This window comes from Colias eurytheme, chromosome 11 (genome assembly GCF_061535395.1).
Source record: "Colias eurytheme isolate Ceu_HAF_F1 chromosome 11, ilColEury1 Martin Lab GWU primary, whole genome shotgun sequence".
NCBI classification, from domain to species: domain Eukaryota; kingdom Metazoa; phylum Arthropoda; class Insecta; order Lepidoptera; family Pieridae; genus Colias; species Colias eurytheme.
In genome coordinates, this window is record NC_142990.1 from 6,856,340 (window position 1) to 6,918,059 (window position 61,720).

The window sequence follows — 61,720 nt, forward strand, 5'->3', positions numbered from 1 at the left end:
CCGAGCAGCGTTTATGTAAAATCACGTTCCTAGCATTTAGAAAGGAAAATATATCACCGAATTTGAGGTCTTACGTAATTTTCAGTTGCTCTGTTTTTACGTTATAACATTTCTACTTCTCACGTACCTACGGTAGCAATTTTACCACATTAAGTACGTTTTATATGGTCGTCGAAAAGTGTATTAAACTTGCCTGACATATTTTTTAGGTCTTTTACGACCGGCGATTATCCATCCGAATTCCTTGTTATTACATAATAAAAATGCCGCACTCACAATAAATAAGTGACGATAGAAAAATAGTTGTGTGGTTTTATGAAACCACGGTAAAAGTGAAACTGTTCGAACGGTTCCGAACACTGCTTTGTGTAGCGCATGTCGCGTGACGGTACACGCGACATGCGCTACACAGACCAAAAAGTTTGAGACGATGTAATAAAAGTTTCACTTTAATATGACTTATATAAAAAAGAAAACTCTTAACGATTGTGACTTGTGCGCAAAAATCTACAAAGCTTTCAGCTAACTTTACATAATATATTTCCCTAATCAAATCGTATTAAATATTAGCAACCACTTAAATTGGATTGGTTAATAATGATGAATTCTCATACAAACTTATCCCGCTTGTTACATACGTGTACAGAATTCGTATATGTACTTTATACTAGCATACGTACGTAATGAGTACTTTTACTTTTTACCAGAACAGTAAATACTGTTTCTTTAAATAGAATATTGAGTGAGCTGAATATAGAATACCAAAAAAATCCTCTTTTTAAATTATTTTATAATGAATTATTGTTATAAGTAAAAATTTTATTTGTTTAAATGTCGAAAAAAATATAACTATCATATGAAGATTGATCGTAGTGAATTTTTATTTACTTAGGTACATTTATTTATATTTTCTTCTGAGATTTTCACATAAGAATAGAACGATTGATTCTTGCATACTGAGAAATACTGAATTTTACATTGAGTACTAACATAATACTGACCGTTACATTTGAAGACAAATTTTATTTCCGTCAAAAAAATTATTTTCCAAGTAATGTTTGGAATCTTGATAATCTGGCACATGCATTGCATTACTTTGAAAATTTGCAAAGGTGGAAGATGATTAAAGTAAGTAAACATTTAGCCATGTCTACGGGGGGTTGAGAAAATAAACATGAACATGAACAAAATCGGAAATTTTTTGACAAGTCACACTTAAATTGTACGAAATAAACAAAAAGTGTGTCGAATAACAAAGATTTATACATCTGAAACGAAATTATATTACTTTATTATAATTTAGCACCAGGCACCAACAGTAGATACCTAAGTGTTGAGACAGTTTGATTTATGAAAACTTATGTAATAAGGACTGAGGTTGAGTCCTTAGAAAAAAAAGCACAAACAAGATCTTGACATGCAAAAAGTTATATCGTTACAGACCAAATTAGAGACAGTAAAGTCAAAAGTTAGCATCTTTTCTCTGCATTTATAATATCAGCAAACTCTGGTAGAAACTTCGTTAATTACTCACGTTAACCAAAAGTTAAGTACAATCGGGTTCTAGCAAAGTCACGTATAACTGAAACTTATAACTCTTATAAAGTCATTGTGAAACTAGATATCTTAAGTCGATGTTTTATGACTATCACCTACGTTTATCTCATTTGTAAATGTAACTTTCTGTGTAAGCTCGTTTCAGAAATAAAAATTAACGATTAAACAAATAATAATTATTTAAAGAGAGAAAAATAGTGTTTGGTTGCAAATACGAATGACATGCGAAAGAAATTAATAAACATTGAGGTTCCTTAGGTACCTACCGACCTATATGAATTTTAAAGTACGATAGGTAGGTATGTATAATATTATGTTGATGATTAATCCATACTAATATCATAAATGCGAAAGTAACTCTGTCTGTCTGTCTGTTACTCAATCACGCCTTAACTAATGAACCAATTTGCATGAAATTTGGTATAGGGATATTTTGATACCCGAGAAAGGACATAGGATAGGTTTTATCCCGGAAATCCTACGGGAACGGGTTTTTCTTTGAGAACGCGGGCGAAGCCGCGGGCGGAGAGCTAGTATTAAATATTTTTAAAAGTATATCAATAAAAATGGATTAATTTCTAATAAGTTTCCCTAATCTCCTTAATCCTAATTGCATTGTTAATTAAATCATAAATTATCAATGCAATCGGGATTAAAAGGATCAACAAGATGTGGACACGCAACATCTGCAAAGTAGAATGAAATAGACAAGATATTTTTGTGGTTGTTGTTATTTTATAAAAATATAAAAGTTACAATGTTTTCAGTTTTTTACCAATCTCTAAAGCCAATCTTCTATAGATGAGTGGTGCTTTCTCGTTCGAGGCGGCCCATTCAAACCTCAGCATGGCTCAACTACTACTTGAAAAGAGCCACTAACAGTACAGAAACAACACTAAGTAACTTTTGTGAATTGTCTCTTAAGAGTGTCTTTTTCGTATTTGTGGTATTAGATTATTATTTTTTATTTTCAATAGATTTCACGTTTACAAAAATGTTTCCTTTTTATTTTAGTAGATTTTTCGAGGGTTAAACAGAGGGGAGAACGACGGCCTGACCGAGCTAAATGTCAGATGAGAGCTAAATGTGTAATTCAATAGTTATCTAAGTTAAGGTAGTTTTTCAGCTAGATTAATTATATCTATCTAGACGTGGAATCTTAAAGCTTTTTAGAGGTTAGATTTTGACATTTATACCAAGGTGTTTATTGTAATTACAGTAAACTGTATGAAAATAAAAAAGTTTTACATTACGCTAAGACTAAAACAAATATCGGGATTGCCGTGAAAAAGGTTACATTTCTTGAAGTAAGACCAATGATTCTCTTATAAAGTATATTCTTCATTTATCGTAGTTATAACTTTTACATTCTGTATTATATTCAAAACTTTAAGATGCAGGGGAAATAATTAATTCCACATGTACGTTATGTTTCATTAATTTTAAACAGATTGTTTTATTAATTTTAGTTATATACTTATACGTAAGCTTATATGTATTTTTTATTGTATTTGGCATATTAAAAAACTTGCATGAAAATAAAATAAAATGGCTCTTATAAATATTGCTTTCACACACACCATCAAATGTCAAACTTATTTAACTATTTTTGCCTATGCAAAATTGGGAGGTAAAAAGTTCAATGGGACAATAAGGCAAAAATAATTCTCATTTACAATTAAGTAGATAGGTAAATCAATTCGTAGTGTACGAGATATCGTAGATACCCATATTGCGATCCATACCGTGTAATTTAGAATGAAGTCGATTAATTGGAAAGAGACTAATTTTAAATTAGCTGAAGCGATTAATTAAGAGAAGTATCCGAGTGTGAAATTGTACGTATGTATCTACTTACTTATGTACCTACGTAAAGCACTCATATTTCCTACCGAGGTGAGGGTAATCTCATTATTTCATAAAGATTTAGTTACAAATTACAATATTACTTGACTTGTTGGTCTGTATATGAGTAAAATAACAGTGATGGATGAGTTAGGTATGGATAAGTAATCGTTATTCCATCGCGCCAAAATTATTACTGAACAGATTTTGATGAAACTTGGTAACGTACGAAAGCTTTTTAGCTTGCATATCAATACAGTTGTAGGTAGGTACATATAACAGTTATTCTTTATATGTATTTTGAAAATAATATGATGAAAAAAATGCAGGGACAAATACCTAAGAATGTCCACAATTGTTATAGTAATGTACCAAGTATCAATTTAATTAAACATTTTTATCAATTATAATAATATGTATAAAAAAATCAAAACTCATAAAATAAAACCCATTGTTGTTGAACAAAATATGTGGTATTTAAATCGGTTAGCAGTAACACCTACCGAGCGAGGCTAACAAGGCGACTCTTAATCCATTTACTAATTAAGCACACTTAACCAGCCGACATATTATGCATGATTTATTATAAGGTACCTTTCCGTATAATTTATTGTAATTAATTTAAAATGTTTATTCGACAATTTTGTTATGATACCCTTCCTAAATCGTTTTCGTCTAAATTTATGTTTTATTAGATTATGAAGTATCGCGACAAAGTAATATTATTATTTCATTATATAATATTTAATCTTTTGAAAATTAGGTTACGAGCTAAGATGGAGGCCTGCCTATTTTATCTTTATGACAAGAGTACAAAATTAAAAATCAATATTATTAATAGACAATACAATCGGTCTAATCAAACTTCGATCATTTGTTGTTTTTTTCATAAAAAAAATACCTATTGTAAGTTCATAGTTAACTAAAGGAGAAGATCTAGAATAGAATAGATCAAGAATTAACAATAGCAACGCTTTAAGAATTCTGGTAAAATTTTGAAGAATCTATCATGAAAAACAGGTAGGTATGCAAAATATACCTTACAAATAAGTTCTTACATAACATTTTATCCGCGATGATAAAGATAATTTGATTAAAGATTCATGTTGTATTCATCCTGTAGTAAGATTGATTTATAATATAAAAATGTTGTCGAACCTTTCTTTATAACTAAATAAAAGGAACAAATGATTAAAAATAACACAATCATAGCTTTGAGCATATTTAATAAAATAGCTGATAGACTTATATTTGCCAAACATAAATAATACAAAGATAATATCAAACAATAATTCTTTGTAAGCAGTTTGATGTTAGCTTGTAGGCTGGTTTGTTCCGTATAACAGATTCACTAATAGAAATATAAATCTCAAAGTCGGGATCACGATTTATTGAACGACCCATCCCGTCTTTATTCGTCACGTTTACAACATGAAAAAATTGCTTTCTCATCGCACCCACATCGGATATCCTTTGGATTTAGCAGTAAAATGTGCAATCTTAGTTCTCAAACGATGCTTTGAAGCAAAAATGCTCTACGATGGTAATGCAATCTATGTTCTCATAATGATGACCTGTCAAGCATATGTGAATAAAGTTTAGTTTAATTACTATGTCCTATTTTTATACCTATTAAATGAATAATTGTGCAAGTTACTATTTGTGCCATAAAAGCCCAAATCGGATGTTATATTTTTCGTATGGAAATAGATAAGACATCTAAATGAGGAAACATAGGAGTGGGCGAAATTTCATTTAGGTATTGTGTCAATGTAAATTTGTTGGGGAGGAACGTATAGTCGGTATAAATATTTCAGCTCATGTAATTTGTTCGTAATACGTTTCGTAGGCTAAATTACTTGGACTCGTGAACTCAATCTGCTAAATTGATCCCACCCGTTGCTATTTTCCTAAGCATCTAAACTATTTTCTTAACAATTCACACTCTAAGTGTAAAATCATGTAGCAATCTACTAATAAACAGTAAAAGCTTCCATTCTTCATTTCCATTTCATATTCAAATAAATTTATTTTATATATGTAGGTACCTACGTAATTGACTTTAATTGCAATAATATTTCTGACAAACGATCAATTAATCATTTAAGATCGTATAAAACAATAAAGTGCGATAGATAGGTAGAGGTACTCACAATACAAACAAATCCTCTCCTCGTGTCCTAGAAAGAAAAAGGAAACAGTAATTCCTTTAAAACTTCTAAAACCAACAACTAAGAGACATTTTCACAGTTGGGCTGTACTCTAATGGCTTGGTGAAATGTTTATAGCCTTAGTTTTCCGCCCGAACGAAACAAATCTTTGATAAATAAATCCAGTCGATAAGTAACAATAGTATTGTGACTTAGGACTGCTGATGACTTTCATTTATTATTTATTCTGACTTCGTAAAAGACGAAGGTTTTTACGAAGTCTTTTTAACCAAAAAAATCAAAGCTGGGTGCGCAACGCAAAAGAAGTTGGTTGTGTTGCAAGTTTCTTTAAGTTTTAAAATATATTCATATACCTAAGTGTAGATATTTTGTCATCATTTGTTTACTTTTTATCGTATCGAATATTTACATGGATACATATTATGTTAGGTACTGTATTTCCTGTTCATTAGGAGGGTTCCCACAGAGAGAGCAGTCTCACGAAGCAGCTGCTGCGCCAAACAGCAACATCAGCCTTACTTGAGGTCTAAATAGTGTAACTAACACGAGTTTCTTTTATTAGGTATATAGATTATTAATTTATGTCACACAAAAGGTATTGTGAGTTGTTATTTTTTATCGGTAAGTACCTAATTTAAATTACCATTTCTTTTTTTCTCTACGAAAGAAAATGTTGTCAACGTATTTTTTTGAGATCGCAGTCTTTGCTTGCATGATTTTGCGACAATTTTATTTAGCTAAATAATTTAATTTCCACAAGCGAAACATTAATGTAACAAAAGATTTAATTTTGAAACAACCCAAAAGACAGAACATTATATCAATAAGTTTAAAAAAGAAAGTTAAAATTTAATTTACAACCAAATAAATAAAGGTAGAGCAACAGCCACTCTACTTTCATTATACCCTTAGTTAATGGGTTTGGTTAATTTGGTTGTACCTAACAAAGAAATGAGCTACAATTATCAGGTAATAAATTTAATTTTTGTACAAGATTCAAATGTTAACATTCAATTATTGTAAACAAGCTGCCACGGTACACGTTACGTGGTAGGGTTTGCATTCAATCAACGACAAGCTTTGACTTTACACATTGAATTGTTATTTGTACGATATTGTTGCAATTGCTAAAAGCAGCTCAGTCACAAAACATAATGATTTATTTAAAGTGAATTGTAGCAGTAGATGTTTATTAAATAAAAATAAACAACTATGTATTATATAATATTTTTTTTTTTTAAATAATTAATTTTTACGAAACATTACTTTTGACAGTATGATGCACATAATCACAATATTAAATCTATTTATATAAAAATGAAGTTTTCCTAGGTCATGGCATCACGCGTGAATGGCTGGACCGATTTCGATAGTTAATTATATACATGCGTCCTAGATTTTCAAATCCTGCTGAGGAATTCTGAGCTTCATACACATGTAACGTATGTCTACGTATATCCGTATATCCAAGCAGTGGATAACACAGATATTCTGGACTATAATAATATAATTGTCCGTATTTATGCAAAATGGAACCACTCGACAAATTTCGTTTTTTGCTTTTATTGAAGAATACTCATCCAAAAGTGGTCTAAATTCTTATACAAACAAGAACCACATGATTTTTACGTTGGAAACAAGGTATACTAAAAGCAGAAAGGAACCACCAGCAACAACGAATAATACCATATTAAGCAAAACCGAACCACAGCACCACGGGACTGCTTTGTTCAAACAAATAAACGATATTACTATCATGTCATTTTATACAAAACAGATCCACACCTACTTGGTACCATTATACATTACACATATTTCTATTAATAACAATTATTTTTAATACACAAAATGGAACCAGGTTTCTGTGGTATGGTTATGCGTAAAATAAATACATAATTTAATTGTAATTTTTTGATTGACGATGACGACGCGGTTGGCGCAGTGGTAAAGCAACTGCCTACTGACACTGAGCCGACGGTCCCGGGTTCGATCCCCGGTCAGGGCAAATATTTGTGTGATGAACTCAATTATTTGTTCTTGGGTCTGGGTGTTATTATCTATATATGTATTTATAATATTATATTTATCGTCGCCTAGTACCCACAACACAAGCCTTTGAGCTTACTGTGGGACTAGGTCGATTTGTGTAATAATGTCCTATAATATTTATTTATTTATTTATTTATTTATTTATTGCAAAATAAAACCACAAGCATTCGGTTCTATTATGCATAAATAAATATTGTAAAACATTCTGAAAACCATCATCGCTATATGGAACCAAATGCCTTTACTTGTTACAATGCTTCTCATCTTTAAACAACGTATTTCATTACTTAAGTGCAAAACTCCGATTTTTTAAGTAAAACGTCGAACATCTGTCAATATAGGTGACATTCAGCGAAGTAGTTCGAATACGCGACGGTGTTTTTTTCCTCCGCGAAGTAAGTTCTATTGTTTTTGTTAATTACCTTTAAAATTAAATGTGAAAATGTTTAGTAATAAATAAATAAGCAAGCAATGGGTAAGAAAAGCATTGGAGACGAACACCGAAGATAATAATGATAGAATGAAGATACAACGGGTAAGTAGTTTTATTTAATGCATATAAGTACTTATTGAATCTGAGATGCAGGTACGCTTTATCCACTTTTGATTCATTCCCGATTGTGGTGTGATTTTAAGAAGATAGTTCATTAAGTAAGTACAAGAGGAATCCTCTGTGGATTTACGTATTTTAACGACAATGTCGTTGTTCACGAAGGCGAGTCGAATTAAGAGTCATTTTGTTACGATTCATCTGTCATTGTGAGATGAAACTACTAAAGTCTAAACCCTGTTTTAAAAATAACTGTCGATGATCTAGGTACCTACCTACTATTTTGGTAAAATACGTTTAGATGTATTTCTGATGCCGCTGTAACAACAAATACTAAAAAACAGAATAAAAAAAGACGTGTGGCACTCGGGGACTGCCGCGGTAAAGCTATTGCATAGCATGCCTTCAAGCCACACCTCCGAGCCCGTCGGAGTGAGGTTTTTTCGTAACGGAATTTCTCGATTCGGTCCCCGCGCTCAAGGCCCGCGATAGAAGCTATGCAATAGCTTAATAAATATTTAAGAAGCTCCCATACAATAAGCCGTGATTTTTTTGGCGTTTTTATAGATAATGGTACGGAACTCTTTATTGCGCGAGTCCGACTCGCACTTAGCCAGTTTTTTGTACATGGCGCATGTACATACAACATACTTAGTCGTCTAGTAGGGACACGGCTTTATAAGAACTAATAATATTTTGCTGTCGCCATATACCTACCTACGTATAAAAGCCACGCGGCTTTATTATTTTGATTTAAAGCTTTTTTCTTTTTATTACAGAAGATAACGAAGAACCTTATACGTCGCTGCCTCTGGAGAAGCTTTCTTCACCTTCTAGCGATATTCAGTGCATATTACATCTCATTCCACAAGATGCACAGTTTTTATAACGGTCTCATTAGTGATGATGCAATAGAAGACCACATAGATGGACTAGACACGGTGGATTTCGAAATCCAATTTGATGATAACGTCGAATAAACGTCCTATATAAGTATTATTTTATGTATTTTATTAATTAAAGCTTTAATTACGATATTATAAATACATAGTTTCATTTATATCATGAAATCCCTGGGATGTGGTTCCTTTTTGTATAAGAGAAAACCTATCAATTGATAAATGTTAAAAGGAACCACATGCACATTTTCTTAATTATCTAGAAAGTTTAAGAATATTCAGAGCAAATTTATATACACATACTTAAATAAGTAATTTATCAATGAATTTAAATAAAATAAATTTTAATTTTACTTCATCTAACAGAGCTGCAAATGTTTTTGTAAATCCTTTGATATCTCAGAAGTGCGTTTTTGCTGGGTGGTTCCTTTTTGCTTAAATACGGACAATTATTAAATTATTACTGGATACAGCTTTATTGAATTTACTTTGGGTGTCTTCCGATATGCGCTGCAACCACTGCACAGTGCTATCACTGTAGAAAAATTCGTTCCGTTATGGACTGCCAGTATACTGCCGCAGTACCCTAGGGAAATTTATGACGTCATTAATCGCCGCCATATTCTACTGTGAGCACTGGCGTTTTCGAGGTTAGGTACTCGCAGTACTTTGATCACGTGATCAGTCCACAGAGCAAGTAATATAATCAGTCAAAACCACTCGAGTGCACGTCTTATAAACAAAGGGCGTATTCAGAAAGAAAGCTTGAAACTTATAAGCGCTTATCGGCGCTTGTCATGTTCATATATTTTCCTGCGCGGGTTACCAGCGCTGACAAGCCGATAAGCGCTTATAAGTTTCAAGCTTTCTTTCTGAATACGCCCAAAGCTACAGTATAATCAGAAAATTTTAAAGTTCTGTAATTAGTTTGGATTAATAAATAAAACAATGGAAGAATTGCAAAAATTAACTTTATTAGACTGTGTTGAAAATGTTCAATACGAGCTGAAAGTTCTTTTTTATTCTTTTTTATGAAAAAGTACTTACTTTTATTATATTATAAATTCAATTTACAATTAATATTAATTAAAATATTTTTAATTGGACAGTACTCCAAAACAGTTTATTTTTATGTTCTAGAAAACTTTAATACACTCATTTGAATGCTGCGTCAAAAAATACGGCTGACAGTATACTGGATTGCGTTCCGTTTTAAATCGTAACCAGTATAACTGGCTATAAAGGAACGGCTTCACAGTATACTGAATTGACGTCACACCTTACAGTGGTCGCAGTGCATATCGGAAGACACCCTTTATTTTTAAAAAATGAAAAATGATATGGCAACTCAGGCCTCACCCTGTCATCAGCTGCGAACCTTTCAAATGTCAAGTCAAACTTGTCATTGTCAAATGTCATAATATCAGCTGATGTCCGTATTGTTGTTGTCTCTCAGTTTATGATCTTTCGGCTTTCCTCATATTTTTTTATCAATTGAATTTTATCACAACGTATAATATTATCATTTTCACGAACTAACCTCAAAAGTAGCTGAAAGAGCAAACTATTCTTATTATTATTTCACTAACATGGTTCAAATATATTCAAAAACTTTGGGTAACGTATTTAGAATAATTCATAAAATCGCAAATTTTAAATAAAATTACATTAATTTCCTGTATTTTTTGTTTCTTGTAGATCCTTCGGTCCTGAATGACGCTTACTTAAACAAGTATAGCATTGAACTTCAAGTCAAAAAGATTCTTGCAAAAAATTTAGTTATTGACAAAGAAAATTACAGAAATTGGCTTATAAAAGCAGTGTCTCTTATAGATTTGACTACACTTTCAGGAGATGACACAAGGTCTAATGTAACAAGACTCTGCTTAAAAGTACGAAATACTTTAGAATCTTTTATTCATAATTAACTAATAATTGTTATAATAATCATTTAAAATTTGTCAGATTTGTTGCTCTATTATGAACAAATATAAATTCAAATAAAACGTGTCATAAATAACTTAATAACAAATAGATTTCAGCAAAAAATATAATATGGACATTATTGAATTATGAATTGAAAATAGACTATTTTTTTATTTAATAAAATATGTTCCTTTGTCCCAATTGATATTTCTAGACTTTTTGTATTATAATTTTCTTTTTATTTTTCAGGCACAGAAACCATTACCAAATATAGAACCAAATATAAAAACTGCAGCTGTATGTGTATATCCAAACAGAGTTATTGATGCATATGAAACATTACAAAAAATGGGGGTTACAAAGGAAATTAATATTGCATCTGGTAAGAACAAACAATTACTAAAGAAACAATCCAGTTTTTCCTTGCTCTAAAAATAGTTAAGTGGTGTGTAAATGGTCAATAAATGCTAATGTATAAATATACAGCATTCAAAATATTCTCTATTATCTGCCAGGCAATCTTTGTATAGGATTTGTTTTGTGATTTAGAATGAAGGTGTTTAAATTGCATAAAGGATGATTTATGCTACACTGTATTGTGGCCGGGCCGAGTATTTCTTCCCACTATGGTAAAATTGTTTTTACCATAGCATATTACTCACATACAATCTGTATAAGAACTTTGCTTCTAGTTGCAACTGGGTTCCCGTCTGGCTTATATCCACTATCAACAAGGCTGCAAGAAATTAAATTCGCTGTATCAAATGGTGCAAATGAAATTGATGTAGTTCTGGATAGAAGCTTGGTTCTAACAGGCAAATGGGATGTGCTATATGATGAAGTTTTGCAGATGAAAAAGGAATGTGGAAATGCACATTTGAAGATCATCCTTGGAGTGGGCGAATTAGGAACGTATGAGAATGTAAGTTTTTATTACCATCATTTTAAAAAAACATTTTAAAGATTGTTCTATAATAGTGTAGATAATATGTAGTAGGTTTACAAACATACCTTTTTATTTGTTGGAGTTAAATTTAATATTTGTTAATGACAAATATGATAATTTAGTTGCTACAATCCTTTGTCACAAGGATAAAAATTTAAAGATAAGCAAATTCAGGCGCAAATGTTTCGTCATATTCTAAAAATTATAAATTTTTTATCACAGGTCTATAACGCTTCAATGGTAGCAATGATGGCTGGAGCAGATTTCATCAAGACATCTACAGGGAAGGAAGCTGTTAATGCCACTCTACCCGTTGGCTTGGTGATGTGCAGAGCTATCCGAACATTTTACCAAATGACCAATAAAAGGGTAAATTCTTGCTTTTGTCACATAAGTACTTAAACGATTTTTTTTTAATCTTGCCAAAGTAGTTTCCCTACTGACACGTGTGCTCAGACACGCTCTTTTTTTATAACAAAAAAGTTTCATTACAATATATAAACAATATTAATTGAACTATATTTAATGAAACAAATTAAATTTACATATTTATTATTATCATACAATCTAGAGTTAAGTTTGTATTCCACATTGTCTTTACGGCGAATTTATATAATTTATGCAAATAATTATTCAAAACTTTGTTATAGGTGGGTTTGAAGCCAGCAGGCGGCATAAAGACAGCACGAGACGCTGTCAATTGGTTAGTTCTTGTGCAAAGTGAATTAGGACCAGAATGGCTTTGCCCCGATCTCTTAAGGATTGGAGCTTCTAGCTTACTTAATGTTATTGAAAAAGAATTGAGCCAGTAACATCATCAGCAACTTAAATGCAACGTAAAAACTGTATCGATTTCAAAAATATTTTTCCGTTAGAATTTATTTCGTTTCCACCTCGGCGAAGCCGGGAAAGGCAGCCAATTTTTAAAACCGGCCAAGCACATTTTGAGTTAAATCGTAACAAGCAAAAAAACTATATTTTCCTCTTTACAATATTAAGTTAAATCATAGACAATTCAGAGACCAAGTTAATAATGAATCGTATGCCTTGGAATTATGAAAAATCCCCTGTTTAATTACTTAAGGGTAGATATACTGTTTATATATTTTTTAGTTAGGGCAATAAAACTAGTTAAGTATCTTCGTATGTCATTTATTTTTTGATATAATATATTGTTATACATTATAAATTTTATGGCATGTTGTTGGCATTTATTATTATATAGTTATATCAATTCAAGATTAGTTTTATTCAACAGACCCTATACATAAACTTAATACGTTTTATAGAATATAATTATAAAGAAACTTAAAATATCCTATGAGTAAAATGAATACACCTTTGGTCTTCTACAACTTACTTTGCTATACTTAACCTCATACTTTTCATCATGGTACATAATACACTGGGCCAATAATATTCTTTGAATGTAGCTATTGTATTTTACGGCCTATAAAATCTTATAAAATGGACTGGGAGACCCTGCTGCTTTTTAATATAGTGCACTGGGTCAATTGCCGATGTGGGGTAATTTCAGAAATTTGTGAATACAACCGCAGAGGATCATTTTAAGTATTGTTTGAAAACGTATAGGTTTTCTAAAAATAGCAGTCACGTTCGTTAATACAGTCACTAGCTACGTGATAATTTTTCTTTATTTAATTTATCTCGTCATCTGCTACATCCAATATCCATCAGCCCGTAGTACGGGCCCTGTTCCTATGAGCACGTCACCTTTTTGTGACGCCCATGACGAAAAATAAAATATATAATTATAATGGTTTCATTTAATACCACATGTACCTGTATATAATCTAATCTAGGTAAACCAAACAAATTTTAAAGTATCTATAATAAATAAATCTTATTCAAAAACAAAATTATTCAACATGAAAAAGAGTCATCTCAGTAGATAGTCTCCTTAACTAGACAAAACAAAAACGTATTTAGGGACGTTAAACATAATATTTCATACATCGGAAAGTCAACAATCATTTTTAACCCTAAATTCAATCATTCCTGAACAACCGGTGGGTCTGCTCTAAAACCTAACTTTGGATCTGCATCATAATTGACAACCCGCAGTTTGCCCAGTTTGTCCACGTAACCGTAGTGGCCTCTTACGTGACCGTCGTTGTCGCGCTCCTCATAACGGAACTGCCGATTTTTCCTGCAACGATATAATTCTTATGAACCGTGAAATTATACTGTTTTCGAAATCAAAAACTATTTTATTTTTATTCGGAAGATTTTGAAGCCTATTGACCACGAATACACAAATCGCTATGGTAAACATCATTGCAAGAAACCAAGACTGTCTGTAGGTATACCTACTTACCTAATTTAAAATAATCGAGGAATTACCATAAAAAAATAAATGTGTAAGTAATTAGATATTATGATATTATCCATACCCTTTGCCAGTGTCAAATCCAAACTGATAACTATGTGGTCCATTCATTCCGTGCATTCGAAATTCAGTCCTCTCGCCTTTTTTATTTGCAGGAACATAAACCGGCCGCTTTGCTGCTTGTTTCACTGGAGCAGGATGAAAATCACCTTAAATTAAACCGGGGTTTTAGGCCTATATTTTATATTATGTATTTAACAATTCGTTTGAATTTTACTACCATCGACATAGGTAAATACTAACGTTTGGGCTGGTGGTTATTCGTTTCTGAAGTCTCTTGTTCTGAAGGTCTCCTTTTACTTTCATTGCCATTATTAGCTTCTGTAGGAACTACCTGAAAATAAACACAAATATATGTAACATTTGACAGGATGGTTAACCTAGAAGTTGTAAGGATCGAAAGTTCCTACCTAAAGAAAATTAGTCTAAATTTAGTCAGCAACTTTTTAGGGTTTAAATAATAAGTATTGGAATCACGCGAACATAAAAACTTTCAATTAATTTAAATCATAATCTAATAGGTGGTGCAGGGCAGTATCGTAAATAAGATACCGGTAGAAATTGTTATCCTTTATGTATACTTATCCTATTTTTACTTACCCTCTGTTGTTCTTCATTTTCATTCTTTAACTTTCGTTTTTGTTCCTCCTGTTTGTATAAATAGATTTTCTTTTCGTCCGATGGCGTTAAGTAAACACCTTCAACACCCGAAAGAGGTCTAAATGTTCTTATTGGTTTAGCCTTAGGAATTTCTGCTATATTATCAACATATTGCGCAATAGGAATAGGCACAGGATTGAAATGCCCTACAACCTTCTTTGGATATAGTGCTGTGGGTTTCTTTTTTAACTGTTCTTGATTTAAGGGACCATCATTTAAAGCAGAATCATCAAAATAGAAATTGAGAGCATTTTCCAAAGGAGGCAAAAGGCCCCTTGCCGGTGTGGGTGGTAAAACACTACTATCTTTCACTAGTACTTTTCCAGTTCTTAAATTACTCATCATTATTTCTGTCAATTCGGGTGAATTTTGAATAAATTGCTGAGGTGTATTCTGAGGTTGTTCAGGCGCAATTGGATACCAATCATTTTGTTCAGCAGCCTCTGGCGGTTTGTAGTAGTCAATCATTGTCTCACTGGACGGTGGTAACAAAAATGTAGCCGGAGTAGCCATAACAGCACGCAAAACTTCCTCACGTTTATTTGGAATGGGCGGAATTAAAAATCCATCTGGTGAATTTGCACTCGCAGTATAATATATTGGTTTATTATTTAAACTCTCTATTGACTCGACTTTAGGTGAATCATTGTCATTATCTTCTATATTTACAGTAGGTACTCTTATAGCGGCTGCTAGAGCGCTGACCATTAAAACCTGAAAAAATTACGTTAAATTATTAAGTTTAAATCCATGACCTTTTATTCGAATGCTTCTATTATGCGTCGAATAAATATAGGTAGGTAATTACTTAACCAATAAGTAGTTAAGTAGGTATCTTAATTTCAAATTTTATAACAATCGTCTAAAATCAAAAAAGCACCAAAAAAATCTTGATAAAAGGCAATTACCCACGGAACTGAATTCAATAAAAGAAAAAAGTGTAGGTACCTACATTGCATCATACCACGTAATATTCGATCAAGAAAAGTGTGTCACGACAAGAAAAAAGAATAACAAAAAATCAAGAGGTAGTCTAGTTTATATTTATTGGTTCACTGACCTATCACTTTTTATTGTATTAAGCTAAAGCAGGCTAAAATATCGTTAGTGTCTTTATATTCTGCAAGTTTGCGATTAGTTACTGATTATTGTAAAAAAATCCTTTCGATTAGGTACCTACTTCGCAATAAGTTAAGGTTAACCAAACAATTAAACATTTAAATTATGAAAATTCGCTTTCCATAAAAATCAACACGAACTAAATCTCTTTGAAATACAAGTCAATATTAAAGTTAACTATTGTTTAAAAAATATAGCATTCTAAGGAATTGCTGGAAATCTATTTCATAATAAGATATCGATAACGTTCCGGTTTTAGGATGTGGGAACCGGGAACGGTTCCCATATCGGTTCATCACTCACAACATAACAACAACAAAGCTATAGGATAAAAAGATGCCTGTCTAGTGTCTATACGACATTCAAACTCGTCTATTTAATAATTATTATTATAGGTCTTAACTCTTATGAGTACAATTTCTACAGATGTAGTTACGTGCCTACAAAATTATTTTATTGAAAACAATATAATTATTTACCAAATACAGTTTACATTTTACAAATTAGGACTATGTAAATTCTGATATATTCAGTTCGGCTAAACCTTGAAATCCAACCCGTCTGAGAAGGAAATGTTAAACCTTGGTATAGATATCATATTATTTACGGTCTAGGTTACTATGGTTATTGGAAAATCGTAATCGTAACTAGTATGTATGTACAATAATAATATGTTCATTATAATCTTAGATTCTAAATTAAGTATTACCTAGTATGCGGGTGAATTTACCTAGGTGTAGGTACATAATACGTAGGTACCTCCATTCGTATTGCTAAATAAACCGTAACAATAAGGCTTTTTAAATATTTACATAATAGGAAAGCGATATGATTATTTCTTCGATCATTTGCTCTTTGTGGTTGTGACTAATAACTTTGATTGTTGTTATTATTGATACATTTTTCACTTTCTAGGACTGACCCAGAAAACATCTGGGAGAGTAGTTGTGGTGCTGGCAATCGATACATTTAGGCTAGTAGCACAGATTACTAAATAGTTAATCTAGTAGCTACCTACTGACAAAATGAAAAATATGAAATATAGGTACTTACCTAGTTAACTAATTAATAAATATAGGAGACAATGAAATACATTAAGTTTCTAACTATCTACATAACGAATTCTATAAAAAATAAATTAATAGGTAGGTAGGTAGGTACCTAATTATTATATACCTATTTAATCTAATGCACGATGTATCTAAATAACTTTAATATACCTACTTACATAATCTAATTAGTAATTACTATACTAATATTATAAAGAGTTTGTTTGTTTGTTTGAACGCGTTAATTTCAGGAACTACTGGTCCGATTTGAAAAATTCTTTCGGTGATAGAGAGCCCATTTATCGAGGAACGCTAAGACCAAGAGGAGCGGAGCAATGCGGGCAACTTTAATCTAGTTAATTATGAAGATAATAACAATCATAATAATAGATATATACCTATATCTAGCTCTCAAATCTCTACAATGGGAACGCTATTGCAGCCAAATAAGACTATCGTAAAAGAATTTTAAGGTATCTGATAGTGTAAATAATAGGAGAACTATTTGTCACGGCACTGACCATTATTATTACCTATAATGAAAATTTCTATTGAAATCAAATGAAAGTGCGACTAATAAGCTCGGAACGAGTAGTTAAGCAAATACCTGCACAACGGTAGCATTAAAAGTGGATTTATCCATAGATAACATAACAGGTACGTTACGTGCTGTACACTAACTAATAGTTAGGTGTAGAAAGTTTATTTTAAATTACTTTTTCCGCTACGGAAACTTATGTCATATAGGACCCGTTTGAAATTAATGTACCTAACTTAATAAATAAGGCTGTACAATATTGTAAAATATAAAACCACGTAGCAAATAAATGTATAAAAATCAGTTCATCCAGTTGAGAGCTATGATGGTATAGATTGACCTAGGTCCTAAGCAAAAACAAATTCATTCTTTGCAGTCGCATTTTTTGTGAGCTAGAATATATATTCGGCGAGACTTAATAAAACCGTTACTAGGTAGGTACATTTAATATTCATTAATTCGAATTAATTAATATTTTTATTAATTAATTAATATTATGAATTCTGACTGATTCTGAATGACTGCAAATCTATTTATATCACTACTAAAAGAACACACAAATATTTCCTGGCAAAATGCACTCACCAGCTACCTATGCTTAATCGAAAAGGTTTGTATGCATTTTTGATGATAAAACTCGATACCTAATCACTTACAAACTAATGCCCTTTTTTCTTCGTCACAAATTGTTCCAAGTGCGTTGACATTAAACTAGAAACCTAAGAAAGATCTTATCCAAATTAACTACTGGCTATTACTAGAAAAAATACATGTACCTATATGCCTAGGTAGGGTATAAAGCGATGTAAATGTAACTAATAACGTAACAATGAATAAAAAAAACTTATTATCTTACAGGTACATAGTTATATAACTTTAACTTGCAGAGACTAACTTATAAAATTTAATTTAGAACATTTTTAACACATTAGAAGCAGCTGTGGTGTACGTACCAAAAAAGGTGTCCAAAACATAATAGAACTGGTTCTCACAATAATTGTCAACACTGAAATATTTTTAATAAAATATACGCGAGTCAGATAATGTCTAAGTCGGTTGTTGCGCTCGCGCAACTTCTATCATAATAGTAATGAAGGCTGACAACGGTCATGCTTACAATTTATATAGATCGACAAATTACCACTCTACTGTATAGGAAATGGAACCCATGTTTTATTTTGTTTTGTATATGAGTTAGATAATATTTTATTAATTGGTAAACTAAATAGGTTCCTAATGTATTTATAGTTTTACAGGTTTACAGGTACCATTTCTTATTTAGTTACATTACTAGGTAATGCTGTTGCGCTATTTTAAAAAACGATTACGCGATTCGATACACGAATCTTCCCAGTATTTTTCAAAATAAAATCTTACTGAGTCCTTGTAACGTCAGCAGTATTATGCATGCCAGAACTAGAGTGAGCTATTAAAATTCGGTCGATTCGAAGCAGTCCTGTATTTTGTGTGCAATAAAGAATGTTAATGAGCCTTAATAAAATAAAAATAAAACGTTTCATTCATTCATTCATTGAACAATCCTTTGATAGGTAGATAAAAATAGTAATTGATTAACAGTCACAGGCAAAGTTAGGTTGTTTATTTGTTCGAACCTACAGGTATCACATGCAATCTTTGCTGTTGATTGGAAGAATTGATATTATGTTATTTAATTAAATTGCAAGAAGTAGGTGCTATTAAAAACAACATTCATCAATCATCGATTACGCTTTCTGTAGATAGCAATATTCTGACATCCTGGGTTGTGTGAGAGGAAGGAACAATATTATGCCATTGCCCGCATAATTTTCTTTTCTACTTCCGTATTGTTCAAAACGCACTTGGGGTATAATTTTGTACGAAGGTGGAGAAATTACGGAAAATCGATGATTGTTGAGGTAGTTTACATATTAGATGTCTTTCGCATTTATAACACTGTCATTAGTATTTTATTTTATTATAACATTTTCTTTTATTAGTAGTTATTAGACTGTTAACAAAACACAGTACTTATGAAATTGAAATAAAACATAGTTCATTTGTTTTGAATTTTTTTATTACATATCGTCGGTACAGTAACTGATTAAAATGCAATGTTTATGTATTGTACCTTTCAAACGCTATTTGTACACAGGACAACATACATACAGTAATTATTATTAGATTAATCTTAATTTACATTATAATGTGAAATATTTCTAATCTCGTTTGGTGTGTATTTTTGCAAAACCAAAAATAATTTAATCTAAATACTTTTCATACAAGTCATCCTGTTGATATAATATGTATAAAAGTAAATGTTCTCTAAGTTTTTATCGTTTTATGTTTATTAACAAAATATCGCCATACACACCAAATACAGACTAAATTTCATCAATTGCAAATCTAATCGCAAACCGATCACATTTATTTGTGTTTAAACACATAAATATCTATAAGATAAATATAAATATATTTATGCATCATAACATGCATAAATGACAATAATAAATGATGTCCGAGATATACTCAGATGTGATTACATAAAAAATGAGTTTCTAGAATAATTAGCGGGCATTTACGGATACTACAACGATAAATATTCCTTACCTATGTTCGACTTAACACTACTTAGCGACTTATCACATACATCGACCAATCCATAGCCGTTGAAATAGAAATACTGCGTTCACAACATACTTTTCTTTTATAATCCGAGTATACACTTGAAACACTAAGATTTTAAAACTTACAGCATCATTTATTCTAATAACATCGTTTTATTCACAAGTTAAAATCAAATTTGTTCATACTCTAATAAGTACTAACGACACAGGAGATCTAAAATAATCGTTCACTCCGAAATGTTAAGCGCATTCTATTTAAACACGAAGTAATCTTATTAAAAAGAAGATCTAACTTGTAAGTAATAGATATATCATCACAAGACGGCCAGGTCCATTGGTTATATAATAATATAGTATATAAAATTAACTACAGCCCTATAAACATACTAATTAATATGGCTTGAAATTAAACGTCACTTTTTTAATTTCACTACCAACCGTTTAAAAGAGTAATCTCAAAAAAATAATCCAAAAACGCAATAAAATTAAAATATTCAAAAACTGGATACGAAATTTTTCATGAAATTCATTTCAACAAACCGATAAATACACATACAAAATAGTTTTAAAATTTACAATTCACATACATCTCGCACACTGAAATGAGCCCATCTGTGATGATTCGCAAAACGCATTCCTACAACGTGTACTCGAAAATGTTCACTTATAAGAATATCATCGTATTTTTGCAAACACTCGACACAATTACACCAGTTCAGTCTGTACGTTAATAAACGGTGCAGCATTTATTAAATGCATCTTATTGTGATCAATACTACCATTGCGGGTTGGGTGGTAAGTAGGGGTCGGTGGTGGAAGGGTTCGGTGGGGGGGCGAACGGGGCCGGCGGCGTCCCGTACGGGGGATAGTAGCCAGCCCCGTAGCCACCGTAATACGCTGCATTGGGATATGCCCCATAACCCATGCCGTAGCCTGCAAAGTTACATAAGAAAATTGTTACAATAGAACGTAATAGCTGTGATTTATGTACTATTACTTATTACTTTTTATAGCAGTTATCCGACGTACTCTTCAAATATAAGTTGTTTAAGAACTATCCAATCGTTATATAAGATATGATAAGCTTTTCAGTGATGTGTTTGGATTTGTTTAGTGGATGGTTATGAAATTGAGATGAAATAACTTTGCACTCTAGTAGTTATATTGATTATCACCGAAATATTTTGGTAATTGCAATAAAGTTATGTTTTAACAATATTTTAAATAAATTTGGGCGTATTTTATCTATATAGTTTACCTGGATATTGTCCAAACGAACCGTCAGGTGGCGCGCTGCCACTTGGGTATACCGGAGTTGGTGACATAGATGCTGGAGGCCCTCTTAAATGGTTATCATTTAGCGGCTCGTTACTGGTTGTCGTTCCTCCAGTTAGCAGACCACTATGCGTCATGTTTATAGGCATTGACTGTGATTTGCTCAAATTGTACCCATGCGGACTATCCTGAAGTCCTCCGGTCAAATTCGTTTGGCTCGGCGGCCTAGAGTTGTGACTAGGTAGTGGTACTGGATTTTCCGTACGTGGCCTCTGCACATTACCTCCGAGCAAACTTGATACGCTATGCGACATGTTACTCGGTCTTTCTTGAGATTCAACATTTACTTTCTGAGGCGACTTCTTCTTCCGCGATCCGCTTGTCTTTTCTTCCCCTGTCGGAGAGTACGATTGCGTGATATCATCCAAGTTCTTCCGGAAATCTGGTATACCCTCTTTGTTGAGGGCACTTGCTGTTCTTTCTAATTGACTGAGACTAGATTCTGTTGCAGATCGACTAATAGGTCTATGATGTCTATAATTTTTCAATAAGTTAATTTTGCTTTCTCCACGTCCCACAAGGTTTATCGGAGCGTCGTCTTGTACCCTATTTTGAGTTTGTCCTGAGATTTCTGATTCATTTCTATCTGACAATTTACTTTCCAAAGCCTCTTCAGAGGGAAGCTTTTCATCAGTTGTTAGTATTATTGGTGCACTTTCCTTGTTTTCAGTTGTCTCTTTATTTATTGTTTCGGTATCTGTTGGTCCAGTTTTATCACTTAAAGTACTATCTGCCTTATCTTTTATCTTATCTTTTTTTTGTTGATCAGAAGTTGGCTTTACATCTGTTTTTTCCTTTACTTCTTCTTCATCGTCACTATCCAAAACTTGTGTCTCTTCCTCAAAGTTCTGATTTTTATTAACGTTGTTTATGGGTTTATCTTTTGGAACTTTAGTTATACTAAGCGAACCTGACATTCCTGGCCTTAGCATTCTCATTTGTGGTGTTGGTAGCTTCGGACGCATCGCAGAATAAGACCTCATTTCTCCTAAACGATTTCGAATCTCTGCAATTTTTTGACCAGGCATTAAAGCTCTCGCCATTTTCTGTCCCATCATTGTTGGTCGTGCTTGAACTCTTTGTAGCCGAGGGCCTCCTTTAGAGGTTATTGTAATGGCCGAATTATTCTTTAAGGACCCTGGTATATTGGCAGAAGATGGCCGAGTACCTAAAACTGAAGAATACAAATACATAGGTATAAAGTTTACCTCAAAAATAAATATTTTTAGCAACATGAAAAATAGGCTATTGTTAAGAAGTAAAAGTAATTACCTTTCTTACCAAGGGGACTATCTTTACCATCGCCAGGTTTCTGCCCTAAGCCTTTCAATGCCGTTTTTATTGCAATAATTTTCCCAGATTCGAGTTGCATATAAATTCCTTTTGGTGATTTCAAAACCATTACACGCTGACCAGCTTTCAGAACAATATTTGTTTTTTCAGATGAATTAGTTGGTATAACCACATCTGTTAAAAAATAAATAATTACACATAACTTTCCACAATATTATAGATAATGAATTATTAATTGAAAAATATATATACATTCATTAAAACATTAATTGAAGGTAAGTACAAATATTTTCTTTGTACAAATCGATCTCATAATTAAAATAGACCATATTTCTTTCGACTCTTCTGTTCTATTCAACCTATACAGGGTGTAATCGTTAAGTGTGCACAAGCGATTATTCCGTAACTATTGCAGATATCAAAAATCTTTAAACATATCGAAAGTACTTAACCTAATGAGTAAAATGGCCATAATAAATTTTTTAAAATAAAATAAAATTTTGATATCTGTAATAGTTACGGAATAATCGTCTGTGCACACTTAACGATTACACCCTGTAGATACGATATAATTTATCTGTATTATAAATAAATTTATATCAATCGAAGATACATTTTTTTAGATGTCAAATATTGTGAATTAATTTATGTACGAAGCATTCGGTCATTAAACAGAAGTAGACACACAATCAGAGACAAAAAACATGCTTATCGACTTTTAGTATGAAGCACAGGTACTGCCAAACTAAAATATATCCTGAACTAGCGACCCGCCCCGGCTTCGCACGGGTGCAATGCTGATAATAAATACACTACAGAAAAATTGTGAACGTTGTATATAAAACATAGCGGCCCGCTCCGGCTTCGCACGGGTATAAAATAGATACTAACTAACTTTAACGAGAAGGAAATCAGCAGTGGCAAGGTGCTACTCTTCCAAACGCTAGACAAGATTGCCACGATGCCGTCCCGCCGCAGGAACGGGGGTGAAAAATGCATACAGGACATCATCAGCCTATTGAAGGTGACTGATCCCGATGACGTGCCCGATTTCGTTGCAAAGGAGTTGCATAAACTTCCACCGGTGGGATTCGACCACGTCGATGTTACGAGGCTCCTTAAGGACATCACATTCCTTAAGGCGAGTCTGGCCGAGGTACACACCAAGTTGGAGGCCTCAGAGAAGACCATCTCCGATTTACGAGTCGAGTTAGCGACATATCGCGATGCGCATGCAATATGTAGGTCACCCGTGCCGTCATATGTGAATGCACGTCGCGGAGCGCAAAATGCATGCGTCGGCATTTTAACTGCTGATGTTGACGTGTCGCCGACCGCCGATGACCCGAGTGATGCCTCGCGCCCCGCTCCCGTTACCTCTCCCCCGGAGAAGACATCGCATGTCACGTTGCCAGCTGCTCCTCAACGTGACTACGCCGCCGCAGCCGCAAAAATGACTGCGACCCCCAAACCAACAAAAGGAGTAAACGCACCCGTGCGGAAAAGTTTACCTTCAAAAACGAAGGGCGTCGACGAGGATGGCTTCACAAAAGTCCAGAAGAAGAGGAAGCTGACTCGTCAGAACAAGTGTGGCACCGCAACGAGGGATCCAAACTTGCGGATGCGCGCAGAGGTGCCGACGACGCCGCTCTACGTGTCTCGTGTGCACTACTGTACCAAGACTGAAGATGTTGTCGAGTACTTGCATGCGAAGACAGGTTTGAGTCTGCGAGTGGAACGGCTGGAGTCTCGCCATAAAGTGAGCTTCAAGTCCTTCGTTGTGAGAGTACCGACCGCCAAGCTGAGCGTCTACATGGACGAAGGGTTTTGGCCGCAGGGAGTTGTGTTTCGCCGCTTCCGCGGACGGATACCCGGCCCCCCGGAATCGCGTCACACGCCGAAGACATAGCGTGTATTAATTTAGTTTAGTTTTAAATTATTATATGTATGTTAGTCTGTAAGGTATTTATTATATGGGTCTGTACAATTTATTGTCTGTTACCTGAAATAAATGTTATAAATAAATAAATAAATAAAAAATAAAATAGATAGCCGGGCGGCCGGCCGGTACCGCCGCAAACGCTACGTCCCGCAATTTTTAAATCTGTAATATCTTCGAAAATATTCCCTTAAATCATACGGTGTAAAGGGCCATATAGATCTATATTAAATGAACAATGCATTCAAGCTATTTAATTGGTTAAGGATTAATGCTGTATTGGTTAAAATCGCATCGAAAATTAGCCATTATTTGTCGTAAAAAGTAAATGACAAAATAAAGTTATTGTGGGTCATCCATCTTTTCTGTAGACCTTTTCAATGTGTATAATACTTAGTACATTATTTTGATAAAACTCGTAGGGTTCAGCCTGCGTTTGCAATGTAAGCGGAAAAAATGTAATTTTTGATGTTTGTTACTCTTTCACGTAAAAACTACTGAACCGATTACAATGAAATTTAGCACACATATAGAGGGTAACTTGGATTAACACATAGGATAGGTTTTATCCCGGAAATCCCACGGGAACGGGAACTATGCTGGTTTTCCTTTGAAAACGCGGGCGAAGCCGCGGGCGGAAATCTAGTTATACAATATAATAAAGTACAATAGTTACCAAGTGGCAGCGTCATCTCCTGCGCGGTCATGCCCTGCCGCCGCCACACGTCGGCCGGTATCCACCGCGCGCCGTGCTGCATGGGCCGCACGGACGCGACCGGCCGCTGCACGAGGCTGCCGTCCGCCGTGCGCACTGTGCGGTACGCTGTCGTTGGTTTCGGTGCTAACGCCGCTTTCTTCTCTAGTTCGTATCTGTACAAATTCATGATATGAGCTTGGTATTTCATATCTGAATAAATTGTGTTTTGGATTTGTTTGAAAACGACAAAAGAATAGTAAATAAGTTAACTATTTTTTAACTATCTGGTAAGTATAAAATGTGGCTAGCTAATAACCTCTTAATACCTACCAAATTATTATTTTTACACATGTAATGTTGTATAAAAATAATAATAGGGGATTATATGAAAATGTACAAAACTTGTTGAAATCTTGCTGCAAAAAATCATGCTTAGTTGTTAATGCATTACACAAAATAATATTCTTGTTTCATATTATTTATCATAAATAATAGCTAATGAAACTTATCTAAGCCGTTTCTTCTTTACATTTCAAATACATAAACATAAGTGTAACGACGCGACGTTTAGAGAGCAGCCATAAAATTAAACTTAATTACCCTCTTTGCGCCAATCTTTTCTCCGCACTAGACAATTTCTTCTCTTTTCTGTCAACTAACAAGGATTCATGTTGGAAAGGTTCCTTTGTCAAAAGTTTACTATGTAACGTGATGACGCCTTGCATCAAAACATCGATGTATTTGTCTTTATGTTCTAAAAGATCTTTCGGTTCTGATTCCTGGTGAATAGAAAAATTTATAAATATTAACATTCAATAAAATAGTATTTAAAACATAAAAGTCGGAAATAATTACCTTTTCATCATTATCAAAGCAGAGATTTGTGATTTCCTTCATAGATAATACTGCATCTGGGTTACATTCGTCAACAACTCGATCGGCCATACCTTGTTTATTGATTTGACGATCATAGATTTTCTTCTCCAAACAACAATCCATTACGAAACGATATACGAAGCACGGTTTCTTTTGGCCATACCTTAAAAGTTTACACACAGTTAAAGTACATATTCTATTTTTTTATGTAATCTTTCTGCATTTCTATTGCTGTCTTATTTTTCGCCTAATTCTTTGGGCGAAGGGCTTATAAATAAGATATAACTAATTAATATAATTATTAATTACAAACCTATAAACTCGACAAACAGCTTGAGTATCATGGCAAGGGTTCCAGCTGGCATCAAATACAATGACACGGTTCGCACCAACGAGGTTGATACCGAGCGATCCAGCTCGCGTCGATACGAGAAACAAATAGACATGTGGGTTTGCATTGAACTCGTTAATAAGTTTTTCTCGTTCGAGGGCGTGTGTGGAACCGTCCAAACCTTGAAGAATGAAAACATTGTATTAATGACCAAGAAAAATATAATATACCTCATATAAATATGCCAAATACCTCGAGTAATTTAAAAGATCATATATTTTTGCTTTTATATTTCAAAAAATCATTCATAACCTACGTTGTTTATAATTTTGAAATCCTAAAATAAATTGAAATAAAATTATACTTACGGAAATACGAAACATTTCTTTCCCAAACTCGATTACTGCCTGGAATGTAGTTCCGCTCCAAGTAGTCTTCAATCAAATTTAAAGTGAATAAACTCTGACTGAATAATAATAATCTATCGCCTAGTTTTATGCTCTCATTCAAAATGTAAAAGAATAATTCCATTTTAGCAGAGTTTTCAATCAAGCCAGGTATGTAATCCTTCAACAAATCCGTAGCCCAGTCGTATGTCACTTCTTCTGCCTTCTTAGCAAGAGCCAATTCTTCCTCTCTATTCAACTTCTCTTCCTTCTCACTTTGTTCTGATTCAGAATCGTCGTTTGTTTTTTCTTTGGAACTTTTTCTATCTTTTCTACCTTTCGGTTTTGCTTTGCCCTTAGGCTTAGGTTTATCCATTTTTAATTTTTCCTTACCTTTACCTTTCCCTCTTCCTTTTTTTGGTGTTTCAGGTTCCGAATCAGAGCCACTCTTTACTTTATCAGTTTTTGTTATATTATCAGTTTTCACACCATCATTACTTATAGGCGGTATAGGCATAACATTAATGTCTTTTCGAATTTCATCTTTTACAATCTTTTTCGTATCCAAATCCTCTATTTTCACTTCTCCATCAGATTCAGATTTAATTTCCATTTTATCTTCAGATTTTATTCTGTCGAGTTCAGTCTTTAACGTTTCTGTTATCGGCCACGATGTGACTGGACTTCCAGAACTAGCGCTGCATAATGGAGGTTTAGTTTCCATCGATTGAGTAAAGTTGGAAAATTGATTATAATCGTTGTTCACCTGTGACTCTGGATATGAAGTGTTAGGTTGAGTATAATTGTAAGGATTGCCGTAAAGTGGAGGGATATTTTGAGAAACATTTGGCTCATGTTTAATTTCCCTTTGACAATAATTTTGATCCAAGTTATTTTCAGTTTTAATAGGAGCTGGATTTGGCAGATTGTCGTGAGGTGGGGCATTTCTTGGATAATTAGGATAATTTGTAGGCGGATTTCCATATTGATTATACGTTGAGGAACTTGTAGCATATGCATTATTTTCCTGATATTGTTGAGGTGGGTAATTACTAGCATAATTTTGGGGAGTTTGATTATTGTTCGGATATGATTGTGGTGTTCCAGCAGTGGTATTGTATTGTCCATAAGGAGGGGGATTTGCATATGAACCTTGGTAGGACTGTGGTCGTCTTTGATTATCATAATCTGATTGATTGGGAACAAAAGAAGGTGTATTATTATTTGGGTAGGCGGGATTGTTTGATTGGGAATTGTTGCCTGGATATGGAGCGTTACTTGAAGATGTACTGTTTTCTGGGTTTGATGCAGGCACATCACCAGTAGTATACGGTGTGTTACTGTGTGGTATACTGTTACTGCGATATGCAGCATTGCTCGTCGTAGCATTATTTCCTGTATATGATGCATTATTTGGCGGAACATTATTTCCGGGGTACGTTGGATTGTTTGTTGGTACATTGTTTGGATAAATCGGACCATTTGAAGGACCACTGTAATTTGGAGGATATTGCTGAGTATTTTCAAACCCAGGTTGTTGATTGGCATTAAAATTTGGTGGTGGTTGACTATTTGGATATTGTGGATTGTTGTAGTAGCCAGAGTTTCCATAGTAGCTATTATTTCCCCAATAATTTTGATTGTAGCCCTGTTCTTGGTTATTTTGTGGGTACTGATTAGGATAATTGCTGTCATAGGGTTGTTGCTGAGGATAATAATTGTTACTATACCCCTGATTGTACCCTTGGTCAGATGGATAATAGCCTGGTCCGGAATTTGGAAACTGTGGGTAGTTGGGTGGAGGATAATTTCCCACCGGTCTATCAGATCTATAGTTACTCGGACCATAAGGCCCGTTGGGAGGATATTGTGCACTATTAAAAGCATTAGGTTCTTGACGAGGTTGTACAGGCGCTGTGGTATTAGGAGGTATTGTAGCTGCTGGTTTTTTCAATGCACCCTGAAAAATAATTAAGTTTAGTAAAGCTAGTCAAGTAGTAACAACACTTAGTATTGAATATTGCTATATACTCACGCGAGCCTTTCCTGGACGTCTTCCTGGACCTTTTCCATTTTTCGCTCGCCCAGCTTTAGTCACTCCACCTATTTCTTCCAAATCTAAATCTTCTTCAATGGCGGCATTTACCTCACTTCGCTTTCTCAAAAAATTATACAGAACATCTGGATGGTTCCATATCTACAATAAAAAAATGTTAATTTTTAGGTTGTAGTGTTTATTTATTTGCATAGAACTGCACATATAATGCCATTAATAATCATTAATGAATCAAACATACCTTACAACAAATCGCGAACGCTTTGAGTGGATTAGGTACTGAAGCAGATCTAACAACTTCATTCATAAACCTATCGTACAATTTTCGTTGTAACGGTGTCATGCGCACCAAAAGGACATATTCTTCTTTTTGTGGTAAAGTCGATTGTAAAACTGCATGTGATCGCCTGTGAATATGTTATGTAATTACTATCTTAGATAACAATAAAATACAAACGGTAAATTAAACGTTAAGTAAAAACACAAAAGATAAGTTGTACAATATGTACATCATTTGACTTATTAGAAGAAGAAAATGTCATTTACTTTCATAAATATACAATATGGTCATTATACATTCATTTAAAACAGCAAATATGACATTTAATCTAATATATATTATAAAGGCGGAAGTTTGTAAGGATGTATGGATGTATGGATGACTGTTGAGTATTGTTACTCTTGCACGTAAAAACTACTGAACCGATTACAATGAAATTTAGCACACATGTAGAGGGTAACTTGGATTAACACAAAGGATAGTTTTTATCCCGGAAATCCCACGGGAACGGGAACTATGCGGGTTTTCCTTTGCAAATGCGGGCGAAGCCGCGGGCGGAAATCTAGCATTTTAATAATTTATTTATTACAATAATTACCTCTGTACAAAACCAACAAGTAGGGAATGCAGAACATGAGCTCTATATCTCATTAGTCTAATATCTTGAGGTGTGGAGTCAATACATTGACCATTCTGGATAGGTCTCTCAAACATGTTGCAGAATTCAGTTTTACTACCCAAGTAGTTAGGACGTACAAAGTCCACCATACACCAATATTCTAGCAAATTGTTTTGTAAAGGATATCCTGTAAAAGAAAAAAAGGATTAATTTTTATCAGTTACTGTCCAACACTTCTAATCAGTTTGCTTTCACATGAAATTGTTGTTAACTCAGAGGGAAAGTGTAAAAATATTTTGAATTGTGAATGTACATATTTACTTACAATTTCCTTATATTGAAATGATAAGAAATTAAGAAATGAGAGCTATACCAGAAAAAACACCTTATTATTTTTTTCGAATAGATATGGTTTTTTTCATACTCAATTACATAATATATCACGGATGATATAACACGGATCCCAAAGTACAATTCGGATATAGTATTTTATATCAAAATTAAATTACCTGTAAGTACAATGCGACGTTTCGTTCTCATTTGCTTGAGCGCATACGAAATATTAGAGTGCGAGTTTTTAATTCTGTGTCCTTCGTCACAAATGACCAAATCCGGCCCTGGTTTAACCAATGCTTCATACATCTCTGAAATAATTATTGAAAACATTAATAAAAACTAAAAAGCTTTCTTAGAATTATTATAAATGCAATGTTAAAACACTATTTTTTATATTAAAGGAACTCTTTGGAGTTTTTAACTGGACATTTAGTTGTTACATTTACATACCATCTAGAAGCTTTTTGTCCTCATCATTTGATGTGTCATATTTTTTATCATCTTTTAGATCTATATCAGCTTTGAGAAGATCTATTTCTTCTTTGTCAAGCTTTGGATCGTCAGAAGCTTTTGTGACATCAGAACCCTGAAAATTTTTCATTATTAACTAAAATTTTTATGTGTAAATACATGCTATAAAGTTTCCTTTCCTATTAACTTTAATTATATAATTATATATGTTGAAAAGTTCATTCAGTGCAGTCTTTATATCATTATTACTTAAGGTACAAACCTGTGTATCATCATTTCCTACATCAGACTTGTCATGTTTCTTATCTTCCTTCTCTTTCTCTGCTTCAAGTTTTAGTTCCGCTTTCTTTTTCTTACGAGGTTTTTTGTCTTTTTTCATACTTAATAATCTGTATAATTCGTAACCTATCATGAGGACACCACCTTTTGTTGTCCAATCCTAAAAAATGGTACTGTAAGAATTAAGTACATACTGCAAAAAATATATCAAGAATATAATTAATATTGTGCTTATTACCTTTACTACTTTGGCACGCATTTGTAATGTTTTGTGACTATCATTTAATACATATATGGGGAAATTCCTAGGTCGTACTTCACCATGCGCCGCTAGGGGGCTATTTGCGGCATCTACCGGAAGCCACATGTTAAACTCTGCTACCTAAAAATATAAATGTTATGTTCATTTATAATTTCAAAAATACTAAATAAATTATTTTGTCAAGATCAGAATAAATGTAATAATCAATCCACATTAAAAATGATCCATATTCACCTAAATGCGATAAGCATTTAAATAGAAAAACAAATTAAATAAGAACATATTACTTACCCAATTTTGCAGTGTATTAATGGGCATGATACATAAAACTGTTTTTGATGTTGTATGACGTAGAAATATATCACAGAAGCATACTATTTGTAAGGTTTTCCCGAGACCCATAGAATGGGCCAATATACAACCAAATCCTGTTGATGTTGAAAACCGTTCCACTGATTCTATTATATTGTCAAACAAAAATCTCACACCACCAATCTAAAAGATAAAATAGTTTATGAAATACATATAAAACATAATATAAGGGATGCAAAAAAAGTAGCATTATTCATGTGAAAACTTAATATTGTGATGAAAATTCAAATTTTTTAGGAAAAACTACAAAAAGACTGTTATTCCATATCAGGCCTTTTTATTAAATCAGAAAAACAAAATCTGTTTCAAAGCAAGGTAACTTTGTAAATACCTGATGTGGTTTAATAACCCTGGCAATTTGTGGGGCTAAAAATATATCTTCTTCATTTTCAGGATGACCTATATTAATTTGAACCCTTCCTTGCTCATCAGGTGTATTGTATGCATCATTTACATGGAGGCCTGTGAAATAATGGACATATACTATAAGTCAGAAGTCAATGTTTATAGCATAAATGCAGTTAATTTATTAATTCTAGTGTAAGTAAATGATTTGTCAATTTCTACTAATACTATTCTCTCATTATTTTTAGGGCTGATTTTTCAATCCTTTGATAAAACTTATTCGTCAAATAATGTATAAAACTACCATTTTAAAAACGTATTCTAATTGCTCGTATTTGACAGTTTACGTGACATTTTAATATTATTGTGTAATACTTTATTAGACAGATAAGTTTTATCCAAGCATTGAAAAATCGGCCCTTAGAAGAATAACCAATACATAAATACTAATAACTGTTTGTTTTAAGATTTTACCAGAATTACTAGGGTCATCTTCAGCTTCAGGGCTAGGTGGAACTTCCGAATCCGATAGCATTATACAATCATCTGAATCAGAAGATGATGATGATGATACCTCACCACTGCTGCTATCTACAATTTCTACTACCTGAAAAAATTTGAGCACAAACTTAGTAAGAAATGAGAATCCTAGTAATGATATACTATGTGAGAAAAATTGTATTGTTTAAGTCAAGCAAATTGTATTGTTAAGTTTCTCTCGATAAATAGACTTGGTTGATTTAATGAAAGCAATATCATTAATTATCAAACAAACTACATATTTAATTTACCTCTTTTTTATCACCCTTTTGCTCAGGTTTACTCAGTTTTTGAGCTAAGGTAGTAACTGATGTTGTGGGTTTGGGCACCTTTGTCACTTCCAATTGGCCCTGTTTCACTGTAGTTTTCTTCATTTCTCCTGATGGTAATTTAACTAACACTGTGTTTGGTAAACTGCAATCATTTTTGCCATAAATTTATATACACAAAAATATTTTCACAATTCAAAAACTTCAATAGAAAATTAAAAAGCATTTTATTTCATGAAAACTTACTTAAGCTTCTGTTGCATGGTTCCAGATTTCTTTAATAATGACGAACCGCCTTGCAAAAGTGATAATGTTTTTTGGTGAATTTTATTTTGTCTATTTATTGCTATTTGCCTTTGTACCTGAAATAATTATTTTGTGACACATTGACTTTTATTATATTGTAAAACAGGATTTTAAATTTTATAAGAACTAGATACACTTATATAAACAAATTCACTAATAAGTAACATTATTAGATCATTCCTCCTAACATCAATAGTACAAAATATTAATAATTAATGTGATAGTGTCTGGAAATATATTCACCATAATATATTTTCTATTTTTCCAGTGTTATAAAATAACAGTCAGACATTTTTTTGTAAAAAAAAATGAGGTGTACTGTATATTTATAATTACCTCTCTTATTATCCTTTGCTGCTCTTGTACTCTTGCTAAACGTTCTGATTCTTGTCTCTGTGCTGTCAACGTAGAAGCATCTAGGTTTTTTTCGTCCATAACTTCTCTTATATTGCGCCTTACATTTAAAGCATTTGAATTCAATAATTTTTTCTGTAAAATAAATAAAGTATAGCCAATAAAATTAGTGTTATTTTTTTAACTGACATAATATTAACAATTAATTAAAAATGATTAACTTCTCCCTCATAATGTGATCATGATTATTAATTACTAGCGGTCTGCCCCGGCTTCGCTCGTGGTACATATTTATGTTTTCTCTACATAAGAACCATCCTGGTACTTCAAGGAATATAATAAAAAAAGAATTATCGAAATCGGTCCACCCGTTCTCGAGTTATGCGCTTACCAACACATTTTGCGATTCATTTTTATATTATAGATTATAATATTTAAATATGGTTTTGCATAACAGATGGACAAATAATTACTGCTACTCCTGTCTTATTTAATACTAGCTGCTCCGTGCGGTTTCACCCCCGTGGCTACACTCTTGTTGCCCGTAGCGTGATGATATATAACCTTCCTCGATAAATGGTCTATCTAACACCAAAAGAATTTTTCAAATTGGACCAGTAGTTCTCGAGATTAGTGCGTTTAAACAAACAAACTTTTCAGCTTTATATTATTAGTACTTATAGATTTAAAAAAATATAAAGGTCGACAGCAAAATTATTGTTACAGAAACAAATATAAAATACCTCATCATCCATTTCGGTTTTTTTGTCATCACTCTGTTCATTGTCTTCACTCTCAGATTTATTCACTGGCTTAACACTGATTTCACCCATGTCTTTTAACTTTTCAGTAATGTCAAAGCTCTGACTACTATCCTCTTTTATATCTAACAAATCCTCAGGCGTTTTTTCTGCACATAATTCACTCTCTTCCACCTCAGTTATTTCAACATTTTTTGATAAATCTAAACCACTTTCATCTATAATATCACTAATAGAAAGAGTTTTAGGTTTTTCTGAATCTGAAGTAGATTCTGAAGGTTCAGTTTTTATTATGTCTACAACTTTTTGCTTTGCTTCAACAATATCACCCGTCTCTGGGTCTATATAACTCTCGTTTTCTTCGTTCAACTCTTGCACAGCATCAGGATCTACAGTAAACTCTTCCTCTGATAAACCATCACTATCTGTATTATTATCCTCACTTGAAAAGTCACTAAAATCTAATAAATTATTACCAGTTAAACTTCGAATTTTAATACCTGTGTCTTTTTTCAATTTTTTTGTGAAATCGTGAAAATTCCGCACTGCTTCCATTTTTCGCTTCTGGCTCATACGTCGGGGACGTGCCACCGGTCGCCGACGAGAGTTCATAGCAGCAGTTTGCGCAAAGTGTGCACGCTGAATTCTAGCAATTCTTTCTTCTTCGTCCTCGCTGTCCATTATATCCTCCTCGGATAATTCTTCCTCCTCATCACTATTCTTCGTTTTACTTCTTATAGACATAGTCCCACCAGTGTAGTTCATGGTAAACAAATAAATCGAAAACTCGAATTTTAGCTTAATTTCATATTTGTTGCTTTGAAGAAGTTCTTAGTTAAATTTGAAAACCGCCAGTTTATTTATAAATTGCTTGATTACAATTTAGTCCATTTTTATAAACATAAAATTCATGACAATTCTTTGTACATCTTGATCAAGACGCGGTGTAAAATGTTTAAAAGAAAATTAATGTATTCATCAATCTTAGTGCCAAAAATATATCAAAGCGGTACCATATAATGTTCACACTCAACTATTTTGATTAACGATTTACTTATTATGTTATTGCAATTAAATTTTCGGAAGCCATTACTTCCGCAATAAATAGCATTTGCTCTAGTACACATATAATAATTTGTGTATTCGACAAGCGTGTTTACAAAAATTGTTAAAGTTTGATAAACGTATTGTAACTTTATCTGTTAATGACATTAAGGTTTAAATTTAAAAATTAGTTTTGGAAAATCCTTACTAATAAGTAACGCGGTACATTTAAAACAGCAAACGAAATCGAACCTTATGGATGTGTCAAAATTAAGTAAATGTTTCTTTGAAATGTCTTTTTGATAGTGGCAACAAGGCTTACTCGACTTGTCATTCTTGTAACTGTAGTCTATGCCAAAAATGCGTTCAGTATAATAGATTAGCACAGAGCTTCGTAGGTTTGCTAAGATAATTTATCGTTCAGTACGTATTCAGTTTCATTCGATATCGTATCTCATTTAGAACATTAAAATAGGTACAATTTTTAATTAATGCCTTAGGCAATAAAAATCTGTAATTTTAGCAAGTTTTTAGCCGAACTTTGGATAAAAAAGAGTTTTCTTGGAAATTTTTCAAAATGGTGAATATATTATGTATAATATACACTTTATATACACTTATCAAAGAGATGGTCTTTTGGAATTTCAAGTTTACCTTTTACTATCTATGCTTTATTTGACTGACCGGTTGGCTTGGTTGGTAGCAAACCATAGCAAACTGTGGTAGCAAAGACTACTACTAACGGCACACTGCAGTTCACTAAAAATATTTGTTTTGATAAAAATATTATAATATGATCTTTAATGCTATATACTTAAGTAACTTTTTCCTTATATGCAGAAGCTTACCAAAAACGGTCTAAGCGAGAGTTCTCCCAAAAGGAAATAGCCCTTTTCTAACGTTTTGACAACTTATTACTTAACCAATCATTGACGCTTATGTAGAAAATGGTAGTTAGGGTGACCATGATTTTTGTTTGACTTTGCACCATCTCACACACACACCTATACGTGTTTTAGTTTATTTTTTCATACATTATGTAATCTAAGTACTGTATACTGTACATTTACCCGCTTGCTATCTAAGAAATGTGTCCCTTATTTTTTTAGCCGTGGTCACCTAGTTAGAAAGAGACAAGCTGGGACGAAAAACACTCACTCGGATCGGTGTTTATGCCATGGTGCACGGTCTATAATAGTTAGTAGACTTTGGTTGGTAGTTACCCTGCCTTCCAAGCCAGAGGTTGATTCCAACTCAGGGCTCAGGGCAATCAACTCAGGGCAAATAGTTGTGTGATGATGCATCACTGATGAACATGGATGTTTGCTCTGGGTTTGGGTGATAATTATAGATAGGTATAAGTATTTATTTAAAATTATATAAATAACTAGCGGTCCGCCCCGGCTTCGCCCGTGGTACATATGAAAAATAGATGTTGGCCGATTCTCAGACTTACCCGATATGCACAGAAAATTTCATGAGAATCGGTCCACCCGTTTCGGAGGAGTATGCAGACTAACATTGTGACACGAGAATTTTATATATAAGAATTAATGTTCAGCCATTTGGTTTCCATAACAAAAGCAAAAGCTTAGTATGGGATCAGATCATGCCACGTGTGAAAAATGTCCAGCCCCCCTAGACAAGTGGCTTTCTATTAGCGTAAAGTTCAATAGAATAGATTATAAATGTACCCTAACCCTACCCTACCCTATTACCGAGACTTTGCTGTTTGTCCGTCTATTTCTATCTCATGAACCATGATATTGAGAAATTTGACAAATTCAGAGAATTGTATTTTTGTTGCCGATATAATATGTGTAACAACCAATATTTTTGTGTCTATATAAATAGGTCTATCAACATTGGTTTAACAGTTCGGTGTAACAGATGAAAAATAAATTATAAGTAATGTTATGTAGTATTTAGTGCCACACAACCTCTATTAAAATTATAAGAAACAATGAAATTGATAAATGTAATTCCAAATGGTATTTTATTATTTGTTTTATAGTCCAGTCTGTGGGGAAATGTAAAAGCCTCTGCTCTACAAAAGGTGGCGTAGAAAATGTTTTGAAACAATATTGTTTAGGTATGAAAGGTTAATAAAAATCCAAGTTTTCGACCTTGACGGACCCAGGCGCTAGCCTCCATCTTGAATTAAAGGTGCTAAAATTAGGTATATTTTAAATAACTTCTCCATTGTTTACTAAATCACAAAAGTTTCTATGAGGGGTTCAAAGAAGACAAAAGTACCTACATTTTTTTGATACATGATTATTCTGTAAGTCTTAAAGGTAAAAAGTTACAAGCGACGGAAATAATAATATTTACAGAAATCATATAATTTTAATTTTGTTTAAAAATTGTGCAGAAATCTTTTTTTATTCTTTTTGATGGCCCGGGCTGGTTAATGGTGGCTTCTTCATTATCGTCGCTGAAATTTTCTGTTTTATTGTCTGTATTTTTAGTTTCCAACCATGAAATTTCGTCGATTAAATTTACTTTTTATTGATAACTTTACGAATCGTTCATATCGGATATCTTCTAAGGATTCCTTATCCATGTCCCCTCCGTAAAAATTTACTAGAAAGCTTGCTCCAGCGTCTTCGATTTCTTCTGGTCATGATGACGAAATTTCATGGTTGGAAACTAAAAATACAGACAATGAAACAGAAAATTTCAGCGACGATAATGAAGAAGCCACCATTAACCAGCCCGGGCCATCAAAGAGAATTAAAAAATGATAGCTGTACAATTTTTAAACAAAATTAAAATTATATGATTTCTGTAAATATTATTATTTCCGTCGCTTGTAACTTTTTACCTTTCAGACTTACAGAATAATCATGTATGAAAAAAATGTAGGTAATTTTGTCTTCTTTGAACCCCTCATAGACACTTTTGTGATTTAGTAAACAATTGAGAAGTTATTTAAAATATACCTAATTTTAGCACCTTTAATTCAAGATGGCGACTAGCGCCTGGGTCCGTCAAGGTCGAAAACTTGGATTTTGATTAACCTTTCATACCTAAACAATATCGTTTCAAAACATTTTCTACGCCACCTTTTGTAAAGCATAAATACCTACAGACTGGATTATTATGCCTGGTTTACATTAGTCCAGTCCAGTGATAGATCCATCTAAAAAAGTATGCAGTCTTGTATATGGTTTGGTTGTCAAATTTTATATCCAGTGCAACTTTGTGAGTAATTGGAATAATGTACTGGGTACATATCCAATGCTGGACTGGACTCTCCATGGGTAACTGAAATAAAACTAGAACTGGAATAAATCTATAATAATGATGTAAATCAGCATAAAGCAAAATTATCAGAGATGTTGGTGAAAGTCCTTCCATTCTTAGTCCATTTGCTTATTGAAAGAATAATATTCATTACTGAATCAATCTATTTCTTTATTAACATTTGGTTTTCATAAATTAAGCAACTCCTACAAGGCGATTTTCACGAATACGTAGACGGCGTTCCCGCTCAAATTCCTTCATCCGCAGAATATAACTAAAAAAAAAAAAATTCAAATTTAAAGTATTCTAAAAAATAATATAAATATTATAGACCATATTTTTTTTAATGAAAGTTATTAGTTTTAGGGCCGATTTTTCAATGCTTGGATAAAACTTATCCGTCCAATAAAGTATTACACGATAGTATTAAAATGTCACGTAAACTGTCAAATATGGGCAATAAGAATATGTTTTCAAAATGGTAGTTTTATAAATTATTCGACAATTAAGTTTTATCCAAGCATTGAAAAATCGGCCCTTAATTGTTTCATGACAATTTATTGACCACAAATAATTACATTTAAGTATTCTCAATGAAGATCTATTCAGTATTTTGGTAGTTTATATTTTTATAGTGGAGGTAGCCGGCATGTGACAACTATGGACCAAGATCAACATAATATGTAAGATCCATGAAGCCCATCAAGCAATGAAGCTAGTTATTGTAACTTAGGCCGGAAGATACTGACACAAAATTTCGGGTCATTTGTTACAGGATGGCGGTTCTACAGGGGTCTTAGTACGCAATGACAAAAAGAAAAATGATGGTCAGAACGCTAGTACCGGCGGCTTAGTCGCGTGGGCGTTAGTCGAACTCGTTGGATAAATAGCGAAAGTCAAACGATTTGTAACACAAAAATTTTAGAATTTACCGATAGCCCATAAAAAAGATGTAGGCGGTAGTGTAATGCCATACTTTTCCGGTGTGACTTAAAAAAAAAATAGGGTGGTACTAAGACCCCTGTAGAACCGCCATCCTGTTACAAATAACCCGAAATTTTGTGTCAGTATCTCCGGCCTAACTTTTATATAATTTTAAATTTAATGCACTGGTTTAACTCATAATAAGCTAAGATTTGATAGGTGATCAAGCCCATCATCAGGTACTAGGTAGGTAAAATTTTTAATGATCTCATTTCATGTCAAATTTCATTAAAAATAACCCTTGCTATAAGCTTTTTTAACATATTTATTATTTTATGGAATAGGTATATAATACTTACTCTTGGTGTTCACAATTTAAATAATCGTGTTTCTCATGAGCACATTTGTAAACAAGTGGCATATTTTTATATCGGCATACTTGATATTCCAGCAAGTAATGGGAGCAATAGTCACGATACTTTGGAGGAATTTTCGCAGAAATTAAATCTTCTTCTTTGGCTACCATCTCTGTGAAAAAATGAACCTTTTAATAGGTACATGGGAGATTACATAACCAAAGTTCCAATAAAATAATAGTTCTAAAATTATATAAAGATCTAAAAACTCTCAATAATTAATGGAATAACTACCTCGCTGTTTTCTTTCGTATGAAAATCCATCCTGAGAGTTAAAAGTCGGTTTATCATCCATATGTAAGTCTAGATGTCGGGTATTAAAAGTTCCCATAATTTGCCCCATGATGTTGAAAAGTTTATTTTCTGATATAAATACTTAAATTTTGAGTCTAAGGTGGTAATATAAATTTTACTGTGATTATTTAGAATAATCACAGTATTTACGAAAAAGCCAAATAATAAGGGGTTTTTGACAAATTGGTAGGAATAAACATTTAACCTCAGCAGAAGTCAGAAAATGTCAAGCAAGGATGTCAATTGTCAAGTGACAGATGACTCATGACAGTACACGTCATGGGGCTACCAGGTTCTTGATTTTCAATAAACATTGTTTCTATAATAAGTTGCTTGTTAATGAAAATAACTTTGTTTGGTCAACTCTTTGAGTTAGTTTTCCTAAAACATTTCATTTTATACCTTTTTTTATACATTCAGCTAAGTACTTGAAAATCTCAAACATCAAAATTTAATATGGTTTAGCTCGAATTACTTTTAAGTAGATACACAATACCTACCTACTTTACATTTTACAAAATAAGTGGTACCTACTCATTTTGTATCACATTCGTAGGTGGCTTGAATCGATGTAGGTATATAATATTGCAGTTGGTTTCGTAAGTTGAACTCTTCATTGGTATTTGGTATTCATTTCACTACGAACACTGTAACAATAACTGCAACCAAACTAGATATGAGTAACTTGTTAGTGTATGAATAATTAATTCCAACAAAAATATTTTATTCCCTTCTTTACATTCACATGACAATATGTAAATGATTATTATCTATCGAATGACGTACTAATTTATGGTTAAAAAACTATATAAAATAAATTTAACCAGAAGCAATTAATAGAAAAGGTCTTACTAAGATCACGTTAGTTTCTATTTATTATTTTGTGGGTTTATTATAGGTAAACCAGAATCTGATGGCAATTAGGGAAATCAAAATTTTAAGTGTGCAACCCTAGGGAAAATGGACTGAACGATCTTGATACTGCTTATTTTTTATTTTGTCCTCAATATCATTACTCACATTACATAAGTGGACAATACTGTACTTAATAATGAGATATCCACTTAATATTACGTAGGTACATACTTACATGTATAATATACAATTATACAAATTACTTTTATACGGGTAATACAATATATTATTATTTACACATACCTATATTATTTTGTATATTCATTACCAGTAGGTATGCCATGTGAAAATATCGATATAATGATAATGTAGATCAAAACTGCTTATAATTTTTTATAAAATAAAATAAAAATAAAATAAAATTATGTTTATTTTCGTAAGTATTAACAGACACACATTATAAAATTGACTTGGACAGCTTGGACTTGACGAATAGCCGTATTGGAAACTCCTGTAATAAGTTTTCATAAAATTATATTCTAATCAACAAACAATATTATAGTTACCTACATATATAATATTTTTTAATATATAGTATCAAAACGGGTAAGTCCAATTTACCAATAAAATCTTCAAAATTGAAAATTGTGATGTGTTTGACCCTTCTTCATCGAATGTTTTTCTATACGCATTATAAACAACACCTCTTGCTAGTGATCGCAGCGGCTTTTTCGACATTTTCGAAGATTTTTTAGACAAAATCTTAAAAATTATTCATCAACTGCAAAAAAGACAAATAATTTGACATCCAATTTGATAGTTGTCAAATAAGTTGCCACATAAAAATCTTTTATTTCTTAAATATAAATATGCCATCAGATTCTGGTAGACCTATATTATTATTGTTTTTTATTATTTTGTGTTATAAAATGACACGGACAGAAAACTGAGTTTATACTTATATTATGCCTACGTATCAATATTACATGTAAACATGTTATTATATTACATATATGATTTTATCACTAAAACCTTTACAAAATACCTATAAACATGGACGCTTAGATTACAAAATAAAAGACAGATGGAGCGTTGCCGAACTAAACCGAATAATTTATCGTCATTTCCATAAAGCTATGTGTGCTGTCATTTCGCCGTTGCACTGTACGTACACGGTGCTTCTGTGTGGGTGTTATGTTACCAGATATTGAAAATTTTCCCAAAATTTTCCCCGACTACGGAAGAAAGAGGGTTATGTTTTTCGAGTGTAGGTATGTATTTATAATATTTCTTTGACACGCCCTGCAGTATAAACTGTTGGATCGATTTTGAGTTGTGACTTATGAAGTGTCATTGCAATCATCTGAATTATGAAGGTAGCTGTGGTGGTAGTGACGTAGGCTACATAAATTATTAGCAGTCATGTTTTAATTTTTATTTTAATATAAATTCGGGTTTTTGATATTATTTTATAATATTGTAAAAATTATTTTATCACCTATCTACTAAAGTTATACATGGACAAAATAATTTTATTCAATTTTTGTTAAATAAATTACATTAAATTTATTAAATAAATTACATTAAAAAAAGTTTTTATTTTTCAAAACATATGAATGCGAATAGCGGTAGTTTTTAGTCGAGAATGCGGGACATTTTATTTTCATCATATCCATCATATTGTGTTCACATGAATTAAATCGCACGCGCAAGCGAAAACGACGCTTTTTATAGAAGTAACAAAAAAATGTATAATGCTTTTTAAAATAATCTAATAATGACCATGAACTTTTATTGCACTATACAAATAATCACATTCACGATCGAAAAATCCAACAGCACTACCCCGAATATCTTTTAACCATTTTACCTCTAAAAATGGCAAATTCATTTTCAAAATACTGGCAGCATACGTTGAAGTTTTGAATTCCTTCGTATTTGTAAAATTATTATTTGTATACAAAATTAAATAAGCCAAATAATCTACAGAAAATCTGTAAAACGATGTTTTATCTTTTTGTTTGTTTTCGGGAACAAGTTTTACAGCGTTTTAATATCACAAGACAGCATTTTTTTACTAAAATATCAAACCCCTTTTGACGTATTGCATGACACTAGAATCGCTATAGCACTAGCGGAGGAACGTATTCGTTTTTGATTTCGTATTTTCTTTGACAAGGGCGATGAATGATTGACATGCTCCATCTGTATTTTATTTTGTAATCTAAGCATGGACGTATATAAAAAGATAGACGCCGTTCATAATATATAATATATTCCTGCGCGGGTTACCAGCGCTAACAAGCGCCGATAAGCGCTTTTAAGTTTTAAGTTTCAAGCTTTCTTTCTGAATACGCCCTTAGATATAAGCTTCTTGGTCACAGCACAGTCCATATACAATATGGTGATAATTATGGTGATATTAATTTAAAATACACCTTATTTATTTTTGTGGTAGCTGATGCATTTTTATATTATGATCTTGAATATACATTTATCTTTCGAAAATGGATGTTGCTGTAGCCTTAGATTACATTACAAAATAAAATATTTGTAATCTAAGGCTGTAGCATTATCGAAAAAAAATCACGTTTGCTTGTCTATGGTAAATAATTAAGTTTTTTTTAAATAAATGTGGGTACTGCGAAAAATCATACCTTTTTTCTAATACACGAATATTTCTATATAGTTAATTGACATTAAATTCAGGCATTAAACAACATGGATATAACGAAAAGATTTAAGAAAAACAATTTAAAAGTTTTAAAAACAATCGGACAGGGAACTTACGGGTTTGTATTATTGTATTGTTCTTTTTCCATTTTCAGTTAGTTTAAAATCGTATTTCATGCCTTGTGACCTAATTCACGTCTTTTAGTAACGTTTACTTATGTGAGAAGCGGAAGGATAAAGAATTAACAATCGTTAAGGATATAGAACTAAATATTAAAATACCTGCACATAATAAGGTAAGTCTAGTAATATTATAAAATATGTTTTTTGCATACATTATATAGAGGTCAAAGATAAACGGCAGCATCACGAGCGCATAATATCGTTCGTTCATAATATTATTAGCGTAAATTTAATTTACATAACATGTACATAACTAAGTATTTATAAAAAAAAAAATCAGTAGGTATTGCAATTTTTGTATGCATCATGCGATAATTTGAGGATGTTATGTGAGGACGTGAGATGTATTATTATATCATTATTTTTATTTATTTTTTATTTTTATTTTTATTTAAAAAACATCACATGCCATTACAGGACGATGCCCAATGCGACACAGATACAATTTTATTTTACAAAAGAAACTTATCTACTTATATACTAAATAAAAATTACATACATAACTTAACATAGACATAGAAAAATTTAAAGAACTTACTAACAATAACAGATTAACTGCAATATCCCCCTTGCGAATTCACTCATAGGACAATGAAATAAGTCCGCTCTTTCGTGCGCTTCATTTATTATGCGGATGGCCCGTACCATTGGTGCTTTCGCAAGAAGGTTGGTTCGTGCTGTGGGCACTAGCAACAGTGGTGAACGGTGCCGTTTCCACGCGAATCTGGTGGGGACGCAGAAACTCACACATTCAAGTAGTCTTGAGTTCTGTTCCCTACCACGAAGAAGACTTATAATATAAACGGCAAGCGAAAAATCTCGCCGTACACTCAATTGATTGTACCCCACCATACCCAATACAAATAAGGTTGGGTACATCAACGGATAAAAAGGATATACACCGTACAATTTTAAATATAAGTGTCTCATGAATTTATTTTGGACCCGCTCCAACATTAAATTATATTTGTCCTCATGAGGAGCCCAAATTGCTGCATTATGTTCTAAACGACTTCTTACTAACGCGTTATACAGGACCTTAAGGGTTGTAATGTTAGTGAAATCTTTAGCCTGTCTCAAAACAAATCCAAGGTTCCTGTATGCCGTTTTACATGTTTTTATTATATGGTCACGAAATCTTAGATCAGAAGAGAACCAAACGCCTAAGTCCCTACCCTGCGTCATACGCTGAATTGAAACTGGACCTATTTTGTAGTCGTACAAGAGAGGAGACTGAGTTCGATGGAAACTCATTACTGAACACTTAGCCGGATTGAAGTGAAGCTTGTTCTGACTACTCCAATGAAGGATCATAGAAACATCATTTTGTAGGCGTTCACAGTCCGATAGATTTCTTACTTCGGCGTATAATTTCAAATCATCTGCGAATAGTAAACACTGACCATAAGTGAGGACGTCCGGCAGGTCATTAATCATTATAGTGAACTCTAAAGGACCGAGGTTACTTCCCTGACTTACACCTGATCTAGTGAAATATGACTGCGATTCGCAGCCATTATAGTCGACATATTGTTGTCTGTCTTTCATATAGGAGGCCCAGAATTTTATCAGTTTCGGAGTAAATCCCACCTTCGCAAGCTTTCCCAATAGCACATCATTGTCTACTGTGTCAAAGGCTTTTTTGAAGTCCAGGTAGATAACATCTACCTGAACTCCAGTGTCCACTGCAGGTACTACGTATGCCATTAAGTTGAGTAGATTAGTAGTAGTACTTCGCGCCGGTCTGAATCCATGTTGTTCCTCGCATAGCTGGGCTGATACCTGCGAATACACACCCGCCTGTATTGCCGATTCAAAAACTTTTGCTGGCGTTGAAAGAACGGCTACTGGTCTGTATTCGCTGATGATCGGCCCCGCTTTACCCTTAGGAACAGGAATAACTCGAGACGTTTTCCATATATTTGGAAAAATGTTAGAGTGTAAACAGGCGTTAAATATGCGTTGAAGAGGTTCAGCCAGCACCCTACTACAATCTTTAAATATGAATGCTGGTATACCATCTGGGCCAGCAGAAGTTTTGGGTTTTAGGCGCGCCAAAGCTTTTCTGACCTCTCCTACTGTCATCATATCGATATGAACGCGCGCGCTACTCGACCCCATAGCTGCGGCCGCATTTGTATCTAAAATTGGTGCACAATTGCTGTAAACACTTTGAAAGTACTGAGCAAACTTAATAGCACACTCTTCATTATTCAAAAGTCTACCATCATTCATAATAATGTTACTCCTGCTCGAAGACCTTCTATCTTTGACATATTGCCAAAATAATTTCGGGTCTTTCGAAAACTGAAGTTGTATTTTATCTTTATATCTATCATAAGCAACTTTAATATCAGTTTTTACGGCCGATCTGAACAATGAGAATTCATTATAATCACTCGCTAACTTAGATTTTTTATACTGTCTGTGAAGTGAAGCCTTTAATTTAATTTTATTTATGATTTCTTTTGTATACCAGTCAGGGTAGTGATACTTACACGAACTATTATTTTTTTTAGATTTTCTAGGTACGCATTCATCTAAAACATTATCTAGTATACCATAAAAATATTTTAACATCTCATCGACGTCCTGTATGTCGTATAACGCAGACCAATCTACTGAACCTAACCGCGAATATAAAAGGGGAAAATCGGCCTTATAAAAATTCCATTTCGGGCGCGCATTGCAGTCGGCACCGGACGCCGGCGCCGGTGACTCCGGTGCTGTGGAGACGATGCGCACGCTCACTGCGAGCGGCGGGTGGTACTCGTCCACGGGCACCAAGGGCTCGTCGGCCGTCGACACCGACACCTCCCCGCGACACCCTGCGTGACAGACCCAGTCCAACTGACGACCCATACAGTTAGGCACGGTGTTATGTTGAGTGAATTCGCAATAGGTTAAAAAGTATTCATAATAATTGCTTATATTTACCGGACATGAGTAGATATTAAAGTCTCCGATAACAATAATTTCTTTATACTTGGTACATAAATTTTCTATTATACTAAACAACAATAAGTAATCATTCTCAGAACTATTTGGAGGAATATAAACTATACAACACAAGAATAAAAAGTTATTTTTTAAGAAAACACTTGCACATACCATTTCAAAGACACAATCGTTAATCGACACTGAGGGTATGCGTACCGGTCGTAGCTCGAACCGCTGAGTGGCCACGAGAAATACACCACCCTGTTTTCGACCGTCCGATCTGTCGCAACGTAATATTTGAAATCCTAAAGGAATAATTTCGGAGTCTTGTATTGATTCATTACAACCGGATTCCGTGATGGCATATAAATCAGAGCTTACTATATTTAAATTGTTTCTAAATTCCTCCAATTTTGTTCTAAGACCTCTAACGTTTTGATAAAAAATATCTATTGATTTAACTACTTTTCGGTTTTTTTGCTGCCTTACGAAACCAAATCCATTCGCTAAACTCTGCATTGACTGGCCAAATTTCGGGTTGGTTCAATGTATTAAATAAATTTTCTGGTACACCAATAATAAATGATGCATAATCCCGCGCCGTTTTGTGTTTAATTTTGTCTATCTTAATAAAAGCATCCGGGCCGCAAACATTTTTCACATAATTTGTTAAAGTTTCCAACGAAGTTTCTGGATGTAAGCGCCATACATGCAAGTACTTTTTACGTTCCATTCCTTTTAATATTAATGAATCTTTATTACTCCCTACACGTACGCTCTTACGTTCACTCGATTGCTCGTTGTAGTTGGTAATATTGATATTATTATTTTCACGCCCATTCATACCCATCTCTTTACCTATGTCTTGCCCTTCGCAATCCCCTTTATCTTTAATCAAAGGCGCGCAAGTCGAAGCTATTTTTATGGGGGATGCTGACGACGTCGTAGATTTGGTGGCCGCAAAAGAATTTACACTTAATATCTCTGTGATAGCATCACTTTTATTAGCTTCCTGTAATGGCTCATTAATATATGTGTATTTCGAAGATCGCGAAGTGTCACATCCTGTTTTTGATACATTTGCCCTGGTGTTAATTTCAATGCATTGTTTTTTTTCAAGCGAACTCAAAATCATTATAACCGCGTCTAACTTGTTATTTGTGTCACTTAGTTGCTTTTGCAAAATAGCTATTACGTTTGCTTGGATATCTAATCGAGAATTCATTTCGGAACGCAATTGAATTAAATGCTCCAGCAACAAAGAATCCGTGCTTATAGGCGAAGACGTATGATATCTTAATTGATTCCCGCGCTGCATATTTATATTATTATCGGGTGTAGCGAGTGACGTATTGCACACAGTTATAAAACTCTTATTTGGCGATTGAGTACATTCAGAGCAAACCCAATTTTTCTTGTAATCGTTAGTAAATGCGTGGAACAGTTCTATTTCAATATTAAGACATTTTAAGTCATACCTTTTCAAGCATTTTAGCTTAGAGCATTCCAAATATAACTCATCGTGTATTTGCAAGCCGCAAGCATTACAATCAATTTTGCTAGTCATTGTAGATGTAACAAACCGGTTTCCGTGCGTAGAGTCGGTGTGCAAAAGAGATGAATTATTTTAAATCTCGTTTTAATTCGCAGGACCTCTCCTTTACCCGAGGTGAGGAGGAGCTTCCCCTCGCTCGTTAGTAATACAGCGTCCAAAAAATAAGTTCACTTCACTTTAGTACTTATTGCACTGTTTATCAGTTTACTTTTTTGTTAATTTCGCATGAAATTAGCACTCGATAATTTAATGAAAACAAATAACACGTCTGCGCTCAACGACAGCAAGAACACACACATATATATCTTCGCATCCCAAATATTTTTAAAATTTGTATTTTTTCAGGCCACGATCTATCCATTACCTATTTGGATAGTTACCTACAGGCAAAAGTAATACAATAAGTACTTACCTAATTAATATTAAGTAATTTTTGTCTATTTGTAGGACATTGCTAATGAGGTCAATATTTTGTCATCTATGAATCACCCTAATGTTATAAAATTCTATAATTGTTATTATGTCGAAAATCACGTTTTAATATCAATGGAATATGCAACTAGCGGAAACTTAGCAGAATACATGTATCAGAGGTGCCCAAAGCTCATAAAACAGCAGGTATAAAAAGATGCATTACATTGTATATTACACGGATCACAGTTTTTTATAGTAACCAGGTAGGTATATTTTAACATACATATGCATTTCAAAATCAACGGGTTTTATTCCTGGCTAGGAACCTGGCAGCTTGTTCGCAATAATGGTGATAATTAAGGTGATAATAATTTAAAATACACCTTTTTTATTTTTGTGGTAGCTGTTGCATTTTTATATGATCTTGAATATACAATTTATCATAATTCGAAAATGGATGTTGCTGTAGCATTATCGAGCAAAAAAATCACGTTTTCTACATTATTGGAGCCCCCCTAAATATGTATTTATATATTTAGCTTTTTTAGCATTTGCTGTTTTAGTAGCAGCAGAAATACATCATCCCTGAAATTATTGTATATTTAGTTTTATTTATTTATTAAAGCGTTCAATTGCTTTTTAAAATATTATCTAATTGAGAAGAATAGAAGGATCACGGGTGGCCAAAAGGTCAGGAGACGCAGACAGACAGACAGACGGCGAAGTCTCAAGGACCCGTTCCTTTCGGCAAATAAAAACACCACTTAAGCTACCCGCATTTACATATTATTATGTGCTTAAGATTTGAATTTTATTTTCAGGAAATTTTGTTTTTCTTTTGTCAGGTGCTCTTAGGAGTACATTATATCCACAGTTTAGATATAATTCATAGAGACCTGAAGGCAGAAAATATATTACTGACAGGTGAAAATGGTGTATTAGTAAAAATAGGAGATTTTGGGATATCTAAAATGTTAGCAAGGTAACTAAAATCTGTATTATTCTATTACATAACATATTTTAATTATCGTGATAAGTTTTAATGACATTCGTATTTTAGTGCAAAGAAAACTGCGACTGTAATTGGGACGCCTTATTATTTAGCGCCAGAGCTTTGTGAAGGAAAGCTCTACGATACTAAAAGTGATATTTGGGCTCTAGGATGCTTATTGTATGAAATGTGTACACACAAAAGAGCTTTCGATTCTGAAGTAAGTTTAATCTCGTAATAATTTGTTAGTTTATGTAAAAAAAAAAATTCCTCCTACCTACCAATCGAGCATACAGCCAACCGCTTGTGTTTAAAAGGAGGCAAGTTGCCATTATTTCCTCTCTATATATTTTTTTTATTATGCTCGTGTTATTTATAACTTTTACGTTGTTTAAGAAATAATTATGTTTTCAGACATTAATTGGATTGGTTAAAGTAATAACTAGTGGCAGTGTCCTTCCAATTGATTCGACTGTATATGAGAGAGGTATACAAGATCTTATAGATTCTATGCTATCTATTCTGCCTGATAAAAGACCTACGATTAAAGAGATCTTGGGTCGTAAGATTCTTCTTCCAATGATATACACGGTTTATTTAGACGCGGGCGACGATTACTTTTTAAACAGTAAATTAAATGAATTTAAATAATGATGTCTATGTTAACAAATTAATATTTATTACTAGGATTTATTTATTTATGTGTGTATACAAGCTAGTGAAGAAATTAAATGTGATCTTATGTGATGTGATATGAAATAAAACAACAATTTATACTTAAAATATTTTATTATTTAAAGTTAGTTGTGGGAGTTTGTAAAACTTATATGAGGAATGGTAGTATCTAGTGTAGTATCAATCTTTTTCGCATAATATTCTGAAGTACTCTGTTCTTATCAGCAAAATATGTGAGTATAGAATGAATTTAAAGAAGTATCTGTTCTTATAGCTAATACCATACACAAAAATATTGTTAAATTATTGTCCATTACTTTGGCTCGTATCCATCTCTTCATCTTCTTCTTCTGAAATGATAGGATCAAATAATTAGTTTATTATTGTTCAATGTCGGAAATATATTACATATAAGTAAAATGAAAATCGATAATACTATAAAAAAAAACTAAAGTATGAAAGTAAAATGAGATCAGATGGACGACACTGCTATCATCAGCATGTCCTGTTAATAAAGTATGTGATTATTCATTATCCATGCAATATCCTAATCCACCATTTGAATAATATTTCGGCCATCTTTAGACTTAGAAAATATTATAATAAATAATTAATTTCTCTTAGCATCACATGTAAACTAGCAATTATATATTTTATAGAACGATGGTATCTCATACTTTCAAAAATTACAAATCTATACTAACATTATAAAGCTGAAGAGTTTGTTTGTTTGAACGCGCTAATCTCGAGAACTACTGGTCCGATTTGAAAAATTCTTTCAGTGCTAGATAGCTCATTTATAGAGGAAGGCTATAGGCTTTATATCATCACGCTACGACCAACAGGAGTGGAGCCACGGGGGTGAAACCGCACGGAGCAGCTAGTTAGCAATAAATGAACATGCTTACGTTGGCCATTTTGTTGTGTCTGTGGCGGCAAAGGTTTCTGTCCAGGTATCTGGCCGGCTTGTAACATCCTCGTTAGCCGCTCCACCTCTTGCAATGATGACGCATTCTTGATGGCTTCCCTGATTTTGTGTATCTCTTGGGGCGTAAGATCTAGAAATTGTTTTCAGAATTTAATGTATTAAAGTATTTTTGATGTTATTTGGATAAATATGCATGTGGTCACATAGAATCTTAGAGCAGTTTGGTGACATTTTATGAAATCAAATGAGGTCCAGGTAATAGAATTTCATAGGATATAAAACCTTGACCAAAACAAGAAAGAATTTGATATGTCGAGTGAAACTTATGGCAACTATAAAAGTATAAAATAAGTTATAAAATGTGAACAATTACAACTTAAAAAAAATATATATAAAAAGTTCTTACTTGTAACTTTTGGATCTGGCATGTTCCCTCCAGGCACAAATGTCTTGGCTTTTCTTGTAATTTCTTTCTGAATTTCTTTTCCCTTTTTACTCTTGAATAGTGTATTTGCTTCATCCCTTTCCTTTTGTTTGATCTTTCTGAAGTCCAGAAGCCTTAGTTCTGGTAGTTTAAATGCCACATATGCCCTGTTATCATTCAAAACAAATTTAATTGATTGCCTAACAATTTTATTGTGTTCTATTTTGGGTTTTCTTGCAGTGAAACAAATATTTCTATTTCATTACATTAATTAAACCATAAATTCCTAAATTTATCAATGCTCAAAATACATAAACATGTACTTTTTATATATTAAGATCTTAACTGTATATTTTTAGCTATATTATTGTTCTCTATGGGTTTGTATCTTCTATATAATAAAAATGAATTGCAAAATGTGTTGGTAAGCGCATAATTTGAGAATAGCTGAACTGATTTTGTTAATTCTTTTTTATAGAACTTCTTGAAGTATGAGGATGGTTATTATGGAGAGAAAAGAAAATCATGTGCCATGGGTGAAGCTGAGGCGGACCGATAGTAATCTTAATACTATTATAAAGGCAAAAGTTTGTAAGTATGGATGTATGGATGTTTGTTACTCTTTCACGTAAAAACTACTGAACCGATTACAATGAATTCAATGAAATGAAATTTAGCACACATATAGAGGGTAACTTGGATTAACACAAAGGATAGGTTTTATCCCGGAAATCCCACGAGAGCGGGAACTATGCGGGTTCTCCTTTGAAAACGCGGGCGAAGCCGCGGGCGGAAATCTAGTATCATAATAATTAATCTTACCTGTAGTGTTGTTTATTGGCAACTGGATTATGCATGAGAGAAAGTGTTCGAAGCTTAGTCAATGAGGCCAATGGATCAAGATCTCCCAATTCTGATATATTATTATTTGTTAATATTAGGGATTCCAAGTTAGGCAAATACTGTTCTAAATTTTCTCCTAGCCGTCTGAAAACAAAAGAGTATTTATTCACCAAGTGTATTTCACAGCTAATTGGCTAAGCTAGTTTATGAAGAACCTATGCTGTTTATTGAGTGACAATGGTTAATTAATTCTATGAATAATATTATTTAAAAGCACAATTCAATAAGAATTGGCTAATTCCACAGTTTTAAATTTGAATGGCTGATTAAGTAAGGCAGTAAGATATACATACGAAGGGTAGCAATTAAAAATAAGTTTGAGTCTATGTGTCATGGATAAAAATATTTCAAGTTTCTCCTGTCTTAAATCCATTTAAAATGCGATCAGCAATTGATCAATCGAATAATTGATTAATGAGCAGTTACTTGGTTAGTAAAATTTAAAAGGGTTAGCTTATGCTTATCTATGGTATGTTTAATTGTTAATAAACAATACTTACACAATTCTGTTGTTATTTAGAAACAAGCATTTTAGTCTTTTAAGTAATGGAAATCCATCGAGTTTCCTGATATCATTGTCCGAAAAATCAATTGTATCAAACTGGTCTAAAGTGGCACCCATGTTTTCTATTTGGGGAATCTTGTAACCTGTAAATATAAAATGTTTTATTTTTTACTGGAATGTCATAAAAAATTGTAGTATTATGTCTTAGTTAGTTCATAATAACTTATCCTTGATTATATTAACATAATAATAACAGATATAAACACACAACAAACAAATAAAATTATAACCTCTAAGATCCAATTCTCGATCTCGACAAGGATTCATATATTGCAACGAACTTTGAATTAATTCAATTGTAAGTTTAACCATTTTGAAATAGTTTTCATGTAGTGTTACAAATAAAATAGCAATATGATCTTAGTTTTTTTAAAGTTTGATTAATTGCGTTTGGTACGCCGATTGATGAATGATGATTCGATTGATCGTTGGAAGTTTGGAACTTGGAAGTTGACAGTTGACACTTGACATTTTACCATAAACAAAAAGCTTCATTATTGTTGCCCAAAGAAAATAATATATATAATCTAAGTATATAATATACAGGGTGTAATCGTTAAGTGTGCACAAGCGATTATTCCGTAACTATTGCAGATATAAAAAAACTTTAAACGGATATCGAAAGTACTTAGCCTAAAGCGAGGCCTAAAGAGTAAAATGACCATAATAAATTTTTAAAAATAAAACGAGAAATAATAAAAAAATTAAAATGTTGTGTGGTTTTATGAAACGGTAAAAGTCAAACTTTTCGAACAATGCGCTACACAGACCAAAAAGTTTGAGACGATGTAATAAAAGTTTCACTTTAATAAAATGTTACATTAAACGCTACCTGAAAAATATCCATTTACCTATGATAGCATAGTTTTTCAGACAAATTAAATGGGGACATCCATTTTCATGATAAATTAAGATACACTAGCGCATATACGATGATACGTGTTTAACGGGTTAAAAATTACGAAAAAATTATAAGGTGCATTTTTATGTTTTGGTAAACTTTCGTTTTACTTAACTACTTAATCTATGCTAAAAAAACTTAAATCAATACAACAACAACATAATAGACGTTAAAAGTTTTAGTTTATAATATTTATAAAAACATGTTTACCAACGTGACTGAATGCAAGCCACGCCTTTGCCAAAAAATAGTAAAGTATCGACACGATGTGGACACGACCCATTATACGAGCAATCATTTAAGACGAATTTTATTGTCATAAGGATCAAGGTTCGCCGTGCCGAGTATAAGTTAATACTTATAATAAAAAAAAATGTATGCGTGTACTAGAGTACGCACGTAAGAAGTGAAACTTCTTTATGACCTTAAAAATTTCACGAGTATGGCGTAACGCAAAAATGTCACGCGTACAGTGTAACGCAAAAATGTCACGCTTACGGCGTAACGCAAAAATGTCACGCGTACGGCGTAACGCAAAAATGTTACACTAAATTTTTGTCCAACCCCGATAAAGAAGTTTCACTTCAAAAATACAAATAAACAGTAATATGTTTATTTGATATTAATTATTTGATATAAGTAAGTCAAAAACTGTCTATCAAATGGTCGTATGCATCGTATGTCTCTTTTTTTTGTATAGAAAGACGTTGACATTATTGTATTATGTTTTTTATGTGTGCGTAACCGGGGCCATCATTTTTCGAAAGTTTTTCGAACTAGTATTACCTACTTGCCTATAACCACCAAGAAGCTTATATCTAATACACTGGAGATTGCACTATGACCATTAACTTGTCACAAGAAAATATAACCTTGAATGACGTCAGTGTTGTTTTTTGTCTCTTTCTGTGGGTGACCACACTGGTTTGTATATTCAGGATTTTTCGAAATAAAAAAAACTAAAAATCATGGTCTATAAATAATAACGACATATATTTTTAACAGTATTTATATTATAATATTACTGGACAACTTACATTAATAATTATCATCTTTATAGGTACATACCATTTTAATTGGTAGAGAATGATAGTTTTAAATAACGCTTGATAACTTTTGATCTCATACTACGATTTTTTAATTAAAATGAGTGCTACATACATTAAAACATCGTTTTGGTTACTCAAGCTTCAGTCTAAAACTTTTCAATATTCCAAAGGGAGAGTTGCATCGCTAGTGTTGATGTGTGGTAATGATATTACAGTTCTCAGAAATTCGTATGTCTTTCAGGAGCTGTACTTACGGTTACTAATGGTTTCATGGTGGTTAATTATAATATATTTAAAATTACTTTATCAGTTGAGACGCAGTAACAAGAATGTGGTAAATAAAAAGGTATAGTACTTTTCAAAAGGTATTTTTTTTCTGGACCGTAATCCTCAGGCTTAAAATGCAAACTGCATATTCTGGCATGTTGATAAATTTTACCCTTGATAGGCACTATGGACAGCCATTTATTTCTTTTTATTTCATTTTTGGAAAGCTGAAATACGTAAAACAAAAAAATATTAGGTTAAAAAGTATAAATTTCAATGTAAAAAAGAACAAACCACAAAATGTGAGTGCAATACCGATGTCGTGTGTTGTTTCATTACTAGTATAAAAAAAATTAAAATGGTGTTCTAAATGTTCATCATAATATTGTTTAGCAATATTATATTATCGTCGCTATCACAGACTAATAATAATATACTACGTATACAAGTCGCTATCCGTAAAAACCCATCATCATGGTTACCTTACTTGTTAAATTTGTTTGTTGAAAACTTGTTGAAAAATGATGAAAGTATTAGGAAAAGAACTTAGTTAACATGATTGCTTAGTAAAATGATGATAAATTTGACGATTTTTGCCATTAAAATGATTCTAAACAGGTAAATGCATGAGTATTGAGGAATATTGTAAATAACGTAGGGTAAACTCACCTAATTATGTGACTCACTTAATTCGGAGATACAACGTTTGGACTCTTTTACAGCGTTATAGGAGTAAAATCCAATACATTAAAATTAACCCTATAGTATGGTAATAAAGCTTCTTTTCGTGTACAAATTTTTGTTAAAATCGTGCGGGTGAGATAGTAACAATCACGGAATTTGTCACTGCGCCCGCCAATCGCCATGTTTGACGTTTCACCGGTAGCGTGCAACTGTGCTGTCATTATTTAATTAATTTTAAATAGAAAAGGTGAGTGTAAGTTCATGATACTTTGACAATTAATTGTTAAAAACATATTCTTGTTGATACCGATAAAGGTTTTAGTAATTTTTCATTTGTTTTTGCATAATACCTTATTTCCTGGGTTCAAAAAGTTAACGATTTTCAAGATTGCAACTCAAAACAGTGTCACCGAATTAACCAAGCAAATTTTTATTATTTTCAATTCGTGTATAAATAATTGTTTTTAGTACGTATACGTTAGTCGTTTAAGTCAGAAAATATTTATTTTTACTCAGGTTTAAAAGTAGGATCGCTTTCAAGCATTTTTAAAAAAGACCGTTATTTTTTTTATCACATAATTAAGTGAGTTATTTTTTTTTATTTTAGACAGCATGGAGGAAGACAAAAATAAAAATAGAAAATATAATGAAACAACGCTGACATCCGCAATTCAAAATATTCTGCAGTCAAAAATGAGTCTGTACACTGTTCACACAAACAATTATAAAGTCCAATATTAATTTTTTATGGTTCCCCTCTTTTGATAATTTCTCATTGATAAATAAATACATAATTATTACTTTCAATATGTTTATATTTTTTATTAATTGTATTTTTGCACGCCTCATAAGCGAAGCGTTGAGGTGGGTACTACTGTCACTTCGCGCAAAACATCTGATTTTTCAAACTTAAAATGTCTTTATGTATCATACATTGCACTTGTAAGATAATATATACACACACATATTAAGAAAAAACACTATTTTTAACGTTCATGATATTTTTTATGTCATTTTTGTTATTTAAACTAGTTAAAAAACAGTTTAAAAAAGTTCTGTCTTGGACGTCCGTGTGTCTGTATGTGCGGATCCTTTTTCTTGTTAACACGATAGCGACCGAAATACTTTACTAATCGAGTCTTTTTTTTTCTCTTACGCTTGAGTATGCTCAGGAATAGAACCCTTTCATTTTTCAGGGTCTGATTCGATGTGGTTTAATTGTTATTAAATAAACAAAAATAATAATTAATAAATATTTATTAAAAAAAAAATTATGAGGCGTGCACTTTTGGATTTTCCAAATTATTTTTTACTTTTGTGTTAAAAAATAATAAATACTCACTTAATTCGGTTACAACAGAATTAGAGAAGTACTATCACCGAATTATGGTGATTGTCACAGAATTAGACAAGTCATCGCGGTTTGATTAAGCTCATTTTACGCTGAGTTAATTCATATGTGTTAAGATTACACTTGCTCCATTTGATAAATAGAAGATTGATTAATGTTCCTATTAAAAATAAAAATAAAATATATAAAGTTTAACCTGTTTTTTTTTTCATATTCTGTTTTGTCACAGAATTAGATGAGTTGACCCTAAATATATACTTGCCTGTGAAATTATAGGCCAGAATTTGGTGTCCAAAAACTTCTGCAATTTTTCACAATGCAATACATTATTAATATTCGGAAAATATTTATTAAATACGCAACAATATTAATAACTTAAATATTCGAAGCGACACAATTTTTTTGACACTTATGCCATATTGTCAAAGTGAGAGTTGCTACAATTTTATTATGGTAACTACCCATAATCAGGGAATATCGCTTTTTAATAATTGGTTCAGATACTTATTTTATTTAGCATAAATAATAATTGTCTCATCCAACAATGCTTCTGAATGACGTTGTTAGCAATTTATCAACAAACTCATGTACAAAAACTAACCTTTTGCACAGAATATTACAGCATACATAGTAGCCTTGGGAAAACTTCGTATTAACAGTGGCAATACCAAGTTAGGTGTGAAAGTGATAGAACACAACAATTTTCTTGTTACACGTCAAATGTTCATACCGAAATCTCCAGTGTATAAGATATAAGCTTCTTGATAACCACAATATACAGATACTTACAGTAAGGAAACTTCATACAAAACGTCCGAAATGGCTCAAGCACACAAGCAAGCGTGTTTACGAGTATCCAAAGGGTATTGAGGGGGATCGATAATAGCGGGTGATACATCCACGTACTGCATCTACGCCTTTTATATTAATCATATATCGTTGCTCTAGTTATACAATTCTTACTCAGGATTCAAATGCCTTTGATTTTTTTACTTAGCGCTGGCCCTCTAGATATAATAGTCTGTCCAGTCCACAGGTCCAGTCTATCTTTTCGATACTCCTGTTTAAATAAATAAATTAATATAAAAAAACATAAGCCGAATGTTAAATTATTTATGATGCTAGTTTTTACATCTTATCATCAACAACATCATACTTCTATTGAATCTAGATGTTTAGATGCACTTATAGACTTATAGTACTCCCCAATCCACCCGCGCCGCGGGTAGCATGCTCAAAAATCGCACGCCTGTCGATTTTTAAGAAAAATAGAAATGAGTATGCTAATTTTGAGCAACATTACGACACACATGCTATTATATAATAATTAGTCATTAGTTTATTTATCGCTGCACGCACCGGACCCCTTTCATGGTGGTGGCTCTATGTCACTATATGATTTTAACAATACTTATTTATTATAGATATTAGGTATATGACATTATATTATAATAATTGTTTTCTGTATATTGCATTCTTAAATTACAAACATATAATATGTAGGTATGTATAACTTAGATGCGAATCACATAAGGAGGAGGCAGAGCGTCGCAATTCGGCGTCGGCGTCCTATTGGGAGTAGTAGCGGCGTCGTGTTGCGGCCGCTTTACACGGTCGCAACTTGCCTCCTTGAAGATGGGCGCCGGATAGTGGAACGGGGACATAATCCACCATCCGGTGCGGAGAGGCGGCGTGAGAAGTGTTCCGTTCATGCCGCCTCCCTAGGAAGGTAGAGCTGGCGGTCTCCCGCCACAGCTCTAAGTCGCGTCGGGCCTGGAGATAGGCTGCCGCTGACGGGTCTGCGGACGCGGTTCTACCGAATACCCGCGGCTCCGTTAATACAGCGGCACGGCGGAACACAGTAGAGTTTAGTCGGTAGGTCTCTGCACTCAGCTGCAGGGTGAGTCTGACATAACCCAGGGCCCTTTCTCCGAACGCTCTGGGTATGCCTAAAGTCATTCTTCAATATATATATAAAAAGATGCGAATCACATTGAATCTAAAGAGATTTCGCATCCTATATGTACAAGCAATAATTTGATGTAGGCTACAGAATTTTTACAGTTTTGGACAGAAATTTCGCAATAATTTTTGTGACTCATTTAGCAATAGATACGCCCCGGGCTTACTACAGACTTATTGTCCATTACTGATTGTTTTAGCTCGAATTTAATTATAGATAGACAAAAAGATAGTGATACTATATTGTAGTAGGTACATGAGTCATACACAATCTCGAATCAATTTTTTTTAATTTGCCATAATTAATACTTTATCTCCTAAGTTTATCTCATATTTAACATATTACTAACTATTGTAGGTTCGTATTGGTAAAACTCTAGAATGCCTGGATTGATAACTACGACTTGGTATTTAGATATTGAATAATTGTGTAGTTGAGGGTAGGTGTAGGTAAGCGATGAGAAGTACGTGAGAGGTACAAATAAGGAATAATTAATAAACGGAGATATTTGTTTACACAATAATTAATTCTATGAAGGTGATAACTACGAAGTTTAACGGGTAGTTATGGGGTAGTTACATAGAAGTGGTAATAAACTTTCAACTTAAAATTGTCTAGGTATCGGTCAATTAAGGTGATGAATTAATTTTTCTAACATTTACGGCCCTTTTCAAACCTTCGTAATTTTTATATTATTAAAGTTGTCGTGATGAAAATTCTTGACAAGAAAGTTCAATAGTAACACAATACGTCTACCGTTTTAGAAACATGATTCCATGATATTTTCTCGATAGAAAAAAAATACAAAGTTCTCATTGTTATTTTTTTATAATCTCTGGCATCTTCAAAATAACAAACGTAAAGTTACGACTTTTTGGATATTAACTATAAAATATACAACCTATACGTCTACCGATTTAGAATTTTGAAATATGCGATGGTTTTGAAATAAACAAGAAATACTTGAAATTAGCGCGCGACCAGCCAATATAGCGAGAGCCGCCCTGTACCTTCCTACCCCGATCGCTGCACGAGTCATTCCCGCTACGGCCGTCACACGGGGAACTTGTGTCGCTCGCGCAATCGTAAAAAAGGGTGACAACACGATAAGACAAAATGAGACAAATGGGGACAATAAAGAAAATAAGAAGAAGAAACATAAAGGTTGGAGAAAAAAGAATGCTTACAATTGGAACAAATTAATGAAGAAGTTGGTTTTATTTTAAATTTGATGATAATTGTATTATAGACGATGTTTGATATGTACCCCTGTTTTAAGTACATAACGAATGTGTAAGATTTTTTTCATTTATAGCATAGATAATCTTTTCAGAAATCCGGAATCCAGAAGGAAAATAAACCCACTGATTGTTCACAATGTGAACCCACTCCTTCGTAAGTACCTTTATTCAGTCAAAAATGTATGTTATCAACGTTCTACTGGTTTTATCGCATGATTCCATTTTTAGCAAAAAGCAACAAATTGCAAAGAAATAAAAAATCATGGTGAACTTAGTGGAAGTATGGCGGACGTGATATGGAACAGGAGCTCATTGGAGTAGTATTATATTTAAAAAAAATACGAAAAAATTTCAAGAATTACATTTCTTAGTAGGTGGTAGATAAGTATGTTGTATAAAGAATTTGATGTTGATATTTATTTCATTTATACTTACTATACCTGTGCGGGAAATTGCTTAGTACTAAAACAGGTTTATATTCATATTTACATAGTAATGTGAGTTTTAATTTCGAAAAATTTTGTGTAAGTATATTAAATTGAGTTCCTGGGTGATCTGGAAACACAATTGGGCCCGGAAGATGGCGCTGCAGTCACTCCTCCTAATCACATGAACCGATTTGGGTGAATATTTGTGTGCACATTTCATTGTTGTGGGATGATTGGTTGATTCGTTTTCACATTAGCTAATATTATGTATTTTTGTTGTAAACTTAATTTAATGTTTATAATACATTATTATTGGTATAAATAAGCCAGTGTTCGTCTCACATTGCTGTACCTGCCTACCTACCCTACCA

At 32.9% G+C, this 61,720-nt stretch overlaps 6 protein-coding genes and 2 long non-coding RNA genes across 9 annotated transcripts; 3 read left to right on the forward strand and 5 right to left on the reverse strand.

Moving 5' to 3' along the window:
* The first annotated feature begins 10,498 nt into the window (after positions 1 to 10,498).
* Dera (deoxyribose-phosphate aldolase) lies at positions 10,499 to 13,182 on the forward strand. The gene is made up of 6 exons (XM_090106821.1): positions 10,499 to 10,688; positions 10,770 to 10,963; positions 11,247 to 11,379; positions 11,690 to 11,919; positions 12,166 to 12,312; positions 12,594 to 13,182. The coding sequence occupies exons 1-6, from the start codon at positions 10,661 to 10,663 to the stop codon at positions 12,753 to 12,755; spliced, it is 894 nt and encodes a 297-aa protein (XP_089962947.1). The 5' UTR covers positions 10,499 to 10,660; the 3' UTR covers positions 12,756 to 13,182.
* On the reverse strand, positions 13,080 to 18,830 carry LOC149904682 (uncharacterized). Of its 2 annotated transcripts, none has more exons than XM_090106820.1 (5): positions 18,673 to 18,830; positions 14,954 to 15,727; positions 14,597 to 14,687; positions 14,358 to 14,481; positions 13,080 to 14,113 (listed from the first exon to the last, which is right to left on the reverse strand). In XM_090106820.1, the coding sequence occupies exons 1-5, from the start codon at positions 18,691 to 18,693 to the stop codon at positions 13,957 to 13,959; spliced, it is 1,167 nt and encodes a 388-aa protein (XP_089962946.1). In that variant the 5' UTR covers positions 18,694 to 18,830; the 3' UTR covers positions 13,080 to 13,956. The 2 variants fall into 2 exon arrangements, with proteins under 2 accessions (XP_089962946.1, XP_089962945.1); XM_090106819.1 differs by having other exon boundaries at positions 14,358 to 14,502.
* Positions 18,831 to 19,757: 927 nt separating this feature from the next.
* Positions 19,758 to 35,544, reverse strand: LOC149904683 (uncharacterized). The gene is made up of 22 exons (XM_090107551.1): positions 34,415 to 35,544; positions 33,654 to 33,806; positions 33,258 to 33,373; positions 32,994 to 33,156; positions 32,677 to 32,809; positions 32,189 to 32,319; positions 31,777 to 31,980; positions 31,462 to 31,605; positions 31,207 to 31,383; positions 30,924 to 31,059; positions 30,647 to 30,781; positions 30,117 to 30,324; positions 29,480 to 29,645; positions 29,218 to 29,379; positions 27,165 to 29,142; positions 26,779 to 26,977; positions 26,445 to 26,628; positions 26,190 to 26,368; positions 25,569 to 25,762; positions 22,933 to 23,127; positions 21,584 to 22,834; positions 19,758 to 21,258 (listed from the first exon to the last, which is right to left on the reverse strand). The coding sequence occupies exons 1-22, from the start codon at positions 35,195 to 35,197 to the stop codon at positions 21,101 to 21,103; spliced, it is 7,149 nt and encodes a 2,382-aa protein (XP_089963677.1). The 5' UTR covers positions 35,198 to 35,544; the 3' UTR covers positions 19,758 to 21,100.
* Positions 35,545 to 38,871: 3,327 nt separating this feature from the next.
* LOC149904684 (NADH dehydrogenase [ubiquinone] 1 beta subcomplex subunit 7-like) lies at positions 38,872 to 40,580 on the reverse strand. Its single transcript, XM_090107552.1, has 3 exons — positions 40,300 to 40,580; positions 40,009 to 40,177; positions 38,872 to 38,999 (listed from the first exon to the last, which is right to left on the reverse strand). The coding sequence occupies exons 1-3, from the start codon at positions 40,406 to 40,408 to the stop codon at positions 38,921 to 38,923; spliced, it is 357 nt and encodes a 118-aa protein (XP_089963678.1). The 5' UTR covers positions 40,409 to 40,580; the 3' UTR covers positions 38,872 to 38,920.
* A 978-nt stretch (positions 40,581 to 41,558) lies between these two features.
* Positions 41,559 to 42,084, reverse strand: LOC149904685 (uncharacterized). Its single transcript, XR_016457253.1, has 2 exons — positions 41,836 to 42,084; positions 41,559 to 41,725 (listed from the first exon to the last, which is right to left on the reverse strand). It is a non-coding gene; the product is annotated as an uncharacterized LOC149904685 (long non-coding RNA).
* A 1,850-nt stretch (positions 42,085 to 43,934) lies between these two features.
* Positions 43,935 to 50,688, forward strand: LOC149904686 (serine/threonine-protein kinase Nek8-like). Its single transcript, XM_090107358.1, has 6 exons — positions 43,935 to 44,006; positions 44,093 to 44,183; positions 49,013 to 49,183; positions 49,801 to 49,961; positions 50,040 to 50,190; positions 50,385 to 50,688. Exons 1-6 carry the CDS (start codon positions 43,936 to 43,938, stop codon positions 50,619 to 50,621), a joined length of 882 nt encoding a protein of 293 aa, XP_089963484.1. The 5' UTR covers position 43,935; the 3' UTR covers positions 50,622 to 50,688.
* Positions 50,689 to 50,740: 52 nt separating this feature from the next.
* U2A (small nuclear ribonucleoprotein polypeptide A'-like U2A) lies at positions 50,741 to 53,890 on the reverse strand. The gene is made up of 6 exons (XM_090107359.1): positions 53,696 to 53,890; positions 53,401 to 53,548; positions 52,820 to 52,984; positions 51,980 to 52,164; positions 51,554 to 51,703; positions 50,741 to 50,995 (listed from the first exon to the last, which is right to left on the reverse strand). The coding sequence occupies exons 1-6, from the start codon at positions 53,775 to 53,777 to the stop codon at positions 50,949 to 50,951; spliced, it is 777 nt and encodes a 258-aa protein (XP_089963485.1). The 5' UTR covers positions 53,778 to 53,890; the 3' UTR covers positions 50,741 to 50,948.
* Positions 53,891 to 56,542: 2,652 nt separating this feature from the next.
* Positions 56,543 to 57,173, forward strand: LOC149904688 (uncharacterized). Its single transcript, XR_016457284.1, has 2 exons — positions 56,543 to 56,613; positions 56,974 to 57,173. It is a non-coding gene; the product is annotated as an uncharacterized LOC149904688 (long non-coding RNA).
* The last annotated feature ends 4,547 nt before the right edge of the window (positions 57,174 to 61,720 follow it).

Bases quoted from the DNA above. Each gene is read 5' to 3' on its own strand.
- U2A (XM_090107359.1), bottom strand. From the start codon at position 53,777: ATGGTTAAACTTACAATTGAATTAATTCAAAGTTCGTTGCAATATATG. The intron at 51,704-51,979 runs GTAAGAACTTTT...AACAATTTCTAG, and splicing joins GCCAGATCCAAAAGTTACAA to ATCTTACGCCCCAAGAGATA. The intron at 50,996-51,553 runs GTAAGCATGTTC...CTATCATTTCAG, and splicing joins GACACAACAAAATGGCCAAC to AAGAAGAAGATGAAGAGATG.
- LOC149904682 (XM_090106819.1), bottom strand. From the start codon at position 18,693: ATGTTTTGGACACCTTTTTTG. The intron at 14,688-14,953 runs GTAAGTAAAAAT...GTTTATTTTCAG, and splicing joins AAAATGAAGAACAACAGAGG to GTAGTTCCTACAGAAGCTAA. The intron at 14,503-14,596 runs GTTAGTATTTAC...GTTTAATTTAAG, and splicing joins GAATAACCACCAGCCCAAAC to GTGATTTTCATCCTGCTCCA.
- LOC149904686 (XM_090107358.1), top strand. From the start codon at position 43,936: ATGGATATAACGAAAAGATTTAAGAAAAACAATTTAAAAGTTTTAAAA. The intron at 44,007-44,092 runs GTTTGTATTATT...CACGTCTTTTAG, and splicing joins ATCGGACAGGGAACTTACGG to TAACGTTTACTTATGTGAGA. The intron at 50,191-50,384 runs GTAAGTTTAATC...TTATGTTTTCAG, and splicing joins AAAGAGCTTTCGATTCTGAA to ACATTAATTGGATTGGTTAA.
- LOC149904684 (XM_090107552.1), bottom strand. From the start codon at position 40,408: ATGGGGCAAATTATGGGAACTTTTAATACCCGACATCTAGACTTACAT. The intron at 40,178-40,299 runs GTAGTTATTCCA...ATTTTTTCACAG, and splicing joins ATACGAAAGAAAACAGCGAG to AGATGGTAGCCAAAGAAGAA. The intron at 39,000-40,008 runs GTAAGTATTATA...TTTTTTTTTTAG, and splicing joins TTAAATTGTGAACACCAAGA to TTATATTCTGCGGATGAAGG.
- Dera (XM_090106821.1), top strand. From the start codon at position 10,661: ATGGTTCAAATATATTCAAAAACTTTGG. The intron at 11,920-12,165 runs GTAAGTTTTTAT...TTTTTATCACAG, and splicing joins AATTAGGAACGTATGAGAAT to GTCTATAACGCTTCAATGGT. The intron at 12,313-12,593 runs GTAAATTCTTGC...ACTTTGTTATAG, and splicing joins ACCAAATGACCAATAAAAGG to GTGGGTTTGAAGCCAGCAGG.
- LOC149904683 (XM_090107551.1), bottom strand. From the start codon at position 35,197: ATGAACTACACTGGTGGGACTATGTCTATAAGAAGTAAAACGAAGAAT. The intron at 31,606-31,776 runs GTAAGTAATATG...TTATATTTTTAG, and splicing joins TTAATACACTGCAAAATTGG to GTAGCAGAGTTTAACATGTG. The intron at 29,380-29,479 runs GTATGTTTGATT...TTTTTATTGTAG, and splicing joins CGTTCGCGATTTGTTGTAAG to ATATGGAACCATCCAGATGT.